Here is a 72089-nt window from a genome sequence, read left to right as displayed (position 1 = left end):
CAGACAGGGAGATGCAGAGATCTTTTTGGTAATGACAATCAGTTAATCAGCGTGTATCCAAAGAACAGCACAGACAGATCCATTACAAAGTATAACCAATGCATATGCTGAGAAGGTGGCAAGCCTCTGCAGTAACATGACCACTTCCATTACATAACAGCAGGATTTGCTGTTTCCAAGCTCCCCTCCACTCATAAATGTGTTTTGTTGATTGACTTATTCACTTAGATGTTTGACCTTCACTCTGCAGAATGATGTATGTGCAGAGTTCCATACTAAAAGGCTGTTTTCACATTCATCTACTGTTTCTCTGTGCTCACAAGCCCACGTGAACACAGATTCTTCACTGACCATTAATACTGTTCTTACTGACATAAGAAGAAAAAAAAATCCATTTTAATGTGCTTTCAGTGTAACTGATGTGGTAGAAAAAAGTCAGTCTTCATTCTGTGTGAAAATGTATGTAGCTTCAGTTTATCTGACGCTAATATGAGGCTTCATCATACTTGATTTGATTAACTCAAACAGCTGAAGTCTCATGTTAGCTTCAGACAAGCTTGAAGCCTCCAATGGACTGTACATACTCTGAGAATGGATTTTTCAGTGAAGTAGAAGAGGGCTAAAATTTGTATGTTTATTGACTGTGTTTTTTTGGGGTTTTTTTTTTTTTAATTCGGGGAGAGGAAGTCAGAAGGCAGTCAAACTTTTTGTGGAACAAACATATCTGACAAATATTATTCTGTGCAAAGTATTTTCATATGACATGAAACATGTCTGGAGGGGATCTTTAAATGAATGCAAACCTTGCTATTTCAGAAATATAATCTTAGAGACTGTACATGCTGTCTGGTGCACTGCACATGATGAATCACACTTGGGAAAGAATGTAGCAGCTAACGTGCCACAGCTGGAACTGGTGAGATCAGAATAAAACAGAAATTGCTAAAACATGTTGGTGGTCTACAGTAGCTGCACAGTTACCATGGCGATGCATATACAAATTTAGTGCCCTTGCAATTTACCAGTACACTTGATCTAATGTTAGAATCACTTGTGTCATAATCCAAGTCAAGTTTGCACAGACTCAAAGATGTGGTTACCATAGAGAACATCAGGCAGGGCTGAAAATGGCAGTTCATCAGTCAAGCAATATGCTTACCACCTAATCTAAATCTGATAGCTAGTGTTAAAAACAGTATTAAAAGTGTGTGTGTGTGTGTGTGTGTGTGTGTGTGTGTGCGCGCGTGTGCTTGTGCATGTGTATGTGCATGTCTTTGCAGTTGTCAAGCCCACTGCCACAGAAATCATATGTATATGACCAACAACTCCATCAGACAAGTCAACACAGAGTACCACAAAAGAACCCAACCCATCACTGGTCTGACATCATCCTAAGAAAGAGTGCAGCATGACGGCAGCATCACACTGTGATAACTGTATCAGGGCCAGATCACCATGGAGAGAACAATGAACAGAGTTAAATAACAAGAGGCTGTTGAAGAAAGACTTCTCTACAGGACTAACACAACCTCAGACTTCAGACAATACACCTTTCAGTATGACAACCTCAAGAACACAGGAAAGAAAACACAGTCAAACTTCAGCACAAGTCTCACAAGCCTATAGATCACTCACTACCCAGTCCTACAGAGGGGATTGAGAGGGTTTGAAAAGTGGGAAATGGTGCCCAGATATAATGAAACATTAAAGACATACTACTGAATACTTGAAGCCACTGCAGATAGTCTACACTGCTATCTTTAAGGAATACCGGAGCCATAGTTCAAAGCTGGCTTTAAACTCCACCACACACACCTTTGCTTTTTGCCTCTGCTGCCAGCTGACTGAACTTGTGCATCTTTTGAAATGTCTCATCTCATGGGGCCTCCCATAGAACTGTGAGTTCCACAAAATGTACGGTCCACAGGCCAAAGACTGGCATTATCATAGTGTTAACTATCTCTTATGGTATAACTTTTTCGCTCAACAATTATTTTGTTTTTGATACGGAAAAACTGTGATTGTGAAGTGAAAAAAATACGTTTCACTGTGTGTTTTTTGTTTAATGGTGCCTTTTTGGATGGCCAAGTCTAGTATTGTATCATTTCCAGGGAGGACATTTGGCTTCTGTTCAGCAGGAAATCATGACCATGAGTCTTGAGGACAAGAACCAATAACAAGAGCAGATATTGCTGTTCTTGATCTAGCCATCGTTAACAATATACTGTACACTCCAGCCTCCGGCCATGTCCACACCAGGCCAGTGTTTTCACACACGTTGCTGTTGCTTTTTGAAAAACGCTCCCCAGAGTGGATGTATTCGAAAATGCTGGTCTTGCTGGCCTTAGATGCCCCAGTTTCTCCAAATATCCACAACACCACTTCCACCTACACTTGCATTTCCCCAGCACTCTTAATCTTTTCGCTCTCTCAGACCAACTTGACTGTAGGCGTAATTAAGGTAATTGTGGAGTAACTATGGTGCTGAAAATCCTAAAGCCCACATTAAACATAAGCTTGTTTGGCTTAGACTGTATAATGATATGGCCATCATTAAAAGGCCAAAAATAAAAGTGAACACTGCCATAAATTTTAATTCCAAGATGACACAACTATGTAATCAGCATAATATAATGTCACCTTGTGGTAGCAGAAGATAGTTTGAACGACTCACAGTGTTCCAAGGTCCATACAAACATTACTGACAGACAGTACTACATGTGTTTTCACATGTTCAATTGAAACCAGTTTTGAAAATTAATCTTCTGATCTTCTTTTACTGACCCACTTTATTTTCTCTTTCTGCACTAGTCCAAATCTGGCCACAGTTTGTTCCTGTCATATACAATACAGCTATTTGAGAGCTAAGCATCCAATTTTGGAATAAATGAATAACCCAAAAAGGTTTTTTAAGAACATCTACCATTCAGAAGGTATTTACAGAATTCTTTGCAGTTCCTTTAACCACCAGAAGGAAAAAATATTCTGTCAGCTGCACAATAAATAAAATATGTAACCTGTTTCCCAAGGTGCACCTCTTCTTCCTCAACCAAGCAAAGATGGTAGCTGGAAATTGGTTTACATTGATGTTTCTTTACACTATTTTATACTATCATCTAAAATCATATGATAAGCAATTCTTTGCTTGTGTTAGACTTGATGTCTATCACTCCTTTTCATGGAGCATAGCCATTAACCACAGTTTGCCAGAGTGTTCTGTCCTGGCCTCTCCAGCAGTTTCCATGTCAACCTGCTCAGTTTGATGTGCATCTCAAGGTCCCTGAGCCAGGTGTTCTTGGACCAGTCTCTCTTTCTTGTGCCTTAAGGGTTCCATCTAAGGACCTGCCTGCTGGTGCTGGCACTGGGTTTCTGGAGAGTGTCTTCTCATAAACTCCCTCTTCCACAGGTCGTCGGCTCGGTCATTGGCATCATTTGCTGATGGTTTCATTAAAAAAAGCAAGGAAATGTTTAATTTCTGGCAACAGGAAATACAGTCGCAATGTGAGAAACAGAGAAAGAATCTTATTCTAATCATGCAATATTTTCATGCAGATAGTTGGAAAAGTCTTTAAAGATTCTGAATAATAACGATGGAAAGTTGTTGTTGAACAGCCTTCTGGGTTTTCTAAAGATATGCAGGTATATGTTTAGAAAAAAGGATACTTAGCTCTGTAACTTATTTATTTTTAAAGTGAAAACATTTGAAGAACAAGCAGGAGCCAGTTCACAACCAACCGCAAAGAGAAACAACTTCAGGCTCAAGTTTAGCTTGTCTGTCTTGTCCACGTCCATTTTTCTGGCATGGCCCTTTCTCTCTTCTCTCTCTCAGACAGCGCTCTACATCTGTCGGTGTGTCTGTTGATCTTGGTTTTTAATAGACCAGTTCGAACATCCTGGAAGCTAAAGTAAACCTAGCCTCTCTTCTTCATCTTAAAGACCAGAAGGAAATAAGTAAATAGTTCTCACTCAGGCACAAATAAGATCTCATTCCTTCAGTCTTCCACAATATTTTCCTCTTTATCATCAGCTGATGAATTTATTTTATAACTCTTTGCTCTCAGGTGCTGCTGGGAGACATACACCTCCTGGCTCTCCGTGAGGAAAAGTGATTTTATAAAGTGAACAAATGTGTAAGAGTATAGCAACACCTGAATATACTGTAAGGGACAAGCTAAAAGGTGTGTGGTCTGATTCTATATCTGTGGGTTTCATCTTTGTCTATTTAACCATAAAATTAACAGGTAGTAGAAAAGTATCCATAAAATATCTTTCATGCAAAATCTTTTTCATAGCTGTGGTTTTTTTGTTTTGTTTTTTGTGTTGTTTAAATTTTCTTTATTGATTGATATGCTGTAATTATGGGCTCTAAAATTCAGATTCACAAATCATGTATAAGATCAAGATCAAAAACAATTTAGACACAGTTTGAGCAAGGGCATTGGAGTCCTTCCCCAGAAGAAAAAAATCTTTAGGGGGGATTATTTTAAAATTTCACTGAATCAGTTTTCGTAGCTCAGTAATCTCTCACTTTACATAAGGATAAATACTGTATATTTATTAGATATTTTCATTTCAATTACTTGTGCTGTTATGGTTTTTGAAAATGACACTTAATTGGACACTAGCTTCTAGCTAAATAAACTGATTTAGAGAACATAGATAATAAAGCCACATATGAAAGGAACCTGCAGACATGGTAATAGTTGCAAACAGAAAACATAGGAAACAGTATAAATACAGATGAGACTGCTAACATCACAAAGAAGTGTCTGTTCCATTGCCAATAAAAGCTCATATTGAGCAGTAGGTACCTATTTTCCAGATCCTACTTGAAAGATCCATCATCACCACTAGTCTAAGTACATATACCAACACACTACAGAGCACAGGAGAGGGGGGGAAGCAATAGGATTTTCATGCCCACCCTTGTCTGTCTGCAAGCATCCAGAATGATCCCTAACTCTCCAAGTCTGATTCCTTGCTGCCTCAACTGCAATGACCATCAGATCAGCCATCTTTTCTTGCAACATTGTGGGCTGTAGTCGAAGTTTATAGAAGTGTCTTTCATTGCTGCATGATGTGACTGGCAGTGTGACAATGGGTACAGCTTGTTGATATGCTTCAAGAAGATGATTCTCAACCACAATGGTTGGTGGTAACTCGTAAAGAATCATCATCAGGTTGAGAATTAACTTGTGATGTGATGGGCGTGGGATGTGTCACCAATGTGCATGCAGAGATTTGTGCAGTTTAGAGGGAGAGAGTTGTAGTTCTCCCCAAATTGCCTGACATGCAGACTATCAGTAGACGCTCCAAGTTACCAAAGTTCCCTTTACGCCTCACATGTAGGCTATTGGTAAATGCTAACTTGATGGTTGTACACACTGAAGCATCTAGTCCCCAGTTACAGCAGAGCATGCAAATCAGATAGATGTGAGGCTAAAAGTTAGTTTGAAATACCCTAGTTTGATACCCTTTTCCCACCAAAATTAGCGGGTATAAGTGGATTTTCTGAAAGCAGGTAAACCCACTAATAAAAGTTGATTAACCCCTAAATGAGACACTTTGATCAGTGATTGTGTGTTTTTAAAACTTATTGCAGGGCTGCACTCACTCTTGCTATCTTTTATTTGCACACATGCTCGTAAATACATTTTATAGTTTCAAGGTGTGTACAAATAACTGTATCATATCTTCCAACCAATCAATGATTTCCCCAAAAAGACCTTTGTTTTTTAAAGTCTATGATTCATCATGGCCACTGGAATGGGTAATCTCAAGCAGACTAGTGTAGAGGTTGTGTCTGCTAGTAGACAGCACTGTATCCGTGCTCCCTTTCTTTTGTCTTCAGCATCAATTGGAATAGTCATCAAAATGCATCTGCCACTTTTGAATGTTTTCCATATGAAGTTGGCTTGTATTGTGTTTGCCTGTCTCCAAAGCTGACTTCCAATCTCTAAATCTGTAAACAGAGAACTTCCTGTAGTAGTTTCCATTGTATCCAGACGCTCTTCAGGGAAAACAAAAAAGCTGCATCTGTCGCTTTCTTGTACTCTAACCACTGGTGCTTTTTAACCAGGTTTTGTTGGAGCTCCTATGTCTATTACCAATTCAAGTCTTGGATAGCTTTCTTCTTCTCTTTGAATGGGCCCTCTTTTGATGTAACTGTCCCTTGCCAGATGCTCATTCAGAATAATAAAATCAGCATCCTCCTCTGAAAAGCAGAAAATGCTTAATTAAACAATTCTATGTAGAACAGAGTGTAGTCATGTGTCAAACTATCACAAAGAACTGTCCTGACTCTGCCCCTGACATGATTACCTTCTATCTCACTGCTTGGACTCAGGATAACATTTCTGGGGGGATATAAGGAATCCTCAGTGACTTGAGGGACTTCTCTGTCAGTCTGAGGAAAAGCCACTGAACCATGATAAATTTCTTACATCATGCTAATTGGTAAAATATGCAATGCATATGCAATGCATATAAATCTTGACCTGGAGATATCAAATGGAATTAATTGTTTTGCAAACTATAACCTGTGACAGTGGCATAAAAACTATCATCTCAGTGCCATAAGATTCACACAGCTGTACTTTGCTATTCTATCCGATCAAAATTCACAACTAGCTAGCGAGCCAGAGGGATAAACAACCAAATTGAGGCTACTAACTTTAGCTGGTAGTACCCAGCTATCTTGCAAGGCAAACTATACCTGTATTTCTGAAATGCATTAAAGTGTGTATAGGTAATTGCATTTCACTTTCACATGTTTGATTGATGCTCCAACCTTGACCATCTTACTTCTGACATGCTCACTCAAAAAAAAAATGTTTTTTTGAATGACCCAGTTCTCCTGTAACCTCCAAGTTGCTGCTTGTGGGTGTATTTAGGTCTTGTTTCCAAGTCATGGCCATTATTGTATTTTCACTTTTATTTATACCTATTACAATAGACAATTATTCATATGGTTCAGTGAAATGTGAGCAACTACATAGCCTTGAGACGGAGGAAAGTTATCTAAAGGCAAAACACAACCCTGAAAATTCAGAGGCATGAAACTAGCTTGGTAATTAGATGCTAAATTAGTCCACGTGGACCAATTAGCCAAGACAAGACGTGGGGGCTCTGTAATGCTTTGTCAACAGAAATGAAACCAGTACAAGGAGACAGACGAGTTGAGGAGGAACAAGTCTGAATGAGAGACAGAAAAGGGAGGGGGGCATGAGAGCATGTACCCTGATTAAAGGGGAGAACAGGATCAAAGAGATTTTATTTGGCATGTGTGTGAAGATTAAACAAACCTTTAGAAGAAAAAAGGGTCCCATCATTTCCTGTATTAAGTTTGAATTAAATTTTAATGCAGAAACATTGCTTGATCTCTTTTACAAATGATGATGCTTTGATTTGGAAGCTTAAAATGTAAGTGGAGTCCCTTAGCCCTTTGCTGGCTGGCTAGAAGTTCTTTACATTTCTCTCTCCTAAAAACTTAGCAGTCCTTTTTGTGTTTTTTTAATTAGATAGATATTTGGAAACATTACAAATACTAAAGGTGAAAATGTAGGCTCAGCTAAATTATAAAAAAACAGGACACTTTTCCAAGGTTTTGAGACATTCCTCTCTAAAATTGAGGAGAATGGAATTTTTTGGTCCTCTCAGCATCAATAACAGCAATATGTCTCTCCAGAAACAACGTTTTATAGAGTCATAGTAGTCATGACATAGTAGTCATGTTGATTTAGTCATTTTAAATTTTCAGACATTGGTTCAGACATTCATGTCCCCTCAGCATAGAACATTTTTCATCTAACAAAATTAACAAAATTGTCAGTGCTTTCATTTGGACACAAAATTAAAGGAATTTCAGTTAGTCTCAGGTGTAGTGTGTTAATTTGCAAATGTTAACATGCTAACATGCTAATCTAAAATGGTGAACATGGTAAACATGATTCCTGCTAAACATCAGCCTGTTAGCATTGTCGTTGTTAGCATATTAACATGATGACATTAGCATTTTGCTTAACACACCAAAGACTCAATTACAGCCCAGCTTAACTTTTGACTCTGTCTTGTTTAAACCTGGGGTTACAAGGCTCTGAGCATTTTAGAGTAGATCCAAAATAATGCAAAAAATATCACTGCCCTGTATTTAGGCTATATGCCACTGCTAGATGGTCATTAAAGAAAATAATAGGTAGCTACTACAAACACTGCACAAAATTCCAATGCACCATGCCATTTTGGTTAATTCTATATCACTTTATCATCCCTTTTGTTGTTAATAAACCAATGGTTGTATTATTTTTTTGTACCTTGGGATATACTAAATGTTGCTCTTTTGTGTATTTTAAGTTGATCACCTGATAGAGTTACATGGCTGCTGCAGCAGGCCATAAACCTTGAATGGCAGGATGCGCAGGCTGTTTTCTAGTGCTGGTGCACCTGCAAGGGAAAGATAAGGACACTGATGATAACAACCTGTCGGCATTCTGACATTTCTCTGGACACTCACTTGGCCAGAGCCCTATGGAAAGAAAGGGGAACCGCAATTTTCTGGGGGAAAAAACAGGGCTTTGTCACATATGTCTATACAAAAGGAAAGCAAACCATAATAAATTTGAATTCCTATTTTCCATTGGTACATTGCTAATTTTCCTGAACAAACACAATGTATGACACCATTTAAGCATCAGCAGTAGATGTGAAAGACCTTGGGCTACATTATTATGTATGTATAATACACAGAAACTCCCTTAAAAGGTGAATAACAAAATATTACATTCACTTACCTCATTTGAATTACCAAGATAAATAAGACCCACAATGAATTTAATTGCTCAGCTAAATGTGAAATGCAATTTAAAAGATATTGATTTTACATTTGAATTTAATTAATTAATTAAAAGATTACATTTCTACGGAATGAACCACTTTTGATTCATGATGTGATTCTGCAAAAACTGTTTCGCTGGAAATGAGAGCAAGAACCTGAAGTCAATATCTGTCAAGTGACACATGATGAAGTACTGCATGTGACAGGTGTCATGACAGATATCCTGAATTTGTCAGCTTTTTTTCATTGTCATTTAGTCAAAAAAGATGGCATGGCCAAATCAAATTCATCCACTAAAAGAGATTCGGGTCTGTGGTCATTTGTCTATGACATAATGTAGCATTAATGCAACATACCTGCAAACTATGCCCAATGAGTCCTTCTGGGGAAATTCTTAGCAAGTTTCCTGTTGCCCTTGGGTGGAAAAAGAAATACACTGGTTGCTTTTTTCAGAGTTTATCACTCTTGAAACAAAAAACATAGTCTTAGTGACTATAAACCTTTAGTTGATCTTGTGCTGCAGTGTCTCAAAGGTGCCAACAGTGCAGCACAAACTCCACAAGATAAACACAGATGCATGGTTTTGCTACAGTTGATTTTATGATAGGCCTACAGTTTTGTTAACATTAATCCACACCTGTGACACCAGCCTGCAGTATGCTAGGCATGTTGCATTATGTGAGCTGCAGGTGTTTACATAAATTTAAGGTTTATGGGCCTCAACTTTACGAGGTGAGAATTGCCCAGAAGTATTTCAAGTTTTTCTTTCTAGTTACGGAGTTATCATTGCCAGTTTGAAGTGCCACCATAAATGACTGAGAAAGCTGATGCCCACTCATGACAATGACAAGTGACTGTTCATGTATATATTTCTATATTTTTCATAAATATATATATGGCCCCCATATTTTTTTTTCTCGTCATCCTTTTGGTAATGTACATATGGTATTATACCCTCTACTAGTTTTTGTAAGCTCTTCATGTATGTTTAAGTGTTGAAAGGCCAGTGAAGAGACTGATAGGAAAAAAACGTTAAAACTCAGTGTAGTTTTTTACATTTGAGGACAATAATATATGAATCAAACAAAACCAAAAACATATCGGCTTATATATGTCAAAACTCTCTACATATGCTAGTATTTTTAAAAAGGTTTCTATTTAAATTTTATTTTATTTTAAATTACACAAATATGAAGTCACATTTTCTGTTTGTTATTTTTGTACTAAATTGGGGTTACATTAAAATTTGTGAATTTTCCCAATTGTGTAAATGACCAATGAAACCACGGTAGCCAACAGGCACAAACTGAATTGAAGTGACCCAGACTGCCAGTGGCTTAAATACTTGCAGAAGTTTCCTTCCAGGAGCCAAGGGAAACCAGTCTTTACCTACTGCTCAGGCCACTACTATAATTTTAATTTAAAAAACAAATTGTACCCTGTCTTTTGTCACATGGCATTTATGGCCCCTTATAAGTTGCTGATGCTGTCTGGACTTTCCCCAAATTTTCATTGACTTGGCTATATTCCAGAGGTTTTCAAAGTAAAAGCGCAAAGGGAGAGTCGTGGGGGAAATATACTGTGTGAGGTGACAGTTACAGGTGCATGTGCCTGTTCCACAAACGACAGGATGTAGGCACAAGTTATTGTAGTTTGGCTGCTCATGGACAGGAACAGCAGCTGCAGTAACACACAGCTCAGCCAATTATGGTTGGCTACTTTAAAGAGCTACTTTTTGCAATTTGTGTTAAAAATTGGATTCAGTTTAACTGGAAGACACAGACTTGATAGATTCAGTGTAACTTACACTTCTTATCATTATCTTACATGTCCACTGCACAGAAACGTCCATTAGCGAAGAGAAAAAAAAAAAAAAACATGCTCCTAACTACAGAACTCTCTTGAGAATAACGTTTTTAAGTTTTCTTCAGTGTCAAAGTAATTATAGTTGTCAGAAAGTCTAATAGTACATAGCAAGGAGGAAGTGACAATAACCAAGTCAAAATATAAACAAATATAGAGCAAAAAACTCACTGATGATCCTTTAAAAAAAAACAACTTACATCTATACACTTAAAAATAAGACTTTTAACATTTAATGCACATTATATATAAAACCCCCTTTGTGGACATTTAAATTGGGCAACTTTTACGACGACCGTGTAGTTTCTGGGCTTTGATTGGCTTTCGTCGCGAAACTGCGAACTGTGTTTACACCAATGAAAAAGTTAGCAACTTCAAACTGGGAAGGAGAGCGAGCGAGCGTCCCGGTGTTGATACTAGTTTTGCCACTGTGGCGCTGTGGATTGCTGAGCTAGCATCGACGGAGAGAGGAGCGCCGCACAAAGTGGCGATGAGGGGGCTGCTGCCTGAAACTGGTATAAAAAAAATAAAATAAAATAAAAAAAAAGAGGGAAGTGAGGTGCCCGGTATAAAAAGAGGAAACAGTGTGGACTTGGCAAAAATGTCAGCGGAGTCCTCTGTGGCGAAAGACCTCATGTCCACTGGGAAATTATAAAATTATATGGCACCATATACCACCCCGATGTCTTCTTCAAATACAGGTAGGTCCCCCCCCCCCCCCCCCCCGCCCCACACCCCCCATGCTTGTTTGTGGCTTCCCTGACGGTTAAAAGGCCAGGTGTGACTGTCTTTATTGACAGAGGATCACTGTGACGGTGTCTGCTCTCCATGGGCAAAATAATGTACTTGAGTTCTTCAAACTTTTTCCTGAAGGTGGTTTACTGAAAGGGTGTTATTGTGTGCACGTCCACACCACGGACAGGTTCTGCCATGCTTTGAAAAAGTTCCCCATTTTCACATTAATTGGTTTTCAAGATGCATATTTGGCCTTGCTGTTGTGATTGTGTATCCCCTGTACAGATAACTGGTTGTTGCCTATTGGATTTTTTTCTGACCTTGCTTAGCCTTTAAATTTATGCTCTTTATAACCACTGAAAATGGTGATTCTCAGTAGTTAGAAGGTGCTTTGGAGGGGAAGAAAAAGAAGGACACAATCCCCGTGCATACTGTACAGTTTTTCAGTATTTGTCGAGGTAACAAGATGAGTAGAGAATAATAAATACATTTAACAAGATCAATTCACATATAGAAATAAAATTCTACTGGGAATATGTAAAGATAGGTTACCGTTTAATTGACAGTGCAGTTCTCTATACTTTATTACACTATGTGCAGTTGTAGTTGAATTAGGTCCAGAGACAGTCAGCCTAGCCCTGGTCCTTCATGTGCTGAATGAGTGCAATGGCCGCAGGCAGAAATTACTTCTGTGGCATTCCTTGTTGCACCTGAGCTGTCTCAGCCTCTTACTGAATGTGCTCTTTCTGCTGACCAGCACATCCTGGAGGGGATGGGAGTCAGTGTCCATAGCGCTAAGTTTTGTACAGAGTTAGGATAGACGAGAGTAGTGTTTGATACCTGCATTGTGAACTTAAACTGTTAAATATAATCTGCCAGGGAGCGTTGTTACATTTGCTGCTATTGATATGTACATTGTATTCTGGTATATTGGAAGCTTTAACATATAAATGAGGGTCAGTAAAGTTAAATCAACACCTTTCTAAGCCAGTTTCAACAAAGCTGAACATTATAACCTTCATGCAGGTCCGATTTCTTGCGGGCTGGATTAGACTGCATTTGTTTTAGCTAGGTGTACCTAATAAACAGATAACTGACTGTAAAGTTTGGACAGTGTTGTGATATATTAGTGCAGTCCATTTGTACAAAGATTTAATGTAGCTTACTTAGAGGAGACCTTCATTTGTGACTGCTTTATATAAATATACAGCACGAGTCAATTTTCACAAAATATAGGAGTTTTTTTTTTTTTTCTTTTAACAAATCAAAATGTTAACGCCAAATAACTTCTCTGTATTTACATTTGCCCCAGCTTGAATGCAGCCCTGTCTCCAGTATTTGCACTCATCGGTCGACAATACAGAATAGATGCATTCATTGAAAATGAACATATTTATAATTCCATTTTACACTTTACATGGTTTTTGTCATCAAGAAGATTAATTTAATTAGAAATTTCATCGCTGGCTGCACTGTTGGAGTTACTTACATTACATTACACAGTTAATTTTGCCATGATGGCTGGTTTTGCTTCACTGTTTAGTCTCAGGTTTAGCTGTCTGATAATTCTTATTCGAATGCAGGAGGAGTTCCCAGACTCTGTCTGTGCCCTGTTTGCATTGGCTGGTATTTTGCATGGTAAGAGGGACTGTTGCAATACTTCATCATGATTGATCAGCATGTAGAGAGAGCAGCTGTCCTTTTGTGTTTCTGCAACTACCTTGGGGGCTGTAGGCATGTGTAAGAAATAAAAGCATTTATTGCGTCATCTTAAAGCACCATTTCACAAGGGCATACCCAGTCAAACTGCCAAGCCATATAATTGCTATGGTTCTGTGGAGCTATTTTACTTTGCAGGCTTTGTGAGAGATATGCACGTAATTCTTGAAAGTTTCAAGGCACCAAATCTCTGGGACATAGTTTCATTCTTATTTGCACACAGTTAAATGTGAACAAGCATTACTTTTCTTTCTGAACATTTGAACCTCTACATCCATTCAAGAATGCTATCTATCTATCTATCTATCTATCTATCTATCTATCTATCTATCTATCTATCTTTCTGTCTGTCTATCTATCTATCTATCTATCTATCTATCTGTCTATCTATCTATATATACCATTACGATATGAGCCACAATTTAAGTTGGAAGGATCGTTCTTGCATTTCATTTTCACTGAAGATTTAAAAAAATTATGATGATGTAAATTTTTGTTGGGGCCTGTACCAAACAAGCATGTTCCCTTACATATGATTTATAGGTCGGGGGATCTCTGTCGCACCACAACGCTTATGGTGCTAACAATGCACAACAATGTTGTGACACACTTTATCAAAAAAATGCAGACTATCTATCTGTCCATCTCTCTATTGGGTGACACCCTACTCACTCTCCTGTAGTTAACACCTGAAGGAATGGAGAGTGGCACTGAGAAATTTGCAAACCACACTGACTTTGTAAAATGAAAAGTAAAATGCAATATTCATGTAGCATGATTTCACACTAAATGACTGAATAGAGTAGCATGCTGTTCCATTGCACTGGATTTTTGAAAGATGAAATCAGCCCAGTAGCAGTCCATTATCTTACACAGCATGGAGTACACAATTTTATTTATTTTTTTTGTTGAAACACCAGTCAAGGTGACCTCCCTATTTCATCGGTGTGGCATCCAGCCTACATAATATGGGTACAGTAATCTAATGGACGTGGGGTGTCAAGAACGAAATTGAGCATCGGGGATAATAATCTGGTGTTTTATCCCATGTAGTGTGACATGATGAAAGACAATTGATGGGGAGTCTAGGACACCTCACAGTCGGTGTGCTACAGTGTGGACACAGGTTTTTTTGCGCCTACACACATTTTAGTGATGCTGACCAATCAGAGGACGGTGCACTTTACAAACAGGAATATTTTTGGGATATTTTTGTATTCACTTTTTTACTTGAGATTTTTTTTAGTTACATGAGGGGGCATCAGATGAAAAAAGGAAAAAAAGTGAATATTTGCAAACTTCTGGAACATCTGAAAAAAAAAAAAAAATACAGATTTTTTTTTTGTTGCAGAATTGACAGTGGTAAATGACTGTTCTCCAAATGAAAAAAAAGTTTATCTTTGGCCAAGGGGTGCACTTAACTCTGAAGGGTGCACTTTACTCTGAGTGCATCCCCTACTGTGTGCACAATATATTTCATTACGAGATATACGAAATATTTGCAGGTCATGAGTTCTATTAATGTCTCTACTTCCTTGAAGATGAACAACCAGATATGGCTTACTTGGAAAATGCAGTTTAAAACCCACCCACACTTCAATAAAGAGGAATTCATGCAATGCACATTAGTACAACATGCTACAACTTTGCATCCTTCTTTCGTCTCTTTCTGCCTTCATCTGTAGCCTTGTAGCCATCACCAGGGAGAACTCCCTATCATGCACATTACTTGTATGCGTTCATTTCCAGCACAGCAGCATACAGGCTCCTACATTAGATTTCTAAAGATGAAAAGCACTTATGTGCAGTAATTCATGTTCTTTCTCCATGGAAATGATTTGCCCACCTGACAGATCTGTATGTTGAGTTTTGAATGTAGAATCTGCATGAGATTTAAGAAATAGGCAGTTGATTTGAGCCCCTTAGCTACATCCCACCTCCCAAATAATCTGACAGTAGGAGCTCTCTTTGGCTGCCTTTGTTCACTGTAATTCTTTTTAAAGATAAAGACACTATCTTTAAAAGATAGAGATGAGAGGGCATTTTGGGATTTGTTAGAGCTATGACAAAGCTTGGGTTCTTAGCAAATTTTCAGGGAGTTAGACCAAGTTTTGTGATTTTGTGGCCTTGTTTATTTAAAAAAAACTGTAGTTTTGCCACTTGCTTGAAAACCCAGACTCAACCCATTATCCCAAATAATTTTGGGAGCTGTCATTTTTACGTTACTTTTTAGAAAATTTGTATCAGCTATCATTTCTGAAACAAAATTTAAAAAGAAAAATTGTCATTCTCACAACCACACAGCACCACCTATCAAACTAATGACCTCCATGCAGCAGAAGCTGGCGATTGTGTACAGTGTTTCCCATCCTTTTTTTTTTTTTTTGTGGCGGCCCAGCACAATATCAACATGGATTTTTCTCTGTTTTTTTTTTTTTTTTTTTACTATTTCAAATAGACAAAGTCTTATTTCATTATAGAGTTGTTTGCCGCACATTGATTCACTCAGCCCCTCCTTGCTCTTGCTCTCTCTTTCTCTCACAAACACACTGACAACAGAATAGGCTGTCAGAGTTGGACTGGCCATCTGGAGCATCAAGAAAAATCCTGCTGCCTCTGTGGGTTGGTGGACCGCCAAAAAATCCATGAAGTTTTTACCTTCTGTGTCCTTACTGGCCCTCTCTGTGCTCCTGACATTTGGGTGTGCAGAGCATATAGCACGGGTGTGCCAGGACTGGGCTCAGTGGACAATCACAATATGTAATCAACCCTCACTGACTCCTGTCAGGTTGGTTATTTGACACAAGACGAAGCCAGGGAGCTGTATACATTGTCCTGTTATTTATTTTTAATACGTGTTATTATTTCATAATTAATTTAACAAAGCCCCCCTCCCCCGCTCATGTATAGCCACAAATACAATCTAATTTACACTACCACAATCAAATGTTACTGTTATGCAAATTGTACAAAAGTGCTTATAATCAATATGGATGTTTTAGCTTTTCCCAACAATTTGCTTTTAGATTAATCAGTGGGATGTTGTTGTCTAAAAGATGCCGGGAGACAGTGGACAAAAAAAGTTGAAAATATCTCTTTTATAGATGTTTGTTGAGCAGGTGGTTTGATAAAGTTCTTATTGGCCTATTATTTTTTATTGCACTCACAGTAACATAAAGTTCAGTTATAGTTGACGAGTAATCTTCGAGTTATCTTAAACTCACCTGGTTCTGTGTCCAGCTGTCTGCTGTTTGCTCTGTGTGTGTGTGTGTGTGTGTGTGTGTGTGTGTGTTGCCCCGCCTCGCCCAGAGAGCGGATGACAGAAGCAGTGCTATTATAAATGATAAAACAGAAATAAATATATGGCGGTTAATGTTCATATAGTGGCTGGCCACCACAAATAAATCAATGTATGGGAAATTATGTGTTGATTTTAAAATATTGATGCCAAAGCATTTTCAGCATCAACGCCATTGATTATGGCGACCAAACACAGCAGCCCTAATTCACCTCACTAGTTAGGTCCTGCAACTATGATTAATTTAACCGAATAATAATTCTAATTGTTCTATCATTTATCGGTAAATAGTCATATTGGTACATACAGTATTTCTCTGTAGATATAATACCAGGGTTCATACAATAATACGAGCCTTAGTTTGAGCTTCAAATCATGTAGAAGGGAGACTGACTGACAAGTACGAGACAGAAAAAAGAGGAGTTGGAAAATCGATGAAGCTATATATCTATATCTATATATATATATATATATATATATATATATATATATATATAAATAAGTAAATAAAAGATAGGTTCAAAGTGAATCAAAAAGATACACAAATAGTGGAAGGAGAAAGATGAAAAATAAATGCGCTCATGACTTTGCTGGCTTTCTGTACAATTTGTACACCCTTCTTGCCAATGAATTGTGTGGCAACTAAAATGTTCTACAATTTTCCATAACCTTTCTACGATTTTAAAAAGTTTAATACTTTCTAAAAACAGACATAACATCAAAATCATCGTTGAAAGCAATCTGCAATTCAGATATAAACAAAATGGTCTGCTGCACTACCAAAATTCATAACACATGATGAAAAAAATGCTCTCACTTCCAAATGAATTGATAGGTCTTAAAATACAAGGACTAATGCCATACAGCATCTAAATGTGTGCTTTAATGTTTTCTGCTTCTGTTTAAGGCTTCTTTAAAATGGCAATGTCAGAGTAAAGCAATATTTTTCAATTATAATCGGTTCAGAAACATCATAATTGATATTTTCCATCTAATTTTTGGAAATGTACCTCAAAAAGTCACAAAAATGCGCATTTATGGCTTTCACAGCAACACAACAGAAAAGAAATATGACAGCAATTACTACTATAAAGCCTTTGAATGTGTTTGGTATGCAATAGGAAAGAAAATATTCAGAATATGTGACGTGAACTCAGTGGATTGCCCCAATTAATTAAAAGACCACAAACAGAAGCACAAAGCAAAGATGCAACAGGCATTAACTTTGAACTTTGAAGTATTTTCTGTAGTAAGGAGCAAAGTTGGAAAGAATGGCAGGTTGAAAATAAATTTTAAATCCTGTTTGGTTCCAAGTTTAAGAACTCTCCTTCATTCTCAATGCTCCTTCTGTAATTCGGTCTCTGTCAGAGGCGACGTGGATACAGAATCTTCCACAGTTTTTGCGGTCAACAACTTTGCTTTAATTTTTCTTCATCTTATATTACATCCATCTTATTTTTGGGTTAACGCCACCTTCTGTTTCAGAACTTCCAAGCACACTTCCTGCAACTCTTTGAATATGTTTCTTTTCTGATGGTGACCAAACTCATTTACATCTATTTCAGTTTTACAGGTCAGCCAGTGTTAATTCATGTGAAAGAAACTAGTAGGCTTCATTTGTAGTTTGCTTAATTAAGCCATGTTCACAAAAGACACATCCGTTAATTGTGGTGCATATGCTAAATTAATTTTTGTAAATTAAAAAAACCTGCTATTTCCCATTTTTTTTCAGTGCAGGTGCGTCAGCGAGAATACCACTAACCCTTGTCCTCTGCCATTGGCCACTGGCCTCTCCAGGAACCAGCATTGTGGTATAGGCTTAGAGTTTCACACACACACACGCACGCACGCACGCACACACACACACACACACACACATAAACAAGCGTGGATATTTGATGGGTATACACTACTGGAAGTGAAATCAGTCAATTTCTCATACTTCATTGCCTGCCATTGCCATGGTAACGAAGGCCCTTCTCTCCATTGATATCACACGTCCGACTCTTCTCTCTCCCTTTGTAGCAACAATTCTTTAACTTTAACAGTTCTTTAACTTTTAGTGTTAAGTGCATTCCTGCCTCTTTTGAGGGAAGCCCAAAGTATGGAGCTGCTGCCTTTCTGACATAAGACTGCACATGGGCTGCACAATTATGAACAAAATTATAATCACAATTATTGCGATCATTATTGTGATCACGGTTATTTATCAGGATTATTAATTGATTTTAGGGAGAAAATATTTTCATTGCACTTTCACATTTAAATAAACAGAGCGCTGCTTTCACCTCCATGTTGTGATACATTACTTCTGGCTTTGGTTGGACAAAGGCAGGTCACTACATTTTTCACTGTGCTAAAGACCCTATCTGAAGGGAAACTTGTGGCCGGAATGTACTTGAAGAAGCTCCCCAAGCTCTTCTTTTTTTTTTTTTTGAAGTGGCTACATCCTCAGCAGTCTCAACGTGAGTGTGTCCATTTGTGAATGGAATTTGTGTCCATCACCTTGAAAATAGTATGTTGCATAAAATATGAATATCAAATTCAAACTAAAGAAACATATTTAACACCCATAAGAAGAAAAGAGATTACAGGCCAGTACAGCACTTGACTTCATGGCACATTTTAATCCACTTCATTTCATTCATTTATAATACATTCTGTATTTGTATGTAATCACAATAATTACTTTCTGCCATACCTGCAGACGCAGTCCTTGCCATCTCTGAAATAAGTCTTGCTTGGATTGGTGCATCTTGTCTTTACTGATGTATCTCAGCTTTTACTGAGGATCAAGAGCAAAGTCAATATCACAAAGGTCTTGTGTCAGAGTCCTTGTATTTTTCATCCAGGTAGCTCAGGGTTTTTAGTCTTGATGGTGCCAGTGAAGTCTGGATCGTCATCCTTCACTTTCAGGATACATAGAGCTGAAAAGGTGGAGGATTTGAGAAGGAAACATTCACATACTTCTCAACGGAAAAAACACATCAGTAAATACTGTCAGAGATTGGAGGGATTTGTTGGTGGCCTCCAGGACTTGAGTGTCCTGCTATGTGGGGATGAGGTGTCAGGCCTTTTCTGTCAGTGGACTAGACATGAGCAATGGCCCCTATGTTGCTTCAGGACTCTTTCTATCATGGTCTACCTTGATCCCTACCTTGTGGGGCACTCCATCTTCAGTTCATGCTCTGGAAACTTCTCCCCTTGTGCCTCTGCTAGCTCCTTTTTCTGCTGCAGGAGAAACTGGTCACCAGCTTTTTGAAGAGGCCCACTGGACAGTCATTCCAAGGGTCTCTGATGGCATTCTCTAAAAAAGACCATGATATGAAGAATTGGAGCACAATATATCTATCTAATAGCTTATCTGCTTCTGTGCACATTTGATAAACAATCCCCATCATATTATTGTTATTAACAACTGCAAGTGTTCACACACATATTAATACAAACAGCACAGATCGCTGTTGATGCAGTGAATGCTCATGTATGGGTCCATTTGTCTGCTTGTTATAAGTCAGTGTTTGTTGCAAAGTACACGTGTGACTTCCCTCCGGATTTCCCCTCAACATTTTACATACAGTAAACATGTTCCATAAGCATTAATTGCTCACAATGTTTACTGGACGCATGCTTTGTCTTTGGCCCAAGTGGAATGCATTTGCACTGGTTATTTCAGTCTGTGTTTGGCAGCTGGAAAGATATGATGTACAGAGTTGCTCTTATGGGAGTCTGGGTTCACACTGGACAAGTACAGGGATGTTAGGTAACTTATTCTTTGTGCCCTTCATACATTCATTATACTGTAGTTTGTGGTGTTTTCTCAGGTGGTTGAACAACTTGTTTGTGTTGCTTTGCGGTGCTCTTGCACTTTTTTGCATATGATTTGTCCTTACTTAATATCAGTTGCCCTAAATCCGAAATCCTTCTGAACAGCAGATGAGGATACACAAATTAAATGTCAATATCTCAGTCGGTCATGTTCATTTAATTGTGGGAATCCAAAACTGTGAGCAAGATTAATATTCAATTAATTATGCAGTGCTAATACTGTCGTATGTGCATAAATCCCTCTTTACAATAAGAATGCACATTTGAGAGCGACGTGGTGTCTACAGAGATGTGAAAAAAGTGATGAGTCATGCTTCACCGTATTCTTGACAAGTGGGTGGGTTCATGTGTGACGTACACCAAGAGAACAGTTCAGGTCATGCTTGACCCCTACACTGAGGGTGCCTGGTGGCTCTGTTATGCTGTGGGGGGTATTTTACTGGTATGGTCCACTTGTCCCCTTAGAGGGACGGGATACTGCAAATCAATACATAGTTGTTCTGAGTTTTATGATTATTCATTTATGATTATGGGTCCCTGAATGGTTTGATGAGAATGAAAATGATGTTAATTATTTGTTACAGCCTTTGCAGTCATCAGATCTTAACCCGATTGAAGAGAGATTCTGGAATAATGTGTTAGACAGCACTCTCCACCACCATTATCACAACTGATTTGGTGGCCCAATACCTTGCTAAGACACTTATGTAGGTTTTTCCTTTAATTTGTCACCTGTCTATAGTTGCCTAGTAGTCATGTTTGGCTATGTTTGCCATATGTTAAAAGGGTCAAACCAAGCACTCAACCTAAGCTGACCATGCTGACTCAAATGTCTTCAGGACATTAAATGTTGGATGAAAAACAACCTTTGCAACTTTTTTTTTCTTTCTACCTCCTCAAAAGACAACATTAAAACCTGGATATGAGGGAAACCTGGATAACTATTGCAGAGTTTAATTCCTACGACCGTCTGATATGTAGAAATTGTTCATGTCCTAATTTCCACCAGGCTTGACTATTGCATGTCAGTATATCTTGGCTAAACAAATATTTCTGCTGCTAGATTATTGTCTAGTCATAATAAACAGAACATAATATCCCAAACTTCGCCTACTTGCACTGGCTCCCTTTTGAACACTGAGTTGAATTCAAAGTTTTACTACTTGTTACTACTTGTTTTTAAAGCCTCTCATGTTCTTGCACTTATTTATAATACAGGTCTACATACACCATGAAGTACCATTAGGACCTTTCGATCCTCCAGCCAATATGTATTAACTATCCCACAGTTTTAAATTGGACTTACAATAATAATGACATTCTTCTAAGCAAGTTTGGGGTTTTTAAAATATATTTTTCAGTTTATGACTGAACTAGAGAGAAGACAGAAAATCAAGGGAGAGACTGGGAACGGCATTCAACAAGCAGCTGGGCATCTTGTATTCGTGGTCAGCATGTTAAACCCTTAGGCCCCAAGGGTGCATGTTTTAGCAGGGTTTTGAGGGATTTGTCATGAAATATAAGTGCTGTGCTTATTTTCTCATTCAGGGGTCATCATGTCTTGCTTAGCCCAGTTGCTTAACCTGGCTGAAACTTTATTCTGTATTTTGGCATAGGCAGCCAACCCCCAAAACTCAAAAGTGAATTAAGGTATCATAAAGATGAATGAATGACTGTACAATGTTGTATTTCTCCAATAGCAAAAACTCAAAAGATAAGTGACTTTTTTACATCCAGTCAAGTGAATACCCATTGCTGCAACACTTTTTGCATGAATACTGCTCCCTGTTTTATATAAAACTTTATTGTAAAACAAGTGGTTGATGCCTACGTTTTTGCAGATTTTGATAGGCGCTGCTTACATTTGATAGTTCACAATTAATATTTCAAACATTTGAAAGTTACGATATAGTCTCAATTTGCAAAAGACTTTGATTTCATGCACAGTACAAAGACATAATTTGTTTAATTTCAGTGCAACAGAAATAACCTTTGTTGATACTTTATTGACACACTCCTTACCCCGTGTGTTAATCTAATAATTATCCTCAAGGCCAAAATTGTGTTTTGTGACCTTTGTGTGACCTTGACTTTTGACCTTTGACCACCAAAAGCCCAAATAGCCCAATAGAATTTTTCACCACATTTGAAGAAATTCCCTCAAGGCGTTACTGAGATAGGAGGTATAAAAAAATCAGTGGGTTGTACAGTACCTGTTTATTAACTGACTCAATAAAAGAAAAAACATTTATACCCTGAAGCTTGGGGAACAAACTGTCAAGCAGCTCAATACTTCTCTCTTCAAAGCATTACTGAAAGTTTAATGACAGGACTAACTGAATATATTTTTGAAATTCAGAGTAACATTTGTTCCTGATTGCCACATATTTTGTTATTGAAACAAGAACAAATAGAAAGAAATTACAATAATTCTGTCTCTGATCCATACAGTTCACAATTTTGACACATTTTCTCAGTTGTGTAAGCACCCAAAATGCTTCACAATGTCTCCTTGTAAATTTTAGGTTGTCATTGTTGAGTCGTGACATTAAATTTTTCTCTCTGAATTTGGGTTATTTGACTTTTTCTGAGCGGGCCCTTTAGCTGTGCGACCCCTGCATCTTTTCATTTAAACTCTAATTTAGTAACTGTAGTGTTTGAGGTATTTATGTGGGCTGATTCCGACTTTCCATTATTGTTGTGGACTGCAGAGCGAGTTCTTCAAGTGGGTCTATATCAAGGTTCATGGCTCTACTTAATAGAGCTTTGCATTTAATAGACTCCTGGTCTGCTTGGTTGAGATGTTGCCAGTGCTTTATAGATTTTATTTTTTCTGTACATAAGAGGGGACAGTTACAATTCAGCGTGTTACAGCCAAAGACTTGCAGTAGGGAATGCTCAATGAAAGATTTAAGTTTTTAATTTTTTTTGCCAGTTTAGTGAATATCTGTCCTCACAGCAAGTATGACAAACAAGTATATTTATTTTTAAAAAGAGACACAGCCAGACCTCATTCTGGAACTCAACATTGCCTTGTAAGCCCAAACATGAGTATACTGTATACTATACTTAGCAGCAAAATTACCAGTGGCCTTCAAGAAATATTTATTAGGTCAAATGTACATTTGCACTGATTTAAATGTGCTCTGACATCATGGAAATGGATGTGTTGTTGAAAATGAAGTTATTTGAGAGACACAGACATAATAACACTATTTCAGCCTCTCAGTTATGTTTCATACAGCTCCAGACTTCATCACTAGGACCTAAAATGCTGCCCCTAATGTATCTCTAAAGCAATTACAGTGTGCCCCAAGTACTAATGAATACGACTGGCTTTTTTGGTTCCATTTTTTTCTTCCTCATTAGATCAAACCAGCAATTAGTCATAATGCTTCAGAATTTGATAAGATTAGTCTTGCACTGTGACATGCACAAGAGTATTACATTGTTTTCAAAAGATGAAAATAATACACTGCCAGGCACCCAAGGTCGTATAGTTTTGTAAATGTGGTACAAGCCAGTGCATTTAGAGGAGAGAAATTGGTTTTTGTTGCGACAATGATTACAACCTCAGACAGATTCATGAAATGGGAAAAAGACTGACACTCATAACTGACTATCACACATTCGCTGGCTGGCTGAGCAATTTCTTTGATTTTGCAGTGGCACAAATTATTAAGTTAATAAATATTTTATTTAAGTTAGCTGGACGTTATTCACTGCCACTGTAAACATATAAAGATTCAGCTGCACCATTTTCTCAGCCACAATTCCTCAGATGTGCTGATGCTAAGAATAAAGAAGAAAGGAATTTTCTTATGTCCTTGGACTTATCAGCAGTTTCAGATTTATTTTTTTCAGTTTGCGACTTTTAACACACATGATATTATTATATCTTAAGCATTCCGCAATGTTAGTATGTGCTACAGTTGATGACTCACAATTTTTATTTTCAGTGCATAGAAGGGGGTTAATATATCTCACACCATTGGAGTTGACAACAGAGCTAACTCCTCAACTACAGTGTTTGAAACTTACATAAATTGTCTTTTTAAAGCTCCAGCAGTCTTAGCTACTGATATGTGAATAGAGGATTCTGCCTCTTGTAGGCTTTGCTTCTGGTATATCTAGGATCCAAAATCAATCATTTCCCTACATTATGTACACTTGAATAAGAAGCTTGATTCAGCTGCATTTCAACTAGTCCAGTAACGAGGAGGGAGACGCTCAGTAGTGTGGCCAAGTTTTTTGAGTGGATTGTTTTTTTTAAATTATCCAGTGATTTGATTGAATAATCACTCGAGGCGATCTGATTTTCAGAGTCAACAAACGGGTTTATGGCTGAATGTACACAGTCCAGCTTGGCGCACTTGAGCGCTCAGAGTGCCAGATTATGAACCAATCCTGAGTCAAATAGATAATTACAAACCTTCCTATAAATACTCTGCTGCTTTATTAAACTTTTATTTTTTGTGTTTTCCTGCGCCTCCACACTGGTGATGGCTGTGGCCAGGTGTGACCACATCAGGTTGTCCCATTTTCACCCATTGCCATTATCATGTTTTGTATACTTTTATTTTATTCTGATTTGTGTGAAATGAATGAATGAATGAATGAATGGAAGGGACGTTATGTTTTCGAGTTATCCATATCAGCGATTCTCATGAATGCGAAATGAAAATAACACCATGAGGTCCATCTCCAAATTTGGTACAGATGTTCACTTGGACTTAATTAGATTTTGGTGGTCAGAGGTCTAGGTCATGGTGACCTCATATTCTTGTGAACGCAATCTATCAGGAATGCCTAGAGGGAATTTTATTACGGCTGGCACAAGCATTCACTTGAACTCAAGGATGATCAGATTAGATTTTGATGGTCAAAAGTCAAGGTTCAAGGTCAGCGTGACCTCACAAAACTTGTGGAGTGCCTTCAATGAACTTCATCAAGTTTGGCACAAACATTCACTTCGACTTGAAAATGAGCTGAGTAGATTTTGGTGGTGAAAGGTCAAGGTCACTGTGACTGCACAAAATACATTTTTGGCCATATCTGACTGGAACTGGCGGAGGCATACAACTGTGAGACATTGACTGATGACTTTATTCACTTAAATATGAAATAGACATTAATAAAGAGGCATCTGTGATTTATAATCCCCAGGTATTTAGATCAAATGCTTTTGAAAACACACTGGTGGCTAATAGATTTTCTGGATGCAAACTAATAGTGTAATCTGCACTGCAATCTGGTAAGCATTGTTAATGGCAAAAATATTTTATTTTTCCTTTTATTGTCTTAATGAAGACAGATCTATCATGACTGCAGTTCTTAGGTCTCCTTCTGGTGTGGTTTGCAGCAGAGAGACAAGCAGAGATGCGGGGAAGAAGACAGCAAGAGTGAGGAAGAAAAATTGTCAGAGAAACTTTAGAGGCAGAGAGAGAGAGAGAGCGCGACACAGTCAGACAGAGATTAATGGAAGAAAGAGAATTTATGATAAGTGCCTCTCTGAACTGAGGATGTAAATTGTGATCTGCGATGATACTTCCTTAGTATTCCATTGTTTTAAACCACAAGGGTCAAACAAGCAAAGTCAAAAGAATGAAAATCACTGAGAGGCAAATGAGGCCAGTTTTGTTTCGGTAACACATAAATACAGAAAATAAGCCTTGCAAATGCTTGTCATGTTTTATAAACAAGCAGCGCTAAGTGTACAATTCCCTCAGACACAAACAAATACCTCTCAACTCATGTTATGTCAACCATCGTCTGAATAACTGTGGAGCAATTTGTGTTTTAAAGAAAAGAATCCAACCATGAATGCTCGAACACCAATTCATGGCATCAATTTATGATAGCCCTGGTGACTATTACTTCCAAATGATTTCCTAAATTTGAGCACCGCACACCTTGTAAAGACATTTCAGCGTCCTTGCAATTTAAACAATGGCAGTGTTTCTTTGCTACACAGTTTGTATGTTTTCTGCTAAGCACAGCAGCATCAATCAAAATAATTAGACTTTATCTCTCCAGACAGGGCTGCTCTCTCAGGGAGATGCTTGACCTTCATATGAAACAGTATATGGTACGGTACACATATTGCATGACTCTCATTAATTTGCTTCAATATTTACGAAGGAAGCTTCCCTCATAAAAATGAGTTTGTGCTCCTGTTTCTGAAGCTCTTCTCAGTGTCCATTGCGCTTGATTGCATCTAATCCTGAACCACAAATGTAAATACTGTCCAGACTTTTATTTTGTCAACAATCTAGTTCTTTATAATAAAGGGGTAGATTTAAAACTTATGAAAAATCATCACTGCAAGGTAAGAAGCTTCAACAAAAATAAGCATTATGTCTGGGAAAAAAAAGAGGTTTGCATCTTGCGGATACAAATTATAGAGTAATTTCCTTCCCCCTGGGTTGAATAATCAGACATAACAGTATGAAATGGGCACACAGTTTTCACCTGTCTATCACATGAAAGTTTATTATTAAAGTTTTTGCTGAACTAAAAGAGATTTAAAACCTTTGGGGCTAGGGTCCTTCTCCTCATGCCGTATTCTCTTCTATTATTCATGATGCTCATGTCTGTAAAATGCATGCAAGTTGATAGTGAGCTTAAGATATAAACCTCTTCCTGTGTGATTTGACACGTGCAATCACACATTTGTTGTTTTGAAGTCATAACATACACAGCTGTGTCCAGCCGGTCATTCCCCTAAACTCTCCCTCAGAGACTGACAAGGCTATATGGTTTAAAACAGCTGCAACTTACCTTGTCCGCAACAGCTCTGGTCTGCAATATCCAACTTCTGTCTTCTTCAGAACTGTATTCCCGCTGGAATGTATCTCCTCTGGTAGAACCTATGTCTCTTCAGTTAAAATGTATTTCTGTCCTGCTAGAATGTATCTCATTACAATCATTAGTGGGCCATTGCAACATTTACGTGCAGGGTGTTTTCTTAATATGATGTAGGCTAGCCTATAGCATCGCATATCTATAGTATTGCATATACCTGGATACCAAGTAAAGTCTATGTGTGGGAAACCCTGACTTTGTTGTTGGGTAAATAATGTAAACTTAATGAAATAGTTCATCATTTTACATTAAATGTTCTTATTGGCTTTCTTGCCAAAGACTAGATGAAAAGATCGACACCACCATGTCTGCAAAGTAAATGTGGCGCTGCCTCCAGCAGCCAGGTAGTTTAGCTTCACATAAAGACTGGAATTGTTTGAGACATGTTATATATTGTTTGTTTGTTTTTACAGGGATAATATGACAAACTATATTTTGGCCAGAGACGGTAACTTACTGGAGTCTCTGCTGGTTGCCTGGCAATAGCAATAGCAATGCCATTTTTACACATTGGTTTCTGTACAGATGAAACAAATGAAATAAAACTAAGTAATTAATCAGTGAATTTTAGAGGTTTTAGAGATGCTGGTCGTCATATTTTTTTTTTTTTTTGTTCACAGCCCGGCCAGCTGTTTCCCCTGTTTGGGGGTTTTGTGCTAAGCTAAGCTAACCAGCTGCTGCCATTAGCTTCATAATTTATCGTACAGACATGAAGCTCATTGTGCCAATCTAACTCTCAGTAAGGGCTGTCACTCTCTCTCAGTTTTCTGTGAGACTCCATGTTCCAAGCCATGTCTGCATTTAATCCTTTTGTGGGACAAAAATGTATTTCTCTCACTTACTTTCATTTATCATTTATTTATTATCATTGTATGACACAGCTCATTTCACAGAATATCGGGAGGCTTGACAGGTCCATATCCACTGTATCCAGCAGTTATGAGTTTGCTGTAGGTTAACTGCTCTATCTTTAAGCTAAATGAGGGTGAAAGATGGAGTAACTCACATTGAGGTAACAGGGTCCTTCTTTTAAAACTGGAACAAGTACATCTGTGACCGGTCTGAATTCATATCTTATCTCAAACTCTTCGCCATGGCACCTTCCCATTACACAGTCACCTGTGGCCACGAAACTTTCTCAAAATCTGATAGGGACCCTGACACATTAAATCCCCTTGGCCATTGCAAAAGAAGGGAGAATTTCAGCAAAAGCTCCATTTTATCTTTCAGGGAAGAAGCAGACCACCAGTGTGTGTTGCTTGTTTCTTCTTTTTGTTTTGTTTTTTTTTTTAGATTGTAGGTGCAGGACACAGTTAAGCTCATCGTGTGTGCACGGTTGGGTTCACCTGTGCATCCATATGGGGAATGGACAGTTATCAGGCCTGAGACCAGAATGAAGTGTAAGGAAGATGGACAGGTGATACCGCTTGCTGCACATTAAAGTGGTTGTGTTGTGGTTGTGTTAATTTGCATGATCAGGTATTACCCAGCTGCCAATGTGATAGAAAGATGTACATTTAGTGAGGGAGATGTTTGCAGGGCAACCTGCCAACCATTTACTATGTCAGACTACTTCTGAACGAGGCACATGTACTGAATATCTTATAATCATCTTTACTTTTTCTGCAGTTTGTGGTTGTTAAACCCATCTGATTATTTAACATGCTGAATCTAGTAGGGAGGCAACTACCTATTATATTCATTGTTAATCTGCCATTTACTTTTTCAATTTCAGTTAGTCTATGAAACGTAAAAAAAAAAAAAAAAAAATGTCAGAAATGACAATTGCAAATTGCCAGATCTGAACGTGACATCTTCAAATGTTTTGTTTTATTCGACCAAAAGTCCAAATGCCCAAAAATATTTAGTTTTTTGTTGATGTTTCATTATTTATTTTTTTTTTTTTTTAAATCAAAATAGAAAAACAAAAGAATTGGAGTTATAGTACTTTTTTAGTATTATATTTTTTATATTTTTTAGCTCTTGATAAAACATCGGTACTACCACGTACACCTAAATCAATCAAATCTCCATCTATGTATTATCAACTTTCATTTAGGCAGAGCATCATATAAAATGAGTCATTGTCCTACAAGTTATTGAAACAAATGAAATGAGATAAGTGGACCACTTTTCTGGGCTATAATTTTACTCTAGATACGGTGGAAAATTGACACAAATCTGAAACTAATGATCTTAGAATAAAAAAACATTTAAACTGTACCCTTTGTTTATGTTGCCATGATATATTATTGAGTCAAATCAGGGTATGTACTGCACTCCTTGAGCCGTAGCATTGTTTCACAGAATACATTTAAAACTAAAGCTAAGGAAATGAAAGGAAAATGAAATTTACTGGTTTATGTTTACCAAGGGGCTCATTCAAGTGCTCCTGCAGGTAATATCTTGGCTCAGTGGCTACTGTATCTGTATAAGTAAGCCCTGTTTTCAACAACCTGGAAATGTTTATCTCATGTGTAACATTACTATGCACGTTTATTGTGTTTATTTATGTGTAATATTATCGTGTCTACACACCAAGCCCTGAGGTCCTGGTACTTCTGTGGCTTTCCAAATGCGGAGACCAAATTTATTTTTTTTTATAGTCGCTACCACTGACCTCTGTGGCTATGCTGTTCATGCATCTGTGAGTCTGTGAGCAACACCATATCCCTGTTTTTGTTTCTTGTAGAATTTGTCAGATTCTGTTTGCTGTGTGAAAATTAATTCACACGTGCTGTCATCTGATCATCATATGTCATTTTAGGTACATCTTCCTCAGAGAGTTGTAAATTTCTCATAAAGCACTGGGATGGATGTAGCCTATTATAGGTTTAGTGTAAAGTGACCAAGCGAATGAATTGTTTAACATCTGTGCATTAACTGTGGGATAGCTTAATCTGATTTGTAGCTATAAAGCTTTACTTTGATGAGTATTAAGGAAGCATCAGTTGTATCCTCAGTAGGGATTAGAAGAATAATATGCATGAGCATATGTCTGACATCTGCATGTGCAAACACACACCAGATAGGGAGGGAATTTCCACCAATGTTGAACTGATGTGTTCACTGGTCTGTCACCAAGCTCCTGGTCTAAAAAGAGCACAATAGCTTTTAACCTTGCAGAAATGGTAATGTCAGACGTAAGCTGCAGATAGCAGAGCAACCAGGCAGGCAGATTGCACACTTAGGGCCAACATTCATGTCCCCAAGTTAAAAGAAAGTAAACTGCTTAAAATCCCTTTCAGTACCCTTCCAAGTGATGTGCTGACTTTGAGCATGAAAAAAAATTTCTAAACAGAAAAACATCTTAGATTCAAAGGATAGAAGTATCTAGGAAGTGTAAGGAGAACATCTGCTTTGACCTTGTGTGGCATCAAAAAGCCCATAAATATTAAAAAAGTCTGTGTCGGATCTTTGCCCTTAGCAGCACTGGGAAAGGTCACAGCCCAATCGAGTCTAAATCTGTTTTCTAACACCAAAAATGACACCTTGTATATAGTGTGTAAGGTCTCTGCTTGAGCAGTGTTATCAACATCATTCTGTGCAAAATAACTCTGAATCTTAACGACCCAGGCTGCACAACTGCATCATAAAACCAGCAAAAGTAATGTTTGTAAAATAGAATAAAATAAATGTTGAGTAATATTTATTTAAGACTTTCTATAAAATTCTATTCATGTTTGGTATTGTGCATAATGTTTTATTATGTATGCTAGGAAGATGGAGGCAAAGAAAGAGAGTAGAGCATCCAATGTTTGGCCATGGAAATATTTATTGCAAAGCTGGCCCATAAATCACAAATGTATGTCATCTGTTGTCATGACGCTTATACATAAATCCTCCTCTTTTATATTACATTAAAGTGTATTTTTCTGTCAAGAAATGTGTGTATTCTAATCTAACACTATAGCGTGAGGCACTTGGGCAAATGTGGGAGGAGAGAAGAGAGGGAACAAATATTACGAAATGCAGAAGCATCTTAAGTCCATTGTCAAAACCAGTAAGAGATAATCAGAATTGATCCTCATGTAGCAGCAACACTCAGGAAATCCATCCATTGATAAACACTTCCTTGAGAAAGTCACGCTGTGGCTCCAGTAGTGGTTTTTCGTTTCCATTTGTGAAAATGAACCAGCAATTTATTTCTAATCCTAAAATGGTAGCAATGGGCTAAACACAATAGTGACTGCATTGCTCTCTCAATATGATTTATGGGACAGAATCTCCGTATATTTCTTTGGCGATAATAAGAAAATACAGCAATAAATCTGGAAATGTCAGGCAATTTTGTTATCACCTTGTTGGAATATCTGAATACATGGGGAGAGGAGAGGAGGTAACATGTTAGAAGTAATGCCACAAGCAGTTCTGCAATTGCTTACTGGACACCAACAACCTTATGTCTGAGAGTCTTTATGATATACAATAGATGGTCAGCTAATCTAGAAAATAATCTGTTTTAATCAATAAATCGTAACAAGCAATGAAAATAATTGTTAGTTGCAGCCATAATAGCTAAACACCTTTTTTGTTGTTGATTTGTCAGATTTCAGACAGAGGCACAAGGTTTGTATCACAATAACAGAATCTGTTCCATTGTGTTGTATACCATCATATGATTATGTGTAATTATTGTGTAATTATATAATTATAGTTCCTGCTGCAGTAACGCAGGGTAGATGCAGAATTTCTTGACAACTATTTATGAGCTCGCCTTCCTATACAACAGCAATCAGTAATCACTTGGCGTAAATAAAGCCCACATGCACAGTCTTGTTCCTGGACATGCTCGTCATCATTGCAAAGGTCATCGAAGCCCCCCACCTTTCCATCCCCCCACACCGCACCTCTGTCACTCGCTCGCTCGCACAAGCACACACACATTCACACGCAGACACACACACACGAGGAGAACAGAGCACACAAGGAAAAAGGCTGGTATGGAGATCACTACCTCATTTGTCTCTTTATCAGACTGTGTCTCCCCCTCTCCAGAGGAGGTGTCTGTTTGAAGAATGTGCCACGGTTGGGAGGGTGAATTTGCATGATGAACTTGGAATTTATTTATTTATTTTCCATCAGGCGGCCCCCCACTATCATCCCCATTCCTAAAACTGATTTCCATTATACGCAGGGCAGCTACTGATTCTTTGTCAGTTAAAGGCAATGTCTTAGATAATGATTGTGCCCCTTAAGCTGTCACACATGGAAAAGCAAAGATTTGTTACACTTCCACAGAACATTCAAACATAAATTCCAAGTGTAGCATTGCGAAGCATCATGGCTTTAGAGGAAGTGCAGATGAGGTTGACTTTCCACCGGCAATATCCGTAAAATGCAGAACATGCGAAGAATATAATATGATGTAGGTGCACTAAGTGAGTCAGATACAATCTGATTACAGCGATCTCACTTGGTTACACTTTGGCATATGATGAATGTGTCGTACATTGGCTTTTAAGCTAAGCATCTCTCGTTTGTTTCATTGAAAATGGATACTGTAGATGAAGAAGCACCACTCACAGAGAATTCATTTTCGCAGATGTTGCACCATTTCAACAATACATAAGGCCCCTTACAACCTAGGATGATGGCTATAGAGCTATCAGATAATCTCAAAACAAGGAATTACTTTGTCATCACAACCACAACTATAAATTCAGTCAGACGGATAACTGTGGCTGCATCTAGAGGCATTCTCGCACTGTCGTTCGCAGCAGTAAATATTACAACCACACAAACTGCGTTCAGTTGACAGCAACTTCATGTGTGTGGCCCACCGAGGGATGAAAGTGGGAGAAGCAGTAAGACTTTTATAAGACTGTGGCGCCCATTTGATGAGAGCATTGATCTGTATCTTGTTACTTAGGCTTGAAGAAGTGACAACTGCCTGCCACTTTTTACTGTTGTCATTTTATGGCAGTTGTAGAAGTGGTGAGAGCAGGAAGGTGAAATTCAACTCTTTTTAGTTTCTGGAACACCCCATAAATTACTGACAATTCCTGCTCATCAAAGATGAATACTTGAGATAAATCAGAAGGCCACCACCAACAGCTACGTGATCATACTGCTTGTTGCTTCTGCAGACTAACGTCACTTTTATCTGGTATTCAGGCCTGCTGCTGAGGAGTGACATGGTTTGAACCACTGGGGCACACTAGCTTGAGGTTTAAAAGCTGAAGTCATTTCATTTCCCTGACAACAATGTGGAAGTTCAGCAAATGTGGTGACAGTGCTGGAACCAGAATCTCCTCTGCTGGAACCAGTCAAAACTTTTTTTGCTTTGTCTTTTGTTATGCTTTCGTTTAAAGAATGAATAATTTGATGCTCTGTTTCCAGAGCACTGGTTAATTCAGCTCATTGACTTGTTTACTCTGCAAACTTTTAATCCTCAAAGTAAGGGTGCAGTTGCATGTGCAGCATTTGAGAAAACGTGACAGACACATCATCACACTCAAGCAGAGAGTGTCAACATTAACTTTCATCTATTCATCTGAGCACTGAGTTTGTTTTTCCTGTAAGCAGCAATAAGCAATTACGTACTGATTCATGAAGGCTTTGAGTTTGTCAAAACGCAGACCCATACAAATGTGCAGGAAAATACATACGCAAATTGCATCATTAATGATTAATCATCTTCCATGTCCAATCCATCTGCATGTGTATATTTGGACCTGCATGTATATTTTTCCCTAGCCCAGCGTTGGTGTCTCATGAGACCTAATTTATAAAGCTTGTTTGGAAGAAATTTACTGGACTTGGCATTGTAATGTACATATATAGGCAAATGAATGTGAGAACATTTTATAGTGTTATTGTAGATTTGCTGTGTAGTAAGACATAGATAGTATACTGAGAAGAGGAAGGGCAGTGCTCAAAACCATTAGAAAGTGCAATAAACTTAATTGAACATGAAATTAATTGAGTCCATCTCTCTTGCCTTAATCGCAGGATAGCCACATGCATTTTTTATGGGATATGACTTCTGTGTCTATGTATAATGTTTCTAGCCATTTGCAGCTCAGGAGATTGTTGTGCATTACCATTGTTTAGCTCTCCACTGGAGACCGAAATTACATTGATAATTTTATTGAAAAACGTTTTAAATAAAAACAGTTTCTTCCAACTTGAGGTTTATCTTCGCTGCTATCATGAATTGCTAACGTTTTGGAAAGCACCAGCGTTTCTGAAAAAAGTCTAATACAAAGGGTAATAATCGACCTTGTTTGCAGTGTCTTGTCAACAGTTTTGCAGACATCTCTTTTATAGTCGTGATCTATGGGGGAAATTTCCAGGACATCCATGCACCCACCGCAGCTGAGCTCTACTTTCTTGTTCAACTTTGACCTAACATAACTGGCATAGTTGTAAGCACTCACAGTTTTCCTGTGCAATAAGGGATTATTAACAACATTATGGGTGGTTTCACCTACACGAAGGGGTTCCAGGTAACAAACCTTTCATTTCGCTACTCATGGTTGTTGCCCTGATTTCAAGTGATTATGCTGCATTCCTTGATCTCAGCAACTAACTTGGTGATTACAGTGTAACAAGTGACAGAGTCAGTAGTCAGAGCCAGGAAAATAATAGTGTGGTTGTAATAAACTGCCATTTTCCTTTAGTATTTCAAGTCTTCAATATAATATTATGAAAATGTATGTTAGGCTATTCTAATCTGTGGCAGAAATACCATATTTTTTTCTTAGTGAGGTGCATCAAATCCCAAACTTGGCCCGCCAGTGAGTTTGAAGTAAGCCACTAGACCCTTTCACTGAGTGAACCATCCAAGTGGCCAGTGTTTGAAGAATGCACTCAGAGATGTGGCTGTAACTGCATGACCGTGGAGGAAGATGAGCTGAAAGCAACAGTTCTTGTTTTGTTTTTACTTTCCCCTCTTTGTATGTAACTCTTGTTTTATGACTATGATGTATCTCTAAAGTAGCCCAAGTACTTAAAGTCTTGTGCTGCCCAATTAGCGTTTGTATAATGGCACTGGTGCATTATGTTGTCATAGCCTTTCTAATGTGCCCGCAATTTACACTAAACAAAACACACCAAACTCGTGGCTAAGTGAACAAAAGTAGGTTACATTTTGATTGCAGAATATGTGACTTCAAGTAAATAGCTGGTACAATAGTTTATGTAAATGATGTGCTTTATGCAAATGTGCCTTACTGCTGTTCCTGTTCACGACTGTGGTTATAATGACATATGGTGTTCTGCGTTCTACAGAGGACCAGAATAAAAGCAAATCTTAATGGTTCCATTCTGTACATTTCTGCAGGTGAGCCAATGATCTGTTTCATATACTATATTAAAACATACACTGAGAAATTAATCTTATTTATTGTTTGTATACCCCCTGTTGACATTTTAATTTACTGTACAAAGTCTAATAAATGCCCATTCATAAAAATCTATCATTCTATTGATTGTTCAGCTCTTCGGCCGTATGATGGAGCAGCTCCATATTGGCTATTGTTACTGTGACTGCTTCCCTTTGTGTGACTCAGCTGTCCCTTTTTCAGTTGAACACCTTGTTATCTTGATTGTGTGAACCTGCCCCTAGCTGAAGTCAGCTAAAACATTAATTGGACACAGGGAAAAGTTCACATTCCTCCCAGCCATTCTTTGCACACCTTTCCATTATTTATGTTCCTGTATGTGAGGAATTCCCTTTGATAGAACGAATCAATGAGCACTTCGAACGCTTTCTACTCAAGGAAAGATGGCAAAGACTGTACAGAAAGATCAAGACAGTAGGCCGTCCTAAATTCTGTTTGGGTGATGGTTTCTGTGCAAGCGAATGGAAAAAAAAAAAAAAAAATCTCATTCTATTCAGTATGAAACAGTGTACATGTTTACTTTGATTCCCGCTAAGGTACTTGTAAACCTGGCGCTCTCAGAGTGAGGTAACTTTAGTGGACTGCATATGTCAGGCCTGTCCAGCATTGTTTCAACCTGTAATGTTCAGCCAAATAAATCAATCTCCACAGTGAGCTAATGAGATGATTTTATTGAGTTTTATTTCTTAAATCTGCCCTGACCTGGAAACCTGTGGTATAAATCTCACAGCAGGATGTTCCCACAACAGAGCAGTGTATCATTAGGTATCTATGGTACATATATAACTACAACATCCTGCTTAAAAATCTGTCCATGGTGAAATGGCATTTTCCTTCTCTACCCTGCTACCCTCTGTCTTCTGTGTTCCATAACGAAGCCAAAATGCAGCAAAAAAATCTTAAAAATGAAAACAAGACAATTCCCAATCCAGAGTCAGCATCATTATTTAGAAATATTTCTCTTTTTTGATGAAATCTTCGGCCTGAAAAGTTTTATTTACTTGAAAGCAATTGTCAGTCCTCAATACTCTGTTATGTGGACTGTGTTAACTGAGGATCCAGACTCTCAGTACCCTGTTGTGTGAGTGTAGCCATCAAACATTCTCTTTTAATATCCTTTGCAAATAAAACATTGTGTTTGGTTAGTTTTTGAAGATCTCCAAGTCTCTGTCTCTCTCTTTCTAGTGCTCCCTCACTGATGGAGCCTACACTTATTGATCATCGCACTAAAGCATTCCCTCTCGTACTACAGCAAGGACAAGAGCTCATGATTTAAAAATAAGAACTTCATTTTAGTTCCAACATATGTGTCTTTTCACTGCTTTTTATTTTCCCAGTGCTCAGCAAAGCACCGTTACTGATTGATTCAGTGAGATTTCTGGACGATGGCTATCCACATACTGAATAGGTAACAGATCTGCAGGACAAGCTGAATGATGAATAGAAGAGTAAATTAAGACAAAGAACAGTGGAGAACAGTGTAGTACTCTGAAAGGATAATTCCTCTGCATTACAGCTTATCTTCATAGTTTTGCCATCTTCTCTGTCAGTTTTGTGAAGTAACATCATTTCAGAATAATTGTTGAGATCTGGGATAATGGCAGGTTCACTATAACAAATGCAATGGGGCAAGAAATGAGCAGTTAGACAAACAGACATGCTGTAAACAAGCAATGAAAACAGTTCAGACAGATTATTTCAACTACCACCCAAAATGTCAGTAATAATGCCTCATTGCACAGGAAACAAGGAAACGACTATGGTTAAGTACAACAGGTCAAAGTTGAACCAGGAACTCAGCCTGTGATTAATGTGATGACTAATGATATTTACAATGGGAAGTTGCGGAAATAATTTTTATTTGTGATATTTAAAATGGTTACCTTCGTTATGTCTTTCAAATAAGTTTACATGGAGGTTTGTTTAAATCCTGTCTGATAGTCTGTGTTTGTATTTCTTGCCCTTTCATCAGATTTAGAGGTGTCACACAGATCTCAGCACTTAACTTTCTAAGTCATTACTGTTACCAAAAGGAGTGACAACCAAAACTACAAAAAAAAAAAAGACCTAAGCTGTAATAAACTGGAATTATCACATTTCAGCATGCTGTAGGCACAGAATTATAGAAACTCATTATGTAAAGTCATACCTTTCCACACATAACAAAATTAAAATTATTACATTGTGTGCTTGATATAACATATGATATATTAGATTGAAACAATTTGGTTTGTATATAATAGTCCAGGTGTTTCAACATAGACCCCGGGTTTAGTTCCCACCAGTGTGCCCGCCGGTTTCCAACTAACACAACTGTTTACTGGTGGGAAGCCAGCAGGGGGGTGATGTCCTGGTTTTACACTGGGGGCTCAAACCGTTTGGTTGGGTTAAAAACCAAAAAGTTTCTCTGTGAAAATGAGCAGATTGACAGGAACGGTAAACCACGCCGAGATTTAAGTCGACGAACTGAAACTACAGCTGCAATCAATCACAGTCTCCGGTGCAAAATCCGGGACGTCATCCCTCACTGTCTTCCCACCAGCAAACACAGGTCTGCAGCGGTGAAACACCTGCAAACTTCTCTACCACGGTAATAGATGAACCTACATTTGTTTGTCATTGCTTTGACATACACAGTTGAAAAGCTTATCAAGAAATGATCTGTGGAATACTTCAAATGGACATAAGATTGTTACATTGCACACAATGTAGCTAAAGTATATGTGAAGTTATTCGATTTTTTGAAAATAAAGACTAGCCACCAAAATCACAATGAAATACTAGAGTGAATTGTACAAACCTATTCAGTTACATACACAAAGCTATTAGATATACTCTTAGATTTTATTCCATTGTGTAAATAACATTAGGTGCAGATGTAATATTACCAGAATATGCAGAAAGGCAAAAAGGATATAAATGTTATTTTGTGAGTAGATAAAAGTGTTGTAAATGTTTTCCCCACATCTCTCAGCACCACATTCTCTGTCTCGTGTTTATAGGCAGATCAGGAAGGACTTCAGGTGGCTTTGCTGTTGTAATCCTCATATTAGTGACACTTCATTTGAGCCCCTCTCACTAATCTCAGGTAGCGGTTACACTTAATGATTCTCCGGTGCCCTCATTCTGCTTAAGTAAATGGGAAAAGGGGAATGAGACAGACAAAGAGGCAGAGACACGGAGAAAAAAAGGAAGAGAGAGAGTGGTGAAAGACGTAACCGGCTATAGAGTTTCTTAGCAGGGAAACAGTGCCATCTGTTGATATTGGTGAGGGAGGGCCCAAACACACACATTTGAGGGCAAGTTTTATGCGTGTGTGTACCTGAAACGCACTTATCAATTTTTACAAAATCTCAGCTGAAGCTCATTTATTCTCAAGCCTCTTTTCTGAAAACAAACGTGAGAGAAATACGTAGAAATCACATTTGCCCACTATAATGGAGCAAAGAAAAAGATCTGCATATGGCGGAATGAAAATGAGTCACCAGTGAATCTTTTTTAATTGATCAGTCTCTTAGCAAAGCAAAGGCGGGTGGGGTGGGGGGGACAAACACTCCAGAAATGTTGATTTGGAACAGACACTTCAGAGAACAGATTAGACTATCTAATTATCATCTTTGCCTTCGGATGACGCCTTTGATGTGAATGTGACTGCAGAGTCTTTCCCTTCACTCTGTAAATAATGAGAATTCTAATTAAGGGATGGAATAATCGCAGGGCTTGTGGCCTTGGTTTGCTTGTTATTAGGGCTGCTTAAATCCTGGGGGATGGACAGCGGGCATTTAGAAGGGCAATGTGCAGGGATGTTTGTTGTGGTTTTTTTTTTCAAGGAATTAGGAGTGTCAGCCGATTTCCTGGCATGCTGCCTTTTATGTTGTCAGTAGTTATGGAAAGGGATGTCAATCATCTTAGTAACTGACTAAATCGGATGTTGCTGTAGATTTTCAACAAGTAGATTATGGCTGTGTAGGGGCTGTGACTGGGTGTTAAACCGGGGTGATGCGAACTTTTTAGTAGAGTTTAGAATTCCCCCTAACCTTACTTCTATTCTACATGATTAGTATATCTCATTAGTGTGAGTTCAAGGATTATGAATGTTGAGAAATACAGACCAAAATTGTCAGTTAAAAAGTACTTTTTTGGATGAAAATCATTTGTTGCACATTTAGCAGGAGATGAGCATTTAATGGAAAGAGATTTATGTGCGTTGTTATCTTTCTTCCAAACAAACAATTTTGAGATAATGGATGTGAATACTGTCAAGCTGAACATAAACTCATTTGTTAAAATTAAAAAGAAAAATACTCCAGCGTTCATCCATGAGACTTCTTTAGAGGCTTCTACTGGCTTGAGAGGAATCGATTTTACACCTTAATGACACATAATTGTACTTAAATTGAGAATTGCCCCCTTTATATTACTTAATGTTTCTACATTTACATTTCAGAGGGCAATGTTCTACTTCTTCCACCTCTACATGAATTTGACAGCTGGAGTTACAAGTTACTTTGCAGATGAATTTTACATTTGATTTATAAGATATGATGTATTTCTATTGATTAAACTACTCAAATCTAAATAGTTAAAATCACCTTGATGAGCTACAACATTAAACTGCTTCTTACACATTTATACAATGGATGAGAGTGATATGGATGAGATCTTCATTCACTATAATTTCATGTTGATATATACCACAATGAAATAATGCTTTCAAATTAGTTTACCATAATGAAAAGACATATAGTGTATAGATAAAAATGACCAGATCAGAGTGTCACTTTCACTGGCTGATCAAGTGTATTCAGTACATGAGCATGTAAATCAGGAACTAATCCACATCAGCACATGAAAAAATCCTGTAAATCTAGTATTGTACTGCTATCAAACAGTCCTACTGAATAATTCGCAGCATTGCTTTCAATGTTCTCATACAACCAGACAAAGTATTAGCATAAATACTTAAGTGTAAACAGTGCAGCAGAATAACTGACAGTTGACAAATCTTCCCATGGTAAATATCATCATATTGTCCAACCATATGCATCTGTAATAATATTCCAATAACATAATATATAATAATATGAGACTTGTCAGACACCATTCTGCTGCATAATGACTACTTTTGGTACATTTTCTGTGAAAACTTTTACCTGTAATGGAGTATTTATACATAGTTATTATTCAGGTAAAAGATCTGAATACCTCTTCTACCACTGTATGGCGGGGATTGTTGTTAAATCACATGGTAGTTGGAGTCAGATGCATGAAGTGAATGAATTAATGACTTAAAGTAAATGAATTAACCTTAAATCAATTAGCCTTATGACCTCATCGACGTCTCTCGTGCAACACAGCGTGTTCGACCTGGAGAGGTTTAGATACCTGGGGCTTTTCGCAAGACGACTAATGATGAAGCATCTTAACTGAGTCAAGGTAAGACATGAAAACAACACTCCAGTGGAAAGTATAATTTCCACTGGAATACTAATCTAGACAGATAGAAATGAATACATCAATGTGGATCAGAAAAGCTAACTAAAATCAATAAACTAATAAACAACAAAATGTTTACTCTAAGAATGAGCCAGGAAAATTGTTTGCTTTCATCCCCTCTGTCTGTTACAGTCCTGTCTGTATTTGTTAGTCTGGATGTTTCCATTATCCAAAAACTACACATCTGAGGCTCACGCTTTACATTGTAGAGAGCAGTGAGTTTTTCACTTTTAATGAAAGGTTTATTCTGTAGCAATGATATCAGCACAAAATGTACTGTCGTTCCAGTTTTCACTGTCAACCTTGGCATTTTTGAAAATCACTGCCAACTTAACCTCTTTATTAAACTTGATGTAAATTACAGGTTGAAGCTACTATTCTAGGTTTTAGTAAGTTGTAGCGATCATGATCAAAAATAAAGACACCCCAAACAACAAAATTTTCTAAGATTGCATCCAGCCTTGAAATGCATGCGACTATCCTATACTATACATCTGTATAATATGAGTCTGTCAAAAGCATGACAAAGGACAGATCTGGATAAATGTGAATTCAGCATGTAAAAAACTGTCTCTTATAACATTTTAATTCAAACCAAAGCTGTCATTGTCCTGTCATTTTGATCTCAGTATGTAAAATTAAATGAATAAATTAGGACTAGGAATGTGTTTCTCTTATGAATACAGATAATTAATGAACCAGCCGATATTCATGTCAACTCTTCAAAATGGAAACATCATCTGTATGCGCGTAGCAGCATCCAGTTTCCAGTCTTCTGAGGCTGTCTAGCACAGCGTGCTGTACTGTATGATAGTTTGTTATAGTTACACATCACACATACACGCGCACACACTCCACTGTGTTTTATTCATGAAGTCTTGTTGGTCATCGCTCATTACACAAGCGATCAACACTCCCTGTTGTTGTTTAACAAGTTGTCTTTTTATGTTACTTCACAGTGCGTGTTGTTTTGAGATACCACTTCTGAATTTAGTGCAGAGGGGACTCTACTCTTGTGCCTGTAATGTACATTATTGTACATATGGAATCAATTTAACAAGATTTAGAAATAAGTACTGCTCCCACTGAACAGCTGAAGGAATTAACAGAAGCTGGGGAAACAGATAACTGCCCTGATTATGCCACTAAAATGAATATTAATGTACAGAATATGTATGCAAACAATATTTTGCATTTTGACTTTTTATCGCATAACTCCAAATATCAATTTATCAATGTTGTGTTTACGACTTTTTCAGTTATCAGTCAAAATCAGTTATTGCAGGTTGGAAAGCCTCACACTACCTTAATGGAACTGAGTCATCCTGTGTCATCAATGCTCCAATGTCTTCCCCAGCAATCCTGTCCACTAGAAATTATGTTGACATGCAACTAAACTGCAACTGCAGATATATATATATATATATATATATATATATATATATATATATATAATTTAGTGCTTCTTTTATTCAAAAAATTGTTCAGAACATAATTACATCAGTGATTACATTTCCTATAAAACATATTTGTTGCTGCAGTTTAGTTATATATATAAACATAACTTCTAGGACTAGTTGTCACCAGAGTTCAGCTGGCAACCCTTACTGTTCAAGCAAACCGCTGAGTTTGGGCAATCATACCGGAGTTTGATTCATTCAATCCAACCAAGCAAGTTTAGGCTAAAATGACGAACCACCTGAAAGACACCAGCACCCTCCCACTTACAACTTCCCACTTGATAGCATTGCTAAAAATTTTGTACATTTTATGCTTCATAAAATTTTTAGAGTAAGGTTTTAATATTGTTTCATCTTAAATTGTGCTTGGTGCTGCTATATCAATAGCAATATTAATATTAAAAGTAACATTACCAAGCTTTTACCGGCCAAGCTTTCACCAACCACTGCATCAGTTTTAATGGAGCTCTGAATTTTACAAATGTCTGGAAGTCTGCCGAGAACATGTAACACCAGTGTTCCACAAGCTGTTATTATATTTGGGGTTTCGTTGTATGTTGGTGGAAAACAATTTAGAAATCCACATCCAAGTGTGTGCTGCAAGTGGCAGCTATACTACTACTATATGTGCTGTCACTCTTATGTTCCTCAAACAATCAAGTGACATTCATTCTCTTGAGCAGTTGTCACCTTTGAAGTGGCCCCTCATCAAGAGAGAATGTGCCCTTATGGAGGGAAGGTTGTCATTTACAGTGGCTTTACTGCTTATTACTGAGCGGGAAGTCGGTGACACCTGTCAAAATACAGGGAGAGGAGGTAGACATGGTGCAGTTCTACAAGCACCTGAGGCTGCATATCAACAACAGGCTGGACAGGACTAATAAAACATATTGTTCAAGAGGTGACAGGATACTGCTCTTCAAAACTATCACTTCTATCTGTGGGGGCCTACATAGTCTTCTTTGCAGTGGTGTGCAAGGGAGAAAACAGCACAGTGAGGGATGCAGGCCAACATCAGGGAAAGAAGTGCTTCTGTTGTCTGAACTGGTTGACCTGGAGGCTGCAAGAGTGACTGAGACAAAAAATAAACCAAATTCCATCATCAATAACATTTCCCACCCCCTCTATGGTGATATTTGGCAGCTGCCTCCTGACCCCTATAGGTGCAGCATGATGGTCTCTTGGTGCTCAGATGTTCCACCCACCATCAGACTCCCTCACTTCTGAATAGCCCTTTAGTCTCCTTGCAAACTGAGAAGATGTTGAAACGGATCATGCGTGGACCTGAGCTTACCAAAATGGATTCTTAAGGGATGTGGACTAATTTTATATATATATGTATGTGTGTGTGTGTGTGTGTGTGTGTGTGTGTATAAAATCATTTGCTATTGCATTTTTTTTGTTGTCTTTTTGTTTGTTTTTTTCTCTGTGTATGTTTCTGCATCCAAGATAGCATAAATGACACTATCATCAACAATCTGATAGCAATGTTACAGTTGACAATGCACATTTTGCATAATCCTAGCTTTGTAAATGTATGATACTCCTGTCCTCAAGCTTTTGCAAAGTCAACATTTGGCAATATTCTAATTCAAGCAGCACAATCTGTAAAATACATTCTACCATCTGCAGAGGTGGAAATGGAGTTTAGTTTGAACCTAGTCTACATGATAAGAGACTTTCTGTACAGTCATACAGTTTGTGCTGAATGTCAACACGCTTCGCAAAGCGCATATTAGTTCCCTAAATGTTTTTACATATTTTTATTTTTCATGCTGGTGACAACCAGGGCGGAAGGCATTTTGTTTTCGGGTTGTCTCAGTAATATCTCAGTAATATCTTGAGGGAATTTCTTCAAATATGGCACAAACATGCCCTTGGACTCAAAGATGAACTGATTAGATTTTGGTGGTCAAAGGTCAAGGTCACCATGACCTCACAAAACACAGTTTTGGCCTTGTGGATGCAGTAACTGGGGAACTCCTCTAGGGAATCCTTTTAGATTTGGTCTCAAGAATAAACTGATTCTGAGGTCAACGGTCAAGGTCACTGTGACCTCACTTAACACGCTTTTGGCCTGTTGAATGTGATATCTCAAGACAAACTTGAATGTACTTATTATATATATTACACCTTCAATGTATTTTACTCCTCCTCCATTGTATTCTTCTTACATATTTGTAAAAGTCTCTTATTTTCTTCTATTACTGAGGGATAAGGGATTTAAGAAGATTTGGGCAAAATTTACATTTGTCTGTCTCAATTAAAACCATTCTAATCAGCAGTGTGTGTATGAAAGGTGATACAAGTCTTTCAACACCAATTAAATATTACCAGATTAGTTTTGGGATAATGGTAATTTTGATACACATCTGTGGAGACAGGTAGCAGCCTTCACTATCTATTTATGTTGCATATCACAGTGTTTGCCACCAGGTCATATCTTTGGGAAACAATCTAAATGGCAGGTGAACGTTTTTTTTTTTTTTAAATACAGTTGCTCCAGTCTTGTTTATCAGCACTGTGCTCATTGGTTGAAACTGAAAAACTGTTGAATGCCTTTGTTATGTCCATGTCTCTAAAAACAAAGATGGGATCCAGACAAGTCTTGCCGTTTCATCTGATACCCCCTAGTCTGAATCCTACATGGCCTGACAGGGACACAACTGTGAAGGTGGCTCGCCACCACAAGTTCATGGAAAATCCATTAATTTTGCAGGAGAGTGATTTCAGGTTAGAGATAACCATTTAACCAAACTGTATTTCCCTTGATGTATTTTAATGCCACTGAATTGTAGAGTTGATTTTGAAATTGTATTGTTAGTTTTTAAAGCTGTAAACGGACTAGCTCCAACATATATCAGTGACCTGATACTTCCTCGTTGTTCTTCCACAGCACTGAGGTCATCTGATAAGCTGCTGTTTTCCTTTCCAAACAGTTGTTTGAGGCGTAAAGGTGACCAAGCTTTTTCCAAGCCTGGGCCAAAGTTGTGGAAACTTCCCTTCCCATGTTCAGCCCCAGTTTTAAATCAAGGCTAAAAATTCGCTTGTTTTCTTTGACTTTCTAGGTGTGTGTATATGCGTTGTCTGTTATTGGCTGTGTTTTTATTAGCAATTCATCTGTATATGTTGCTTTTCTCTATATGAAGCATTCTGCTATATAAATAAACCGATTTGATTATGATTTGACATGCTTCTGAATTTAAACCCAGAACTACCTGAATGATCTGGGAATTTCACTAAAATGGTCATATGAAATGATTTCCCAGATAATTTTTAGAATAAGTGGAATAAATGCAGTAATTGCAGTTATCTTTGTATCATAATGTTAGTATGTAATTGCACAAACATAAACATGCCTCAGTCAGATAATTTAATAACAATCCTACAAAGTACCTAAAAATTGAATAAATTGCAAATATCCTTTTGAATAAAATAATTTCCAAAGTAAGAGTTGGGGCTTAAATCACTAGAGAGGTGGGTCAGAAATTACTGAAGCTTTGCTGCAGGATGGTATGAGATCACTAAGGGACCAGAACATTTTTAAAGACACAGTTAGTAATTTTAGCAAGAATTTTTAATTGCATTTTGAAGATGGTGACTACATCCTTGATAGGATTAGCCATCAAACCCTCAAAAGATTCATCCATCTTTATGTCAGCCATCCTCTAGGACATCAGGACCATGATTGGATAAAAGGGGAAAAAATGTTACCCACCCTGTTGTCATTACCAATCCAGTGCTGGCAGATCTATTTTTACTTCAAGTAATGAGGAAGGAAGTTGGTTAATTCTGCCTTGATCCTTCTTGAAAGAACTCAGTGGGGATTTTAGCCTGTGTAAAGAGGAAGAGGGATGTCTAATGGTTTCTTTAATGTGAAGCTTAAATATATCTTTTTCAGTGAGACCTTTAAGAAAAAAACGTAGAGATGTACAAGTGTGAATATCATCCTTTCATTATTTTTCAAAGCCTGAACTTGTACTTTTATGTGCTAGAGAGTGTTTGCCTGTCCCTGCTTGGATAATATTTTTTGGAGCAGAAAGGTTATCATAGCCCACTGCAGAAAGACTTTGGCAATGTAGATAAAATCCTTTATTACAATATAAACAATATAATTATGTCTGTGTGTGTGTGTGTGTGTGTGTATAACAGACAGTAATGTTTGTTTTTGGTTAATCCAGCAAATCATAACTGAAAGAAATCCAATTTGGGGCTGATTCATTTGCACATAATGCTGTAAAACAAACAGAAAACAAGATAATTACAACAATATAAAGTTTGGCAAAATCTCTTGTTTCCCATTATAGTAGTTTTGTAACAGCCAGGGAAATTTGTGTGATATTTTCTTAACAGGTTAAAATAACAACCAATGAACTCTACAGCCACAGTAATATGTTTTAGTTTTGCTATGTTTACACCTGGCACCTATGCTATGTGGAAATGCTGCCTCTGGAAGGTGTGGAAGGGCACAGATGGAGACTATTGGAAACAGTGACGTAGGCACCCACATTAGCTTCCTGATTGGATCTTATCAGTAGCTACGTAATATTCCCTCCTCTGTGTTCTGTGGATAACCGCCCCCCTCCTCCCCCACTTAATATGTCATTGTATTTTGCAGTGACTCCCAGTCTTTGTTGTTCGCCACCATGTCTGCCCTTTACTCAGTGTTAGTTTCAGTAACAGTCCCGCCTCGTTGTTGATGCGATCAAGGACTCGTTGGTCTTACTTTTTGCTATTGTTGTTCCTTGTTTGTAGTGTTTTCTGCAACTAAGCAACTGCAGTGTAAACAGTCTACTCCCTTTTCAGGTGTGTTAGCATGGGCAGAGATTGTTTCTAAGTAATAGATATATGAGCATGGACAAGACCAATTTTTATGGTAACTCATCCAATAGTTGTCGATACATTTCATTCTGAAAATGTCAACTTCATGGTCTATTACAGGAAAAGTCAAGGGGTCACAAAAGTCATTGGGAGGCTATGAATGTGTGTACACGGTGTAATGATAATCTATCCAGCAGTTCTCAAGACATTTCAGTCTGGGCCAAAGTGGCTGACGAACTGACGGACTGATGATGCCATTGTGTTACCAAGACTAAGAAAACCAGCATGTGCATACATTTGCCCATGATTACGATTCACTTGGCCCTCCTTATGCTCCCAATTACACATTTTAATGTTTGTGTTTTCATGATGTGTGGAAAATGGAAGAGAAAGCACTAGAGAGAGAGAGACTGAGAAACAGTGAGAAAGAGTCATGTGTCGTGTGTCAAAAGATGCCACCATGCATCCACACGACAGGCTTTTTATCAAAAGCCCACAATTGTCATTTGCTCCATTGTTGTCTCCCTCTCTCTCACCTTCTCCCTCTCTCTGTGTCTCTCTCTTGCTCTTTCTCTTTGTATTGTGCCTCACTCTGTGCTTGTGCTTTACTTAGACTTGAATTTTACTTTAATGAGCGTTCTTCATGCCTGTGCTTGTTTCCATTTGAAGAACAACGGTGGCGTGGTGTTCAGATGTGGACTTGACTCTCATTTGTGACCACATGGTATAAAATAAAGTTTAATAATGTCAAGTTACACAAAGCAGCAGTGAAGGTCTCAGTGTGCAGCTCAACAGGGAAAAAAGCTGAATAATATAACAGTGGGTAACAATCAAGGACAAAAGCAAAAAGTCACTGAGAATGTTGCATTCGTTTTTCAGTTCTTCAATTCTTTCCTTTACTCAAGAACTGTTTTAGAGATGGACTGTTTTGAAGATGAAAGGCTGCCTTTTGCCAAAATAAGTCAAGCTCTTCTTCTCATGTTCTCAGAAAAACCCCAGTTTGGTCAGGTTATGAATACGGTGGCCCTGAGAGCTCAACACACAGCAACTTAGAAAACACAAATAGAGCGAACATCTTCATCAATTTGACAACACATGCGCTGCAAATATTGACTTACACAACGGAAGAGTTTCCAGGGGACACAAAAAAGTGATGAACCTGGCTGGAACGCACTTGCATGGACGTATTATGATAAATGTACTGTAATACATCCATGCACACTTGTTGTTCAATGCTTTTAGCTTCAAAAGTCACAAAGCATTGAACAAGTGCATCCCAGCTGGGTTGATTGCTTTTTTTTTGTCCCCTGGGAGCATTTGCATTGTGTTGTAAGTATTTGCAGTGCATTCATGTATTTGGTTTGTTGTGTGTATTTGCAATGCGTTGGTGTGTTTGGTTGTGTTGTAAGTATTTGCAGCACGTGTTGTCAGATTGATGAAGATGTTTTCTGAATTTCTTTGTGTGTTCTATGTGTGTGTGTGTGTGTGTGTGTGTGTGGGGGGGGGGGGGGGGGGGGGTTGCAGTGTGTTGAGCTCTCAGGGCCATTGAATATGAGGAATATTCTGAGTGTACACTGGAGATGGATGACAGAAAAGTGGATAATGTTGCACAAGTGGTCTGATATTTTTCATGGGTGTCAGTTTGACTGGCAGCAACCACAACTTCACAGCTACGAAGCGTAAGACTGAGCTGAAATGCAGTTCACCAGCTGTGTCATTTATTTCTTTGCATACATGGCACCCACCGACAAACCAAGCAAACAAGTTCAGAAAACAAGTAGCTGCCATTTACACCTCCCTACTGCAGGTCAGTAATTGAAAAATAGCATGCGAGTGCAAGGTAGACCACATGATATTACAAATATTTACATATAACAACACCAAAGGTAGACAGAGTACATATTTATATGAACACGAATTACCATGAAAAATGTAATAACACTGAATTCAGTTTAATTACAGAACTCAGTGACATTTTTGCCTTGTGCCCCACTTTCTGTGTCACTGTAATTTGCTCCTGCAGCATTTAAGCAGGTGTCTCTTTTTACCAAACTTCCTCCTGGGAGCACAAAACGTTGGGCCATCTAATCATATTCTTTTGAAGTGAAAAATAAAAAAGAGTAGATTTCAGAAAGTTTTGACACTGGCGTTTGTGAACACTAATCATAAAGGTTTCTGTCTGCACACCATCACCATCTGCAAGCTATAAAGAAATATAGAAAATGGCCAATCTATGTTCAATAAAGGACAGAAAAGAAGTGTATTTTCGCATTAATTAATTTGGCCAACAGTATGTAAAAAATCATTAGTTGCCACTTTCATGAAGTATTTTACAACAGCTAAAGGACAAATGTGAGTTTTAGCTCCACAGTTGTCTCTTTACCACCACATGCTCCACACACTCCTCTTCCCGCCCAACAGCAGCTTCAGCTGGAGTTGCAGCGCAGGGCTGCAGCCAAACATGTTCCAAACTGAGTGACAATACAATGTGTTATCATCAGCTACAGTACCATTCGCTGGCTGGCTGGGCTGATACGTGGACCCAGCGTGGCTGGATGTGGAGGAGAGATAGGGCGCTCTGATAGAGCCCAGGGCTAAAGAAGAGCACGGTGTGTCGCTAAACCACAGACCCACAGTGTTGTCTTAGTTATGCATCAGAGAACTGGCTGCGTCTTCTGAAATCACCCAATTTCAGCTCCCCAATTCCCTCACTGTCTCTCACATCCTGCCAGTTCCCTTATTTAGTCAAACGTGCAGAGTTATGCGTACAGGCTTAAATGGTGGAGACTGGTAGTCATACATCTTAGAAATGGTCCTGCTTTCTTTCAGGTGTCCTTGATGTGAAAAGGTGGACTTAATGGACTGGTGGCCAATGTGGAAAATGGTTGACTGCCGGTAAGATTTAAGAGAAAAAAAGTCTGAAAGTGAGTGACACAGAAAAGATTTTTAAGGGTTGCAATAAGTCAGGGATGAAATAGGGAAAGATGAAAAGGGTTGCATTGATTGGATCACTCAGCAAACCATAGAAAGAGAGACTAAAAGAGGAAATGGCTCAGAGATCTTAGTTTAATAGTATTCTTTCAGACAGGCACAAGCTAATCATCGGAGAGTGTGACTGACTTTGAGTTATCACCCCTCTTATTGTATCAAAATTGATCACATTATCTCCCATCCATCTCTGTACATTCATCTCTGGTGAAAGTGGTTGTCCAAAGCACATAATGGACAGATTAGGAGAAAACCTCTGTTCTGGCAACACTCAATATTTCCCCATTAGTGTGGTGGCCTCTGGGATTAGACCTTTGCCACACATTAGAGATGTCAATACTGCTAATATTGTTTTTGGAGGTCCTCCACCTTCTTAGAGCTACAGCTTGTGTAACCAGATCTGTTTGATAGGATCTATTGAACAGCTCTGAGACTGGCAGTAGGAGACCTATAGGTCTGATTGTCTATTTGAGAATGTAAGACTGTGGGATAAAAGAGTATTTTTCCTCTAAGTAAGTAGCTCTACTCAGACAATTGGAGACTGCAGAATCTCGATTCATAAAGCATGCCAGTATCTGATTCAATGCAAAGCTACACGCTGAAAAATAATTCAATATACCCTACAATGACAGATTGCATTCCACCTATGACAACACAATGGTACCTCTGGATTATTTCTGTAAAATAATTCATTATGTTATCCATTTTTACAATTTCACAGTGTCGCAAATCACTAGAAACACTGGAGAATATTCTCAAAACAAACCATATCCAGAACCAAAAATACTGATAATAATAATTATTATTATTGTTATTATTATGTATATGTGACATTTAATTGGCAGTGACATTCCAAAGTCACAGTTTGGCTGACATGAATTGACGCACACACAAACACTGAAGTATGTTGATTTTTTTTTTGTGTGTGTGTAATAAATTAGGAAAAAATAGCCTACATAAAGTTACCATGTGTGCAACTGGGACACACTGTCACAGCAATTCCAAAAAAAAACAGCAATGATACCTGTACACCACAAGAGAGCACCATTGCGCTTCCTCAGAACACAGGAGCATAAATCCAGCAGTTGCACACCAACATTGCACTTGTGGTTGTGGACGTCATACAACCTGCCATACAACAAACATAACATTACCTGAAACAGATTGAAGTGAAATACTGTAGGTGAATGTGTGACATGAGGAATGAAGGAATTTTAAATCACTGGTGGAGTAGGAAACATTTCAGACATGGTTTCACAGCATGAACCGACATTTAAAAAAATGAGTTTGATTTGATCTTCAGTCAGCAGTTGATATTGTCTTCATGGATTTTCAACATTATGGACTAGTTTATGGCCATTTTCTGACAGTGCTGGCTCATGAATAACCACAGACTGAATCATAGCCCTCAGTGCTGTTCTGTACATAATTTCAGTCGTAAATGAAAACATATACTCCGGCGTGTGTGAGAACGTCCTCTCAGTGCAGCAATGCTGAGGTCATATCCATTGGGATGGCCCCGTGGTGTGTGGACAGGATGAGGAATAGAGCCCTACTCTCTGAGTTAGATAAATACCTCCATCCGCCTTACTAGAGCATTCACCGGGGACAACACAAAGACCAAAATCAGCAATACATAAGCATTAATAATTAAGCAGCCACACACAGTGTGAGAGGGCGAAGGGAGGGTGGGGTCCTGGACGGTGCACAAGGTTGGCTCTGAAGTGATCCTAAATGCTGCTAATGTCTCTGAAGCTTGTCACACAGGGAAAAATGGAGCAGCATGCTTTCTTCTTTTATCTAAATGGCACAACTGTAGTGCACTGTACTATCTGTTCCTTTGTTTTAGTTTTTTTTTTTCTTTCTCCCCCAGTCACTCTCTTTCACTTGTCTCTGTTTCTCTTGTTTCCTTTTGCCGCTAGTTTTCATAGATTTCTTGCAGATGACTAGACATATTGGGTCAAACCTATCCTATGAACAAGTACCCCCTATGACCCAACCTGGCTCAGCCTGCGCCTTATCATTTATTTATGAGAGCAACTATCAGTGCGGTGCTGAACAAAACAACAGTGATGTCATTGCTTTCATTTCTTTCAGTGTGTTGACTGAATGAAACAATCCCTCTGGCCACCAGCAACAGTATCCTGGAGAGGTGAAACTGAAATAATACTTGAAACCTCTAAACCGTTTAAAACCCGTCTCAGGAATATAATGACAAAAAAAAATTCTAGCTTTGCTTTGTGGCTCCACACAATCAACAGCTAATCTAGCTGGGAAAGGTTGAAAAGTTTATTTGTTTAGTGCCTCTTTTCAACACACACACATGTGGTTTCACTGTGGCGAGCCCTCTAAGAGGACTCAGTCTGCAGGCAGTTTTATTTTGGAAGGAAAAGGGGCTTTGGTGTCATGTTCCTGTAGGGGCTGTGGGAGGAATGGAGTTCTAGGATTTCTTCCAGTGTCACTTTGTCCTTGTGGAGTTTTTAACTGTGGCTCTTTTTTTTTCTACCCTATCTTTTGTGCATCTCAGTCGCCCACCAACAGCCACTTCTGTGGACTGCGTGGAAGATGAGTTTGTGCTGTGGTTGTGTCCCGAGTTTCCACTGTGAAATTTATGAATAGGCCACTAGGGGGAGAGGCAGAGCTGAGACGGGAGACATGAGACAAAGTGGAGGGTGAAAAAGGGAAATGGGAGCACCTGAAAGAGAGAAAGGGGTAGACAATTTAACTGAGACTGAGAGCATGTCTCAGAAGGAGATGGAGAGGCAGACTTTACACAGCAGATAAGGAGCGAAGAAGAGAAATGTGAAAATTCTAGTGGAAAAACACGGAGACAAAAAATGAATAAATAAACAAGTAAAACTGTAGCATCAAGAGACAGAGAGTAAGAAAAATATTTGTCTGTATTTTTTCATGTATGTGGGTTTGGGAGAGTAACCTGTGTTCCCTTGCCATCTGTGGCATCACGCTCAGCAGTGTATTTCCATTCATGGGGCATGGGGAGAGAGCAGTGACCTAAGGGAGACCCTGTAATTATCCTCTGTGTCTGTGACAGGCCCAGATAATCAGTCTCACTGGGAATACTGGCAGAGATCTGTGGACAAGTGATTCTGAAAGACCTTAATCCTCAATGAAGTACACTCATAGCTCTCACACTGGTAACTGGAGTGCTCTCACATGATGCCTTTTTTTTCTTTCTTTTTTTTTTTTTTTGACACTCTCACAGGTCATAGTGTGTGTAATTCCACTATTATTCTTGTTCTGTCTCTTTATATATTGTATTTCTCTTCTTAATTTGTAGTAGACATTGTTTGAATAAATTGTATTTTTGTTTTTCTTCAGCAGAAGTTAGAGGTTATATAGGATATGGAAATGTAGTAGAGCAACGGGGTAAAAAGTTGTACTATGTTTTAAAATTCTCATTTTTAGTACATTAAACAATGATTTTACCTGACAAGCAAATTGATTTAATTTGCCTTTCATGTTAAATTGTAATGGAAGGCTTAAAGAATTTGGATTCAAATTTCTATATATACAAATGTCTTTTTCCAGCTGTGGTGTGCAGCTGTGTGTGAGGAAGGCCGAACATGCTGATTAGTTTTCAGACTTTTGGAGAGAAGAATCTTTTTTTGTGTTCTTTCAAGAGTTAATAGAAAATATTTGAGATTCTATGTCTACAAAAAGGCTGTTTGATAGCATATACAATAAGATCAATAATATTCTACATGTCACATTACAGTTAGTGTTGGGGCTTCAGGTAGAAAGCAAAAAAGTAAAGGTTAACATGCACACTTACGCTTTGAAGTACGCAAACACACACACACACACACACACAGATACAGTTTTGTGTGCACACACAAACACAATGGTTCAACATCTCATGAATTTTTCAAAGAGACTTCAGAAAGAAGTCTGTGATTTATCTCAAGCCACAAATACACACACACACACAGGCAGGAAACAAACACATATACACAAAAATAACACACATTTCAGTATCAATTAATGTGCCAAAAAGTATGCATGCACACATTTGTGTGTGTATATATATATATATATATATATATATATATATATATATATATATATATATATACAGGCACACTTATATATGTGTGTGTGTGTGTGTGTGTGTGTGTGTGTGTGTGTGTGTATATATATATATATATATATATATATACATATATATATAATTCTTTTCCCATAGTCCAGTCTTACTGTGCAACAGGAGATGAAATCCTTCCATTTCTTGCTCCAAAGAGTTGCAGGGTCAAAGTTTGTGGAGAAATAACGATATGGAAGTATACACTGGTAGAAATTTCTGGTTTCGGATGCACTTGTGTGACTGTGCCACGCAAGATGAGGGGAGCAGCATTCCCACAGGAGGCCTGGGAATCAATTACCACTCTCCCGAGGCAGTGGATTGGCTACCAAGGAATGACAACATGCCAGACAGGCACACGGTCAGGCTGTCATCATTTGATTTACACATAATCAGCCCCTAATTGTATCACATTGGGCTATAGGTACATGTAATTTAGAATAGAGTGTGAATTCACAGGGGTTTTGGCAGGGAAACCTATTGTGTCCCTCTGGTAATGAAGGAGAAGCAAGTGCTTTAATGTGGTTGGCCCCTGGTATTCCCGTGCTGCTAACCGCGCACAGTCATGGAGGCTTGGGAACCAGACTTTTGTGCTATGACAGTTTGATCGACAGCTGACATGACTGGCTCTGGAGTTGCCAGTCAATCCATAACTGAAAGTAGCCCCGATGCAAGTGTCTTCCGATAAAGAAAAACTTCAAAGGATTCTTTTTTTCTACCCATACAGTATTGTTGTCTTGTCTCAGAGTGATCAGCTCCGTGTTGCAACAGTATCCTCTGGACACTGGAAGTTTGCAATGTAGAACTCTTCTTTGCAAAGTTTACCGGAAGAAAAATGGTCTTCAGGTTTCTGCTTAGCCACGACGCTGTTCAGTTATTGGGCAGCTTAAATTGTTCATTTAATTATGTGACACTCAAGAGTGCTCTTACATAGGGTGAGGAGCAATAAATCATCGCAGCCTTATGAGGTAACAGATGGTATAATATGTCCTCTTTGCATTGTCTGAACTTACTCCTGTATTGCATCCATGACATCAGAGAGAAGGCAGCAGACTCCCTTGAGCATCAAAATGCAGACAGACTGAAAAAATAATCACGACTGCTCTATTAATCTCCTCTATTACGGCTCTTGATCAATATATATTTTGCTCTTGTCCAACAATAACCATTTATCAAGTCAACCTCGTTCTGCAAAGGATAACCTTTTAAGATGTCAAGAGGAAAAAGGGAATTCTGTTTAATATGCAGCTTTAAAACATTCATATTAAAAACCAGTAATCTTAATGGCATTACCAATATAGTAATTGTGAATGATAGTTCTCCCCATTAATTGTTAAAAAAGTTAGATGTAATGGAAGTTTATGCGCTTGTGGCGCGTTTTGTTCGTGTCTCCTAATGTAACAAAGCTGAAAATGAATATTGTTGTTCACCCCCCTCCTCTAGGTAACATTAAATTTGCACTTTTTTTGACTGTATTTTCAGACAAAAATCCTTAAAATGATCCTAGCAGATCCTAAAATTATTTATGTTGTGAAAAACAGGTCAGGAGCAAACACCTGTCTGGACCCGTTCTTGACTTTTGACAAAGTCTGTTTAAATTCATGAAGTTGTCCTTTGACTGAGAAATCTGTTTCCCTGTCAGGTACAAGTTGCAGTGCCATTAGACAAAAGACAAACTGAAACCCAGAGGTTTGCCTGCGTTAGTCCTAGACTAACTCCTAGAGATATCAAAAGGGCTGGTCAGTAATTTTTGTGGTTATATAAAATAAAGGCATAGTGATGGACATACTTTGTACAGAAAGATTGTTGGGTTGTTATTACATTTGTTACATTATGTTCACAGATTGTGCCTGTGTGTGCTTTGTGTAACACCTCCCCTTCTTTCTGCCATTATACACTAGATTATTCTCTATTCACCTTTTATTCACTGCATGGTTTACAACTCTTTTCTCGTGGCTGAAAATGTGGATTTTGCTCAGTCTCACTCGCACACCTTGTCCATATTTGCCTTGAAATACCAATATCAAGAGCTTGGTTAATTCACTGAGCTCTAAATTGTCATTTAATAAGGAAAATAACAGCAAGTCTCAGAATCTAACAAACCTCCTCACATTTAGGCCATGTTTAATGGTATATAAATTCAATAAACTTTTTTCAGTGTTTTACAGCACCCTGTAGGTGTAGTCACCAAGTCCTTTTCTCATAAATGTGGCAGCATTTCACACATTTGCAGACCGAGCAGACTGTATTAGAAATGTTGTGGGAAATAGCTAGCAATAGTTATAAAGCTACAGTATATGCAATCCTCCCACGATTCAATTGTTTTTCTCTGATATGGTGGTACAGGCATGGTGAAACGATACTAATTTCCTGTGCGTTTGTCTTCACCTTTACAGCCTCTACAAAAACCGAACCAAACAAAACTGAACATTCATTTATTTTCATTTCAAATGAGGGTGATTTTATCAGCGCGCTGGGGCACTTCAAACACATTCTAATCTTGCCATAGGATGTATTCTGCTACAGGTCTCAACATTTCCTGAGTCGCCTACAACCTTCATCTAACCACTCTGTGCTTTATAACTCACAGCGGAGTCACAGTGGAGAGGGGAACATATAGGCAGCACCTTGGCTAAAAAAGGATTTATGGCAGTGAAGGAATGAATAAATACATTCATGTTTTAAAAAAAAAAGTATCAAATTCTAAAAGGACTGATACACATTTCATGCCTGTCTGAGCAGGTTGCAGCCCACTGCAGCATCAATGACACAGCTAAGACCCTTATTAAAACAAGACTGAAAGCAAATGACACTGTCTATTGTTGTAATGAAGACATGATCTCTTTACAACCATGTGCACTAGAAGTGAAAAAAAGTGTTTAATTATGATATCATTTTCACAAATAAAAGCCTTCTTTTGTCTCACCTACACAAGTACAAGAGATTTATTTGTTATGAGTAACCATAAATGACAATCCAGACACTAATCAGTTGTGTTAAATTTAAGCATTTAATGTATTGACGCATTCAGTTCCTGCACAAACACATACACACAAACACGCGGTACGACACGCAAAACAGGAAGTAGGGGCAGCCAATGGCGGCTCCGAAGCCAAAGGCCATGGCAGCTACAGGTGCACCTCATTCTTTACTGCCTGACTGAGATGGATCTCAGCAATTTCTGGTGCTAGCGTTGCACTAAGTTGAATCTAAATAATTCAAGACCTGGAACGGTTTTCAAATTGCTTTTATTTTGAACAGAATACAAAACAGACAATGTCCTTTTTCTGTGAGTGCCGAAAGATTTCCTTGTCAGAGCAAAAAACATGGAAAAACATTGCGTACTAAATGATTTCATACGTCTCCTCTCATTTCTGTAATATACTACGCACTGTAGATTCAGACTTTCACAGAATGCAGTGGCATTTTTTTTAAAAAACTCTGCCGTTATTGCAACTGTTGTATTTTTTTATTTTTTATTTTTTCCACTTTTCAAAGAACAGTGCAGCAGCTTCGACATTAGTCAGCATTTGTACGGTCCGCAGCTGCAGCTTCTGAGGAACAAATTTACAAAGCAAGCTGTTTCACACACACACACACGCACGACTTCTCCACTTAACAACTCTCCCCCTCTCTGCTCTCTTTCTCCTGTGTTTTTGCAAAGTAAACAAACATCATTTCGAGTGATTCCTCACAATCCAGCCCTCTGCCTCTGTAGTGTGCTTGAGCCTGCCTCGCTGTGCTTGTCAGAAGAGCTGCTTTAATCGCTCAGTGCTGGCATGTGATGTTCAAGGCCCGCTCCTCCTCCCAGCCATCTCCTCGCTTTATCTGTCAATCATGAGAGCTTGAAAAAATAAAGCCCCGATGCCTTTATTTCAAGAGGTGCCTGATCAATATCATCAATCCATCCGCCTCCCCTGCTTGCACCCCCCACATGTTCTTTCTCTTCATCTCTCCCCCGGTTCTCTTTCTTTACTTCTCTCACTCCCTCTCTCTCCCCCTCCCTCCCTCCCTCTCTCTCTCTCTCTCTCTCTCTCTCTCGGTTGCTGCAGCTGTATCCATTTCCTCCTGGCAAAAAGGGACTTTATGAATAAATGATACTGAATTGCTGAAGGTTCAGATACTAAATAATGAATTTCACCACCAAAAACACAACAACTTCTCCAATCATAAAATAGCTCTCCCCTTCCATATTGATTGTGCTTGTGCAACCAGATGCAGAGAGCACAGTCTGTATCCGTGCAAGGTAGAAGAACATACCAGGGAAAATGTATAAAATGATAGGGAGCAACCTGCTTTCTTAGCTATAGATATCTGATAAGAGAGGCTAACAGCTGGGTGCCTATGGCTGGTACACTTTCTCTGAGCTCCTCTCTCCTCTTTGCCGAAGCACTAAGAGCGGAGTTGGTCTGAGGGAGGCGGAGGAGAGAAGAAAAAAATCAGAAAACTTTCCTTCATGGGACATTTAAAGTAAGTGCGGTCATCTATTCTGTGCTACAGCAACCGGCGATGGTGTGTTGCTGTATTCGTGAGTGTGTGTGTGTGTGTGTGTGTGTGTGTGTGTGTGTGTGTGTGTGTGTGTGTGTGAATGTGTGTGAGTGTGGTGTGGTAATGCGTGAGTGTGTGTGTCTGTGTTGAAGCTGGCTTGAAGGAGAAAGAGTATTGGCTGGTGAGGCCATGATTTTTTTTTTTTTTTTCCTCAGGTCATAGTTGGTTGAGGTGCAGCTGTTATAGGGAGAGTTGCTCCGCATTGCTGAAATTATATTTTGATTAGTCATCTCATTGTTTTCCAACAATAATAATAATACGATGAGAAAACAGCTCACAGGGGCAACGGCGTGTGAATGGGAATGCGTCTCGGGGGGTAATAGGGTTATTGTATGAGAGGTTTTCAAATATTTTGTCCTATTCCTACCTTTGCATGCGCTCTAATGCCTCCTAATATAAACCTACATAAATTACATGCTAGGGGAGAGCACCTCAGTTGTAAAGATATGTGTGTGTGGGTGTGTGTGTGCACAGATGAGCAAACACATTAAATTTACAATTTGGTGAAAGTTATCAGAAAAGATCATCTATGAAGTTAAATGTTAATCTTTATAATTCCCACCATTCTCACCAATCTCTCTGAACTTATTCTAAACACATTTCTTTAATGTTGGCAGGTGTTAAATTTTAATGAATAATTAAATTCAATATAGTTTGGTTTAATCACAATCATGGAAAAAGAAAACTATATATTTATAGCCTGAAATTACTAAAAATAGTGTTTTTTTTAAGTGAAGTTTAGTATACAAAAAGAACAAAACCTAAATAATAAATGCAAATCAATGCTTTTGTCTTTCTATATTTTTTTTATATTTCTATATCTATATCTATATCTCTATCTCAGTAATTTTACAATATTCTGATGTTGTTAGTTGGTATTATTACATATTGATTTATTCCACTTATTCTATGTATTATTCAGTAAAATGCATATGCTGCTATGTTATACTGTATGGAGGCACATAGTAATACAGCAAGTCATTGTGGTGCGGGATAAATAATTGATATCTCAATGAATATGCAAATGAGAAAGGGAGAGCGAGTAAGAGTCAAGAGAGAAAGGAGTGTGGCTTGTTCCCGGTGCACGGAGCTAAACAAAAGACCCGTGTGATTTCCATCATCCAATTAAGAAATATTACAGCCACCATGTTGGGACTGCGACCGTTTAGAGTTGTTTTTGGGTCCTTCGTTCATGTAGCTTTGTGTTGTGGTTTTGGGGGAAGCCTTTGAAGTAATTGTGTTCTATATTTCCCCTGACAGGGTTTTTATTTTTACATGGTTTAACTGAATAGACTGTAATTCAGGGGAGGGTGGGAATTTATTTTAATCAAGTTGGGTCAATTAGTATGTAGCAGATGGATATTGTATTCACAAATGTACAATTTATTTAAACAGCATGTGTAGTCATCAAGAATATATCAGTGTGAAGTTTGAATGTAGAAATATTCTTGCATTCTCTCTGTTTTACACAGACTCATTTATAGACACACACACGCACACGAACATGTCATATCATATTGTTTTCCCTGGTTAGCCTCATAACCTACAGACTCAGGGAGACGAGAGCTTGTGCAGCAGCAGCATAACAACCTTTCAGTACGCACGTCTGAGAGAAAAATTAAAATTTGATGTTAATCAAGCCGGCTGAGAGCTGGAGATGACAGGTGCTTTCTACTCTACTTACCCCAGTCTCTTTCCATTTGGCATCACCGCTGAGCTTCGGCTCAAAGTTGCCCTTTTTAGCCCCGTCAAATGGAACTTGCCAATCAGTCATTCCATGTTTTAGCAGCATTTATAGTTTTTGACCAAAGTGCATGACTGTGACTGATTCTGGCCCCGTGAATAATTTAACTGATTAATGAGAAAAGCTGTAAGAGGAAAATGCAAGCTGTGGATTTTGTGGGCTACTGACAGAGAAAATGTAAAATTTGTCTCAGTTGGATGTACATAATGTGTAGATATTTCAAGGCCTGTGTGGCCACCAAGTAGCCACATGTTTCCTGATAATTATTTTATACATACATGTATATGTTAATACAGCCATATGAGACGTGTCAAATCTATAACTCTCTCTTTTCTAACTCTGTTCCTCTGGTCCACTGGACCTTTTACCTTATCTTCAGATTATGGGATCAACCCCCTTTTGTCCACACACAAACACTCACACACACACACACACACACACACACACACATATCACCCCCAGGGACCTGGCTCTCAGACAGGAGTCACAAGGTTGAGTTGGTCATTATGGAGGTCCTTGACTAAAGCTCAACACAAACTTATGATGCCTAACATTGGCCGCCCACATTCCCCAGTGAGTGATACATGGAAACAAAACGTGTGTGTGTATGTGTGTGTGTGTGTGTGTGTGTGTGTGTGTGTGTGTCTCAGAGAGAGGGCGAGAGAGGGCCAACTACCTGCCCTTTTAAATCAAATATGACCAGCGTGTTGTTCTTATAGCTAACTACAGTACAATATAACTTCAATAAAATGAGAAGCAATTTCCTCCAAACTCCATCATGCTGTAATCTATACAGTGCGAACATCCGTGTGCATTTGTCAGTGATTCATGATGAGTGAATACTAGACCAGAAAAAGCTTTAAAAGATGGAGCTTCACTGCATTTTAGAACCATTTTAAATCTTATTTCCCTGCTTCCTGGGTAAGATCTGAAAGAGAAAAAAAAGATTTCTCCTCCACTCTGTCGAGCCCCTGAATTATTAGGGGCATCAATATCTTTAGCATATTGCCAAGGGCTTCCAGACAGTATCTGCTTTCATTATTAGTGTCAGCTCAATTATAGCTCACACCCAACTGTTTCTCAACATCTAATAGCATCAATCGACAGGGATAGTTGACGACCCGGCACTTGCACGCGCACACACACACACACACACACACACACACACACTCACACACACACACATACAGGCATGCACAACCAATACTTTAACCCGTGTGTGCACATGCATTCGCACCTCCCATCCATCCGTGCGTTCTGTCATCTTGCTAATGTACACGGCTGAGAGGAAGCACAGGGCTCATAATGGAGGCCATGTTCTTAGTGGCGATGAGCAGCTGATGCAGCCTACCCCATTTTCATCAAATATTAATGGCATGGAAAAATACACCCGGACTGAGGCCTCGTCCGCAGCCAAACTGGAGAGGCTGGGGGAAAGAGCAATGGGGAGAAAGTGCAGTGAGTGTGTTTAGAAGTACTGTCTGATGGCCATAATTAGGGCCGCTCCAATTAAAAATTCAAAAGCCCCAGTTTATTTGAGCGCATGAATCTTCCACTCACTGCAGCATTTATTTCCCTTTTACAAAGTATTTCATTTTACAATGTCAATTGAACTGGGCTCTTCTCCCTGTGTGCTTCTTCCTCTGTCTTCATGCTTTCGATTTCTCGCCCATCGCCTTTCACGTCAGAGAAAAAAAAAAAAAAAAAAACGAAGAGCAGCGTTTTAAACATGCTCAGCTCATTTCTCAGGAAACTTTTGTCATGTTTTGCAAATGATTGGCAGCCATTAAAAGGAAAAGAGAAAGAATATCACATGATGAAGACATAAACAATGAATTATAGCTGGCGATAACGGCTACTGCACTCAGAGGAGGAATGCACCTTATTTCCACCAAGATATGTTGGGTTTTAATCCTGAAAATCACGAGGAACTGTGGAGCAAATGAATTCACAGAGCGATTATTTTTCATGCAGGTGAGCATTTGACTAGCCCAAACCCAAATTATTCACAATAACAGCCCATTCTTGTTTTCTTTTTCCTCTCTTCGTTCCTGCTCTGTTTAAACATAAAACCCTCGCTGACAGCACACAGCACAACCTTTAGCACGGAACAAAGCAGACACAATCTGAGATTTCTGGCCTGTGCTTTGTTTGATTACACAAACAGTCGTTTCACCTTTTGTGTCAGCATCACAGGGAGGAATGAGCGATGAAGAGCTGTGTGAAGAGAACTAGGCTTTGGGGAAACGTTGACTTCCTTCCCTTTTTTTTTTTTTTTTCTGCGGTCCCATATTTGCTCCCTGTGCCCTCTTTTTTGCATTCTATCACCCTCACTCTTACCATCTTTCTCTATTATCTTCCTGTCTTCTTTTACCCATTTTCCTCTCTTTCTTCCTCATATTCCTTCCTCCTCTCCCCGTCTCTGAGGCACACACACACACATACACACACACACAAACATGACACACATTTGAGCAGTCTATTCCTCTTTTGAATAACACCTCTTTTATTAGTTCGGGTCTTTTCTCTCTTGCCCGCTTTAAACAGAGAGGGGAGATGGGATTCTAAAGAGCTGCCAGGGGCTCAGTTTGCACAGCGCTTTGATGTCATTGAGATGCTGTGAGAGCAAACACACACAGACACACACACGCTCACTAGACACTTCTACCTAACCAGACAGCATGCAACCCCCCCCCCCCCCCCCCCCCCCCCCCCCACACTCCCCCCCCACCCCACCCCCATCCCCACACCCCCAACTCATACACACACATATAAACATGCAATACAGTACAGATGCGCTCGTGGCTGCAGCACCACATATGGATGTTCACACTTTTCTTTCCTTTACTCTGCTTTTTTTTTCATCTTTCTCACCCATGACGACTTTTCCTCCTTCATGTGTGCTTTTTCACGAAGACGTCGTAGTATTTTAAAGTGCGCTAAGATTTGAAAGAGAGGCCTCTGTCCCCTACCTATGTAGTAATCGTGAGAAAACACTTGGTCACAATTTTGGATTTCCTGGTGGGGCATAAATTGGAATAACTCAGCTTAGATACACGCTGACTCTCATCTGTTATCTTGATTGGTTAAGGAGATTCTATTTATCTTTTCACTGAGAGGTCAAGAGCCCTGGGAAATGGAGGGAATAATCAGAAGAAGGGCCATGTCTTCATTATGTCCAAATGAGGTTGGGAGAGATTGGACAAATACGACACGTGCGCCTTCAGCACTTCATATTCATGACCCGATTAAAGTGGTTTGGAGTCATTTTCAGAGCAAATTTGATCAGATCTACCAAAGGCGTTGACACTGATAAGTGTTATTTGAATTTGGACAAAATGAAATTGCCGAAATTAACACATATGGTTCTCAGTGTGACAGATGCACGTAGATTTAAATGTAAAACCTCGCCTGTGTGACGGTCCTTCTTTTTGCTTAGTGTTATATAATTCTGAGTGTCTGCCTTTTCCCTCTCTAAGTACCAGCATGAGAAGCAGATCCTCACTCTTGTGTGTCCTGTGTCGTGTGTGTGTGTTATTGTGTGTGTGTGTGTGTGTGTGTGTGTATGTGTGTGTGTGTGTGTATGGGTCGCAGAGCCTCCAACCAACCTTGACTAACAAGCATATGTTAATTATGGAGGAGATCACAGGCAGGTCATCCAGCACTCTGCCACTAAAAAAGGAGTAAGATGCTTTACTGGAGGGCATATCCAGGGCTGGGGATGGGTATAACACACCCCCTACACCACCACCCCTCTCTCCCTCTCCTCCTTAACTCAACTGCCCCCTCATCGTCCTCCTTTTCATGTGTTGTTCCTTTCAGAATTTGGTCCTTTAAAAACATCTTCCCCCACTTCAAAGTTTGAACTTCATTAATGATGTCTGCCGTCCTCCTCCGATCCGAAGCACAGGAAGTATCTTTATGTTACAACCCTCAGATTTTTTTACTCTGTATTAGGAAATTGTATAGCATTTTGCATTAAAGCATATTTATCATCTTAACGTATCAGCAGTTTATTATAATTTTCATTTCCATAGTTTTGGCTATCATTTCTATCAGTTAACACTGTACTTACCAAAGTAATTTGTGCCATTTTAATACACTGCAACACTGCCACAATAAAGTCCTGTGAGTCAAAAATCAAGACCTGTCAGTTAATCAATGAAGACACAAAGTTGAGTCAGATTGTTAAAGCTCTTTATTTGGAGATAAAAACCCGAGCGTGATGATCCCTCATCACACGGGAAAAAATTGTGTTCACATAATGATGATGAGGAGCAGTATGTCCAGTTTTAAGTTTGGATGCTTGAGAGACTCTCAGCGGACCTATTGTTTTGTGAGTATTGTATATGTGAGTACAAAGGACACATTTCAGTGGGAATTCGTGGTTCAAAATGTCAGTGACATTGAGCTGTGCTCTCTTCATTGGACTGTGATGTTTCTGAGCTAAAACAGGTGCTGAACATGTGACAGAATCACACACATTAAAGAATTTAAGGATTTTTTATGAAGTCATTCAAAATGAAGGGATCCTTAATGTACTTTTCAAAATCTGTTAAACTGGAAGTTGTGTTTTAATCATAATGGATATTAAGTCATATTTTTGGGAGGAGTTTCTTTTTTCTTTTGCATTGTTTTTACATTTAAAAAAAAAAGTTTGAGCTTTTCACTCATTTGTGTCCAGTTGTGTTATGTCCTCCATCATTGTTTACCGTCTCACACTACAAACAGAGGAGCTTAGAAGGCAAACACCTTCAGCTGTCTCCTTTAGTCTCGTGACCCTGCCCTTGAGTGTTGTAGCTGCCTGCAAACAGTCTCCAAAAGATGTTGACCAGTTTGAGTCATAACTTTATTGTTCTTCTTTTTTTTTTTTTTACTTCCAAATAATTTTGACTAACCTGGGGGGTTTGTTTGCCCCCTGTACGGCCATATGACTGTCCATTTATCACTGAACTTCTTTTTTCACCATATACCACAATTTCACTAATTAACCAATGATATTAGGACCATTAGGATTGAAATCCAAAACTCTGAAAAGCCTCCAGCAAGCAGTTATCCTAAATCACACCAATGCCAAGATTCTTTCCTTTTGGATTTTATCCCACACACACCCCCTCCACCCACCCACACACCCACCCATGGCTTCTTCCTGACTCCCCCTGCCGCTCTTTGCCCTCTCCCTCTCCCTCTCTCTCTCTCCCTCGCTCACAAACACACACCCCTCTACCCTATACCCGCTACTTCCTACTCCACCCCCAGGCCTTGCCCCAGAGCACATTGATTCTGCTGTATACCTAATTACTGCTCATAATCTATTCATTTCACCACCGCCAAAGAGGGCAGCAGCTGTCACACAACACAGCACCAGGGGACTGGAGGAGGGATACTGGGGCTGGAAACTGTGATGAGGGTGAGGATTAAAACTTGGAGCAAAATACTGACGGCTCGATGGCAGCAGTGATAACAATCACTCCTCAGAAGGCTTCATGCCGAACATGTTTTGCTCAAATTCTCTAAAAACAAAAAAAAAAGAAAAAAAAAGAAGAAAGATTGGATGTGTGATGGAGATGTTTTTATTTTTGGTTTCTGCAGCTCAGGGTTGCACTTCAAGTCTTCACTGCTCTCAGGCTGCTACTGCGCAGAATTGTGCAGGTGGAGGTAAAGTGTGTTGTTTTGGCAGTTAGAGGCACAAGGGCAAACTCACTCAAAGTTTATCACAGTGAGAATGTCGAGAATTGATAACACAGTGGTTCAGACTCAGACCCAATGATGTGCTCTCACTGCCATTTAACCTCAGGCTTTCAGGCCTGGTCCCTGAGCATGTGCTTCAGCCATATATATGCAGTTATTGACTTTTTGCATGTGGATTCTATAAAACAGGGAATGTATACAATATTAGGAAGACCTATGGAGTTCATGATGGACTCTGATGATGTGAAAATCTTAACCCTTTCTATCTATCCATCACTATATTTGCAATTTACGTTTACTGCTACAGTGGTTAATGCCTACAGAATGAATTAATGTTTCTTTGAATTCATTTGATTTAGCGTCTTAAGAGATAAGTTTCCCCATCAACTGTATATTGTTGGCATTCTCTCCAGCTCCACCCCTGGATGCAACATATCCCCGGCCCCTTCACACTGGGAATTCTGGGAAAGAGAGGAAATCATCCGTAGAGGAGGAAAGAGAAATCTGATTGGAAATATAAATTTAAACATTTATTTAACAGATTTAAGCATGTGTCAGCAGCAAGACATTCATGAAGTTTCAAAGAGAACAGAGAGAACAAGGTCTTGCATCAGGTTTGATGTCTTTTGCATTCCTTGCTGCCTCTGTCTGTTCGGCAGAGGACCTGTGTTTTACTTTGCAATCCAATAATGCTCAGTTAGTAAGAGAGCATATGGCTGCAGCACCATTGCATTCAAATATCTGTCCCTTGCCCTCTTTGCCACACTCTTACTCCCTTTATATGCACTTTTTCCTCACATATCAAATACTTATATGTAAAAAATAGTCTCACACCCACACATATGTCTCCCCACAGGAGGAATCTCAGTTATTTTGTATACATTTGAGCTGTCTGCAGTCATGAACATAAGTTCTGTGACTACGAGTCAGGCAGTGTCACGTTTCGACAGGTGTGCAATACCTGACAGTTCACATAGAAAGGTTTGGGCTGAACCTGTTCCCTGTACCTAAAAAAATATTGCTCTGTCATACATGTCGCAGTGTAAGACCTGTAACGGCAACATGGCGAACGTACCAACAGAAATACACCTCTCAGCCCGCCCAGGGGTAATCAGCATCTGTTTGTTTAATCTGCTTAATCTGCTGGTGAGCTCCACTGGGCGTGCCTAATTTGCAAAATTAATTTGTTAAGACATTAGCGTTGTTAGAGATGGCCAAATGGAGCTGCACTGTTTTATGCAAATGGGGCTGTGGATTTGGCGGCGTTACCTCAATTAGACTCTTCTTTTGATATCTGCCTCTTTTTCCCCTCATTCGGTGTCCCCTCTCTTTCCTCCCCTTTCATCTTTCCTCTCCCCTCATTATCACTGTCAGATTTTGCTAATCGTGAGATACTGCTATTGTGTGACAGCGAGGATGGGGCATGTGGGGAGAGTTGGGGGTGGGGGGGCAAAGCTGTGAAACTGCTAATCATAACAAAAAAAAAAAAAAAAAGGGGGGGGGATCTGGGTTTTCAATTAGGGCGTACACTCTGGAGCATCCTGCACCACTATCACTGTTATCATCACCACTACCGGCACTGTGTGTGGTGTGTGTTTGTGTGTCGGAGTAGGAGCATCTCCTCCAGTGTGTTGGTGGGGTAATTAGTCTCCCGTACGTTGCACCCCTCACAAGCCTGTTTAAGGGTTAATGAGGCCCCAGCAGCTTCTCAGCATGGGCTGTGTGTGTGTGTGTGTGTGTGTGTGGCGGGGGGGGGGTTATGTATGTGGGTCGGGGTTGGTACAGGCCTAGCTTCAATAAGAAACCACCCATAGGACTTCCCTTTGAAGTGTCAGAGGGTCCCCCCTTGTTCCGGGTGGCTCCTGTTTCATTTGTCTGAGTGGCAGCATAAAATATAGATGAGCTGCCAGACGACACAATCTATGCACCCCTCCACCAAAATACCCCTCCCTTGCACATCACTCCACCCCCACACTTGACATTATTCACAGATTAACCAACGCCTCCCTGTCACCCTGATAATGACCTCCCTTTCTCCTCCTAATCTAGCTTTGGAGGGTGGCACTGAAATTAGACACACTAAGCTTTATTTGTGGTTTTTTTTTTAGCCTTTAAGTAACAATAAATGAACCGGTTACTACCAGAGGACGTGTTAATGCAAACTATTATATAAGATAATGTAGCCACAGATAAAGTTTACAATGAACATTTGCTAGTTTTGCCCTGAGGTGGGGTTTGTAATGAGTGGTAATGCAATAGAAGGGCGAGTGATACTGCAGCCTTGGGGATTTTTAGTTGTGGACTCCATTGTGGCCCCACTGTATTTCATCTTTCCTGGTCCCAGTGGGATGTCCAGTGGTCCATTTGAACACCATCTCTAGTGAGGAGAGAGCCTCCGTCAGCTGCATCCATGGACAATAAGAGCCATATTGTTCTCTGGTGACAAGTCAGAAAGAAAATGTTCAATTTGCCAGCAGTTACGTTAGTAATATTGTCTGGATTCAAGAAATAATAAATAAAACATCCTTTGTCGTAGTGAGTAGCATCACCCAAAGCTAAAAAAGTCAAACCTGTTTTGTCATCAAAACAGAAGAAAACTTCAGAAAATCTGTGATGACTTACAGTAAACTTTGTTTTTTTGATTTTTTTAATATTAATTTTTAATATCATTGGTTCAAGCTTATTATTTATTGTTTCTCTTGCTAACAACTGCTCTTTTTGAAGGCCATATTGCATTAAAATATACAGCAATGAATGTTTACACTTGTACTACATACAATAAAACTGTTAGAATATTATCATCAGAACCGACACAAAAAAATGACAACAAAACTGATTGATTTGATTGATTTGCATTTGATTGATTCTAGAATTAGGATTTTTTTTTCTCCACTGCAGGTCTTAACTCTCTTAGTCTCTGTTAATCAGTTACATTAAGAAATCGTGTCTATGTCAATTTAACTATTAACAGTGAACTTCTGAATATTATCTCTCACTTTCTGACAACCTGAAGACAAGCCAAAATCATAAATCCAACAAGTTGACCGGTATTCATAAAGTTCAAAATGGTGCAAATTCAATAAGTAATATCAAACTGAAATTACATTTTAGCTGTACATTACATTTGATAAGAAGACATCAGGTTTATATATGCAGCTTACAAATTTAATTTTCGCTGTTCATATCATATTTCATCTCTTAAAAATCTGCAGCCAGAGTCCCTTGATGTTAATGCCTGCATCAATCAAGAGAAAGTTATAGAAGAGCATTAATATGTCCTCATGATGACAAAATGCATTAGAGTCGGGAGGCACCACATTTCATTACAGACTACAGGGACCTCTAATTTCATTCCAGTCCACTTTGTGGAAACGACAAAATGTTATTACGTTCAGCGGGTGTATGAAACATTACATAGCCACTATTTATTTTCACTTTATTTGCTTAAGTAACACAGGGGCATCTGCAGGTAATTGTTTTAAGCTTGAGAGAATCTCTGTACATAATAAATCATCTTTTTCTCCTCTGATCTCCCGGGAACCTTGACACTGGCCAACTTTAAATGGTTTCCTTGGAACAACGCCACTTTTCTCCAGTGACTTTCCAAACTTTCTCATCTCAATTATTTTTTTTTGTTGAAGCAGGCTATTAAAGAAGCAGGGAGATTGCTTTGACCTCCGTCTTACTTCTCATGTTTGCTTCAAAAGTGGAACTAGATAACTGAGTGGCCTGCCTGTCGAACAAGGTCCATTCTAATTACTGGATGCATTCTTTATGTGAAGCAGGACAGCATGTAGATATTAGAAATTTTAATAGTCATCCGTGAGAAACAGTGTTTGCTTTGTTCTAATTTATGACAGCTTTGTTAAAGGCATCAGGTAAATTTCACGACGGCTGGGTATGAAAGAGTGTGATGAAATTGAATAAGAATAATTGGAAAATTCACTCTTTTGAGTTGCGTCTTTTCAGCGGAATGCAGAACAGAAATTAGACTTCATAAGGTTGGGTTTTCTCTCTTTGACAAATGCTCAGGAAATAGAGACAGACTGTGGCTGCACAGAAGCCAATTGAGCAGCAATTACAAACAAGATAACAATTTTGCTTCCTTGCTTGAACTATAAGATATAAGAGCTGACAGGATGCGAATGATAAGGAGGAGGGGGAGGGGATGGGGCATATTTAATCTGAAAATTATTATATCTGGACTACTGACTCTTCAAGGTTTATCAGATTGCTTTTCCTAATAATTGCACCCTGCGTATGTTTGATCTCCATGATGAACAGATGATTAGTTTTTCATGAAACCATTCAAGCAAAACGCTCCAACATGAGCTGTGGCGAGACGCTGTTGATTTAGCTGTTTGAGAGGCAGCGGGCCCCTCCGTCTACCACACGCTAGCCTGAGCAGGGGCCCACATGGGAGTAGGGAGGGGTCAGGCTGGGTCAAGTCTATGGGTAATGATATATCACCTGCTATATATTTAAGGTTTTGCTAATTCTCCTCTCAATTATGACCATTCCTTTGGCCTGTTGGCCTTGGAAGCAATGAGCCGACACAATCAATTTGAGTAGGGGTTTACATTTTTGGCAGGGAAATGACACCATCCGGATGCTGCAAATCACAGTCGGGCAGCCCAGATGATCCCCTAATGTTGACTTGGATACATGATAATGTCACTGTCTGACAGATGGGGGACATAATATGGAAACTCACCAAAAGTGAGTGAGACGCAGAGAAAGATAAATGTTTTAAAATGAAACATTTGGCTGTTGTTTTTTTTGTTTTGTTTTGCTATAAGTAATGGCTTATTTCAAATGTTTAGTATTTGATGAGACTACATTATTCGTTTGTGTGCTGACTCAAGATGAAACAATTATTTACTGATTTAACGTGTATTTTTATGGTGATAAGCATAAAGCATAAACACCACAGACCGTACCACAGCTATGATAGCTGTAGCTGGTCAGTTTATTGGCGGAAAATGAATCCACAGCTTTTCTGAAAAGTAATTTTAAAGCAAATCTTCCACTCATTCCCTGGTTCTAGCTTCTCAGTTGTGAGGATTTGTCTGATGTGATTCTAAATCGTTATTATATAAACAAACTATTTAACTTGGGTTTTAGGAAATCATAACAGGCATTTTCTCTGTTTTTCAACAATTTTTAGACCAAACGATAAACCGAGAAAATAATTGCAGATTGATTGATGATGAAGCCCTGGTGTTGACCCAACACTATACTAATGCTAGAATTGTACATTTTAAAGGCTGTAATTTATTATATTATTATTATTATATATTATTATATTATTATATATTCAGAGGGATTCCAATATAATACAGTCCTATACAACAGCACTACAAATTACCACCTCATAAAATGACCATCGAGTCAACAAAGTGTATAAATTTAAATAAATTATGAGTCACAGAGGCAGTTTTTACTATAAGTATGTTTTATTAGATTGTCCTAAAATGTACAGGGTGCCTTTTTCTGGTCATTTGGTGTATAACCTTAGGGAGTAAGGCGCAGCTGATAACTTCTGTTAAAATAGCACTGAATTTGTAATGACAATAATAAGATGTCATGATAGTGAACTGGTGTTATGTCACTGCATATTAAATCATTTTTTAATGTTAAGACACCAAAGATTTCCTAGAGTGTGGGAAATTTCCATTAGACAGCTCTGAACTAGTGTTTTTAATATCTGTTGTGCAACACTTGAATGACATAAAGCACAAGAAGTCTCCTCAG

The sequence above is a fragment of the Trachinotus anak genome, unplaced genomic scaffold, assembly GCF_046630095.1.
Source record: "Trachinotus anak isolate AG129_WGS33_773 ecotype Australia unplaced genomic scaffold, CSIRO_AGI_Tana_v1 ptg000011l, whole genome shotgun sequence".
Lineage (NCBI taxonomy): Eukaryota > Metazoa > Chordata > Actinopteri > Carangiformes > Carangidae > Trachinotus > Trachinotus anak.
This window is presented reverse-complemented; position numbering follows the sequence as displayed.